The sequence below is a fragment of the Cricetulus griseus genome, chromosome X (assembly GCF_003668045.3).
Source record: "Cricetulus griseus strain 17A/GY chromosome X, alternate assembly CriGri-PICRH-1.0, whole genome shotgun sequence".
Lineage (NCBI taxonomy): Eukaryota > Metazoa > Chordata > Mammalia > Rodentia > Cricetidae > Cricetulus > Cricetulus griseus.
In genome coordinates, this window is record NC_048604.1 from 22485308 (window position 1) to 22557396 (window position 72089).

At 36.9% G+C, this 72089-nt stretch overlaps 1 pseudogene; it reads right to left on the minus strand.

Annotated features, from left to right (window-relative positions):
- Window positions 1–10267: 10267 nt before the first annotated feature.
- LOC100751242 lies at window positions 10268–48693 on the minus strand (annotated as a pseudogene).
- Between the last annotated feature and the right edge of the window lie 23396 nt (window positions 48694–72089).

Here is a 72089-nt window from a genome sequence, read left to right on the forward strand (position 1 = left end):
TTTGACACTGTAGACATATTTACTAGAGATACATTTGCAGACAAGGAGAGGTTTCCTTGTTTTTAATTACCACCTGAACTCATTGTCTTCCTAGTTGGAGTAAGAATAATTCATTGCAACCAATTCATTTCATTTACATTTAAGTATGTCTTATAAGTGTGTAGCAGGGCAATTACCCAGCTGGCCTTTCTCAGAATACAGGCTCTATGGCTGAAAAAGGAAGATTTCTCTTAGTAGGAGTCCAGTAAATACAATTAATTATTGTAGCTTACTTGTTATCTTTTTTTTCCCCAGGCCATCCTTTGGAAACCAAGTGATGGGATAAGTAGCAGTAGGCAATGGGTTTATAGAAGATGCTGCAGAGTAGCAGAGGTGAGTTCCTTCAAGGTAGCCATGTTCCTAAGCATAGAATTTGTGCCAGTTTATATTGCCAATGACCTCGCCTTTCAAAACCCACTCAAATGAACTCCAAAATTACAAAGATATAAAGAGAGGAGACAAATCATTGTTCTGTGCTTAATAAGCTCTTGCTGTTCTCCCTTTTCCATGCTGTCCACATACAGCCTCCTCTCTTGATCATATCGTATCTCTTTCCCACTGTCTGTGTGTGCCTAGATCATAGCTTCAGGCCAAAAGCCCAGTTCAAGTTTTCCTAATATCAAAGTATGCTGTACTCATAGCATTGCAACCAGAGAATAATTGGTATGTCAGGAGAGTATGCAAGCCCACAGCCTATTCTCCTATTTGTCTTTGATAACGGGACTAAACCAAGTTGGCTAGTTAATGAGCCAATTATTTTAGGACAAGCTGGTAGATCTGGACACATAGGTCTATAGCTTTGGGGTTTTATTTTATTAAGGCTTCTTTTCTGCTGGGCTTGCACCATTTCCCATGAGGAAACTTCATGAGAGTCAGAGGCCAGCATTGCAGGTAGCTAACTTGAAACAACATCACATATGAGTATTTTGAGACCTTCAAAAGATAAAACAGTAAACTTTAAGAAACTCTTCTCTCTCTCTCTCTCTCTCTCTGTCTCAAACAGAGAGTGGGGGAGAGAGAAAGACAAAGAGTTAATGTTATCTAGTACTTAACACTATGGAAAAGTTTTGATACACATACTCTTTGTCCATATTCTTTTTTAATGAATTTATGGTGATAAAACAATTATTTACAATTGGAAATAATTTAGTTAAATGAATTTTGTTTGATAGATATATGATAAACTATTTGAAATGATACTTTTTCTATTAGTTTATTTTTATCCAAAGTTTTGAGAAGCTAAGAAATTTGTCATATGTAATCATATATTCATCAGAAAGTAATGATTTATAATTACTAACATTAATTATTACTTATTAATATTTTGTTAATTTGCTTTCTTCTTATAAGCAGAAGAAATAAAATAATACTAATAATATCAACATCCCTATCTTCCTTTCCTGCCCTGTTATCCTGAAGCATACAAAATGATAATTTCTTCTTTTTCTTTTGGGTTTTATTTATTTTCTGTTTGTCTTCACTTTCTCATTTGTTACAATAAAAGAATATTGCTTTGGTTATGAGAAAATGTTATTAAATCTTATCCCCTGATAAATTTACATTTTAATTTAATTTATAAGAACATTTTAAATAAATTATCTCTTCTAGGTGTAAAATTATATGAAGTAAAGTATTAGCTGCATAGACTGATCTGTCTAAGCATTCCTGTTCTTTGTTTCTGGTGAACAGTGGAATCTCAGGCAAGACAGTCAATTTGTCCTTCAATTTCCTCCTCTGAAGTGAAGATGGTTGTCATTTCTACCTTATAGAGTTTTCGTATAGATTTAAATCACACAAGAAAATAAAATACAAAGACTAGCTGGGCAGTAGTGGTGCATGACTTAAATTCCAGCACTCGGGAGGCAGAAGCAGGTAGATCTCTGTGAGTTGAAAGCCAGCCTGATTTACAGAGTGAGTTCCAGGATAGCCAGTGCTACACAGAGAAACCTGTCTTGAAAATCCAAAAATAAATAAATAAATAAATAAATAAATAAATAAATAAATAAATAAATAAGAAAGAAAGAAAGAAAGAAAGAAAAGAAAAGAAAAAGCATACAGACTAGTATGTAGCACATGGGAGATTTTCAGTATAGGCTATTATTACTACAATTTTGGTTTTTGTATTTTCCATTTTATTGAAAATAGATTCTTTTCTTATACAATATACCATGGCTATAGTTTCCCCTTCCTCTACTCCTCCTAGTCCCTTCCGATCTCCCTTCCCATTGGATCCACTCCCTTTATGTCTCTCAGATTATGTTTCTAAAAGATAACCACCAAACATGTAAAAATAAAATATACTAAGATGAAGCAACTATCATACTGAAGTTGGAGATGGAAAACCCCAAGAGGAGGAAAAGAATCCCAGGGGCAGGCACTAGAGTCAGAGACTAACTTGTTCTCATAGTCAGGAATCCCATAAAAATACTACTATGTTTTTAAAGCTGAAAGAGCTTATAGCACATAGATTGTTTTTGAAATACAGCCACAGGTTTTTTACAGTCTTCAAACTGAAAGAACTGTAGCATCATTCATATAGCAACTAATTCGACATATGACTGTTTTGAAAAACAGAATGTGGAAAGTGGCATGAAGTTTGATCTCTGAGGTAGAATTCTATTTGTGATAGATTTCCACTCTCTTTGGACACCAGGCTGGCCTACAATTTGTGAATATCCATCTTTACTGTCCCAAGTGCTATAATTTATAAGTGAGTCACACCACACGTTGCCTTGAAACAAAAACTTGAAAGCCTCACATCTGTTTCTCTTGGAATATAATGGGGGCAAGACATCTGCTTTGTAAGAAGTTCAACAACTGTGAAAGTAACTGAAGCTAAGACATGAACCTAGACTTCCACCAATACTAACCAAGGACAAAAATATATCAGTACAGCTGTCTTAAATCTTTCAGGCCCATCATGTTAGCTAGCTTACTAGCTTACTGGAATTACATAATTCCAGTTAATGCCCAAATTATTCAGATTTCTGTCTCTGAATTTCTGATATAGAGGACACATGAGATATACTATATGGTTATTTTTTAAATTAACTTTATTTAGATAGTGTTTTGTGGAGCAACTGTAACCAATTGATAGTGGAGCACTGTCATACAAACAAAAACTTGCTTGATTTTGAATCTAGGCCTTAGACAGAAGCTAGAAAATCCTTGTGCCTCTCATGGGATCTTCTGCTATGTCTCAAGGAAACTGAGTTCTTAAAGAAAAGCAAGGAAACTATTATTGCAAGATAGAGATGGAAACATTTCAGATGAAGGGGCAGAAAGTTCCTTAAAATCACCTTGGAGATATATATTGATGGATCCAACTACAAAAATTTCTAAGAAGAATTGTGAAGGTATCAATTGGTTTTTGTAGCTGCATGTCATGCAGTGCCGTGAGCTGAACAAAGAACTACTCAGTTCTTAAGAAGGATCCAGAGGAAATATAAAGTATGAAAACTTAGTAGCCTTAAAGAAAACAAAAAACTATGTTCATTTCCAAGTCAGTGTGAGATTCTCCTAGTGACTGAAGGCTTCAAGACAAAGTAAATTCAAGAGATATGGTGTGGGTGCAAGGAAAAGTAAAGCCACATGTGTGGACATAAAGCCTTTTGTTAAGACTTTAAATAGTGCTTCCCAGACTCCTTCAGAGAGACAAAGGCCTCCCATGCATCCAGGTTCACATATAGGTTAACTTATACAAAGGTTTATATTGAAACTATTTGTGTATGTGACTTTTGTGCAATAGAGAAGATAACAGATATATTAGTTTATTAACATTGCAAAACAATTATTTTGTACCAAAAAGGAGAGAAATTCAAAATTAAAGAAGTATAACTGAGGAGTTCAAAGGTTCTCACTACAGGGAAAAATTAGTAATTAAGGAATCAAATATTTTGGTTATACTGACATAATTACATTGCATGCTCTAACTGAATTATTAAACTGTACCTCACATATGTACATTTGCATACATGTATATATAAGTGTATATAGAATCCTTAATATGTCAAAGTGAAAGAGCTCCATGGATACCAAACTTCTATGGTGACAAAGCAGGCTGAAAAACTGCTCAATAAGAATGATAAATTCTTATTGTATCTGTGTATCTCTGTGTGTGTGTGTGTGTGTGTGTGTGTGTGTGTGTGTGTGTGTGTGTGTGTGTGTGTGTGTGCACATGCCACACCTATGGAAGTCAGAAGACAACCTCAAGGGTAGGTCTTCAACTTCTACTTTGTCTGAAACAGTCTCTGTTCTTTTCCACTAGGTATACCAGGCTAATTTCTGGGAATTGTCTCTTCCTTCCATCTTGCTTTACAAGCACCAAGGCCATGGATGTATGCCACCTCACCTAGTTTTCATAGTTCGGGAGAGTCAAACTCAGGTTCTCATGTTTGCAAGGTAAGTGCTTATGCCCACTGAACCATCTTCACAGACTGCTTTTTATGTGAAAGGAAGAATGGTTCAGATAGAATCAAACAATCAAAGACAAAAGTTCAGAACCAGAGAGTAAAATCAGAATTTAGTAGAAAACTGCCTAGCTGCTATTTTCCCATCCTCCTTTTTAAATATTATGTTCTGCCTCTTCCTCTTGTATATTGAGAGAAAGATAATTTATAACTTATTTCCTAGTCTTTCAGATTGCAAAGTCCCTTACCCAAGAAACTCCGCCTATGGGCTTTTACTTTTACCTGAACATGATTAGGATGTCAATGTCCTGTGTGCCTCCATTATCCCTAGAGCCATTATCCCTAATGGCACGGTTGCATGCAACTTTTGTGCAGTGTTGGCAGCCATTGGCCATGTAGGGAATGAAAATATTTTTAAGCAGAATGCACTAGAGCTGTTTTTATGTTTCTTTTTAAAAAAATACTAACTTATTTTTATCTCATTGCTCTATGTATTAGAATAACCACATTTTGAGGGGCCACAAAGCAATTGCTTTACACGCATAATAACAAAGTTATCACAAATCCCAAACTTCTTTATCACCGATGTTTCACCCTCACTTAGAGAAAAAAATGTCCAACATATCTGAGATAGTTTAATGCACAGATCCTGAGTATACAGAAAGCATGTATGTTTAATACTTGGGTTTGATGCTCTAGTATCTTCTTTAAATGGCATCCAGCACAAAGGGGACTCAACTGTGTAAAGTTATCACGTGAATACTTTGCAGGGACAGTGATATCAATGCACACAAAATGGTAAAGGTTCGGTTTACACAGAGCTCTGCAAAGACTCCCGGAGCTATCTGCGCTTCCACAGCTTTTGCCATCCATTCTCGAGCTGCCTGCCTAATATTTTTCCAGAAACTTAAAAAAATTAGTGTCAGACAAAATCTGTCTTGGATATTTCAAGTTCACTGTGTGAGCAGCTTACTATCACTGAATAACTCCACTTGATGTCATGTGAAGGAAAATGGTTCAGAGTAGCTTCTCTTTCCTGAAATGCAGCATAATCCACATATGATACAATAAACAGTTATTTTTAAATTAACTTCATTTAAATAGTGTTATAGTAACTTGTTTATAAAATGGCTTCAAATTTTTTAAACTATTCTTTTTGTGTGCGTTCCTCTTCTGAGCAGATATGGGGTCTATGTCCCTTCACCTTGAATCTAATGGGCTGACAATGTCAATCAATGTGACTTTTGAGGCAGAGTGGTGTGTGTGTGTGTGTGTGTGTGTGTGTGTGTGTGTGTGTGTGTGTGTGTGTGTGTGTGTGTGTTCGTAGGTAGGTAGATAGGTAGGTAAGTAGGTAGGGCAAAGTTAAATTTCAGATGTTCTTTGTGAGGTGCTGTCCACATTGTTTTTTGAGACAGTGTCTCTCATTGGCCCAGGCATCACTGAGCTAGACTGACTTGCTAGCAAGCTCCAGGAATTCCCCTTTTCCACTGGGATTACAAGTGTGTGAGATCTCTGGAGATCAAACTCAGATTCTCATGCTTGCACAGTAAGCACTTTACTGCCTGGCCTATCTTCCTAGCCCCTTGAGCCTGAATGTTAATGAGAAATGCAACCTCATCTTGGTTTGCCATGCAGAAAGTTACACACCTTAAGACCATACTGCTAAAGCTGCCCATGTTAAATACTCTGATATTCAGTCCCAGCTAAACAACAAAAACACAAGGCACATGAGTGATGTCTACATAGTTACTTCTCACCACCATATCCTCTAACTGTGTACTACTGAGTGACCTAAGTGACCACATTAAAGTGACAGTATCCCAGACAACATAAAGTACTATCCTATAAACAAAACAGTGACTGTCTTGGTTGGTTCAGCTATGCCTACTTAGGAAGAGACCACCACCATCTGTGCTTGTTGACCCTTGACACTGCCTCATAGATCAAGAGTTATAGAGGGTCATTGCATCCGCACTTGAGTGTCTAATCCCTCCTCAAAGCCATTTGTATGAGGTTCTGCCCTAATTGCCCTAATTCAGGGTCTATAGAGATGCTAGAGTGTATATAGCTCAGTAAGATTAACTAAAGAGAGATCTATCTATGCAAATATGGAGAACTCATCAATCATGCAGGGTAAAAATATTCCAGGGTGGTTTCTTTTGCATTACCCTTTCTCCTGCTAAAAACCCTTTACCCATGCTCTGCAAATAAGCAAATCCATTGTGCTGGAATCATAATTTGGTTTGTCATTGGTACTTTATGAAGAAGTTAGATGTTGTTTAAGTTTGTCCAACTGATATTAGTTCAATGTCAGTTGATTCTTAAGTGAAGTCCTGACTTAAATTCTTGAGATATAATAAAATGCACATATGTCATGCTATTAGGTTTTGCTAAATTTGATTATGCACAATAGCTGAAATATATAGTTTTGCTGCTGCCTATAATATAGAAAATGTATCAATGTATGAAAGAAAAAATATATTCTAAGTACCCTTGCACATCTTCAATACTTACTTTAAAATGGGTGTAGTGTTGTATGGCAGGCTGATATCTTACAGGAATGAATGGTCTTTTCCTGGGGCATACTTTGGGGTTATGATATGGAACATCATTATATGCTCACAATAGTAATATATTTTCCAACAACTCTGTACTAGTGTCAGAAATTCTTTATCTGACTCATTGATTGTCATAAAGTACCTTCTGTATAAGAAGTCTAGTGGCTGGAGAGATGGCTCAGTCGTTAAGAGTACTGGCTGCTCTTCCAAAGGTCCTGATTTCAATTCCCAGCAACTATGCCGTGGCTCACAACCTTCAGTAATAAGATCTGATGTCCTCTTCTGGCCTGGAGGTCAGATACATAATAAATAAATCTTTAAAAATAAAATAAATTAAAAATAAAAAACAAAGTCTATTGTAGTGAAGAAACACTGACAAATACAATGTAGACTCAACATTAAACACTGGTAGCCAAGATAACAAGCATGAAATGTCTGTGTAGTCTCCTTGGAGAACAGTCCCTGGAGAAGAGGTAAAAATAAGTTTTATGAATGAGAGGGTAAAAATAAATTCGAAGTTTACAAAAATTTGGTTGAAAAAAGAGTGCCTCAGTAGTGACTCAACACTCCTCAACAGGTGACTTAGTAGTGGGGAACACTTAGATAATACTGAAAGCATAAACATGAATTTGCAAAAATAAAGAGGGACAGTGTTCACTTTTCCATCACATATCTTAAGCATCAACTCCATATACACTTAGTTTTGTGTCTACTTATATGTAGAGATACAGGCAATTACTTTAGAAATGTGTGGGTGTTATTGCCTTACTAATAGTATTTCATTATACTTTATTGTACTTCATAATTTATTAAACATATTTTATATGGGAAAGGAGATAATATAATAATCCCTTCATAATTTCAGTAAAGCAAGCTGAAGACCTTGCTCCTAAATGACATACTACATTAAATCAGAAAGATTATCCTCAAACTCTATGCCACTTTATAATTTTATATTACTTTTGAAAGCTGTTCCTTCTTTCAATGCCAATACACATTCATATGGAATACACATAAAGCATAATGCTCAGTGTTTAGGTACAGCTATTGGATTTTTTCTTCACAAATTGAAATTGAAAGGGTCATCATAATAAACTCCAAATTGTTGTTCACTTTGGATTTAGACCTAAAATATAGAAGTGTTTAAGTAAAAAAGTGCATCTTGCAAATATTTTAATTACAGAAGTCTTTTACTATTTTTAATGGAATGATATCTTTCAGGAGAAATAAAATTTATATTGTAGATTAAGTAGAATTAGTTAAAGTGAGAAAATTGTGAAGCTGTTTCTCTAGTTATTTGTCCTTTTCATGGTCTATTGATACAGAGAACATTCCTCAAACAGGTTCAACATACAATTCACTCTATAAGAATAAAAACACTAGTTAACTTACCCAACATCAGGATACAGCAGAGAAAGATGTCAGCGCATGTAATATCTATTTCTCTGTCAAGATTGCACTTGTTATTTCTATGTCTCTTTCATTTTGATTGGCTATGTACTTTGGACAGGTGACTCTGAGTTTCAGTTGCCTCATCAGAAAGCAGAAATTTATTTTTAACTACCTGAAGGCTGAGAGCCAGAGCACATGCACTATTGAGATCCCTTCCCAATTTAAGTCTAAAATTGTAATCTTTCCTCATTGGTTTCTCTTCCCTCTATGGACTTTCCATTCATGAATTTATCTAAGCCCTTTTATAACTGATTTATATTTTAGACTTCAGGGTAATGAATTCTGCTGAAATTCTAATTCCCTTTCCTTTAAAACTCACTCATTCAAGCACTGAAGGGCTGTAGGATAAGGCCAGTACTGGAGGACTTGATCCAATCTTTCTAATCCTTGGTGTCACTTGGTCCCAGGATGATTTGAGCACAAGAATTGCAAAAAAAGCGCTGAGGTAATATGAGAAATAAATCTATGCATTTTTATCATTTCTTTCCTAAATTATCTACAGTTATAATCCATAAAAATCATTTTCTTTGTGAATTTGAAATTAAAATTTCTAACACTTAGCTTAATATATATATATATATATATATATATATATATATCAGATAACTTGTATTACTTGTATTACTTGGGGATGGATATTTGTTATGAATCTTAATTACATTATAAATTTTTACAGTCATCACAAAAGAAATAACAATAGTATATAACACCAAATTTAGGTCTGATTTAGGTCAGGCCTAAATCACAGTAGAAGAGGATGGTATATACGAAAGTATATTCATAATCTAAGAAAACAGACTTGCCCACAGCAAATATTAATTATGGGGACAATCTTCTGAGCAGTATTGCTTATTTCAGTGACAGAAAATAACTCTGAATGTCTTGCCAATATAGTTTTATAAAATGAACATTTTTTTCAATCATATGATATATACTTTTCCCCGTTTTTTTTAGGTTTATAAAAATTTCATGCAATGTGTTTTGATCATACTTACGTATCCTCCAGCTCCACTCAGATTCAACCACTTTCCATACCTGCCTAACTTTTTAAAAGTAATCTATGAAGTCCAGTTTGTGCTGCCCATATGTTCTTGTATGTGTAGCTTTTCATGGGAGCATGGTTGACCTACCAGGAGACAGACAAATGTAATGACAAAGACAGACTCTCCCTCTTCTAGCATCTCTCAATTACCTATAGTTCTTTAGTTAGTTCGTGTGGCTTAAGGGAGTTGGGACTTGTGTATGCCTTCCCAATTTCTGTAAGTTCATATGGGAAATGGACCTGTTGTTTTGGAAAACATTGTTTACTTGTAGACAGCTATAGAAATGGATTGTCTGAGAAATTCTATTTAAAGTTTGACTTTATAAATACAACTTTCACCCAACATATAAGCAGTTAATAAGGTACTTTGAGGTCATTTATAATAATGTAGTCAATCTACTTTCATACTCTATGTTCAACCTGTTCAGAATTAACTGACTTCTTAGAATAAACATTATAATCAATCTTGCTGTACTTTGGAATTCTGTTGTAATTAAATCCTACAAACTCAGCTAAATGCAAAGACTTAATTGTACTATGTCCCCTCTTTTTTTTCTTTGTGACTTGGAACAATGTATGTGTCTGTGAGATGTAGTGACTGCACCTAAAGACTACACTCTGGAAGAGGCGAGACACTGAGAGCAATGCCCCTCTTCCCCACATATGTTGAAAAGAACATGTGCATATATCGAGGAGTGCAGAGTCTAACCCCCAGGAGAGCATGACAGCGCGAGCTTATGGAAGCTGATCTGATGCCAAGCAGTGGCTCAACAGGCCCGCCTGCAGCTGCAGGTTCCCCTCTTCCTCTGGGAACCTCTGGTCGTGGGGTCATCCCACTGCTGACACCATTCTGTAACAATAAGTCTTTCTGCCAAGCCACCTGAACCCTGCGGCCACCTGGGCGCTTTCTGCTCGGCCACCCGAGTTCCGCCAGCTGCCATGTTAAGGTCCTAAGAAACACAGAGACTTATATTAGGTACAGTGCTGCTTGGCCAATGACTAGGATTTCTCATCTGCTAGCTCAGTCTTAATTATCATAAATCTATGTATTTTATAAGACTAATGTATGACACCTTCCTCTGGCGCCCTCTCTTGCTGGCAGATCATATGGTGACTTGAATCTCAGAGTCTTTGGACTGTGAAAGAATATGAGGAGTTTTGAAGTAGGGCTAACTGCATTTTGCATTATAATTTGATCACAAGCCTGTGGAGACCTTGGAGTGGATTGTGGTGATTTGAATGAGAATGAGCTTCATAGGCTTACATATGTGAATGCTTGGTTCTTCGTTGTTGGAACTATTTGGGGAAGATTTTGGAGGTGTGGCCTTGTTGGAGGAGATATGCCATTAAAGGAGGCTTTGAACCTTTCAAAGGACCATATCATTCCAGTTAGCTTGCTTTCCCCAGCCCTCTCTCTCTGGCCATAGTTGTCATCTCATTATGTAAGCTCCAGCATCATGCCTGCCAGACTCTTGCCTTGTTCCTTACTGTTAGGGTGTCTATGGAAGTACTTGGAGGGATCAGATCAATCAAGGCCAAGGAATGCTACAAAGATCACAACATGTAACAGATCTCACACAAAAGATTTATTGGGGAGGTGGAGACAGAGACAGAGAGACACAGAAACAGAGAGACGGAGAGTGAGTGGGCTGTGATGGTAGGGGCCTTTAAAAGGGCTATAGTGTATGCTCTAGGAGGAATAGTCTACTCATGGCAACATTAGAAATGTGTTGCATTTGGTGGCGGATGATGTGGCTACTGGCACTGAATCACTAAAGGCAGGCTGGGGATAGCACCTGGTTTCTAACATGTAGCATACTAGTCATGAACTCTACAACCCTCAGGAACTATGAGCCCCAAATTAAATGCTCAGTTTTATAATTTGTTTCGGTCATGGTGTTTTTTTTTCATAGCAGTAGAAAAGTAACTAAGATAGCCAGGAAATTGACTTCTCTAAATTCTGATTTTTATCAGATTGAGCCTTTGGAGTATTTTTAAACATTTATTTTTTATTTATTGTTTTATTGTTTAATAATTACGTGTATGTGGCCATGTTCATGTGAGTGCCGTTACCTGCAGAGCCCAAAAGAGGGGTACAGATCTTTCTGGAGCTGTGAGGGGCCTTACATGATACTAGAAAACAAGCTGCAGTCTTCTGCCAGAATAATACAAACTCTTAACTGATGAGCCATCTCTCCAACCCCCATCTTTGGACTTTTGTTCTCTTTACTCTTCTGTTTTCTTACTTTTCAAAAACTGTGCAAGTGTAAATTCCATAAGATAATAAAAGGATGGAGAAAGCTATTGCAATAACATGATAATGCAATTAACACTCTATGTATAATAGTGCTTGTTATTGAATATGGAGAAGAAATGAATTTGAAAGAAAAGTATCTTGAATTAATCATATCAGGATTCAATAGATAACTGTATGCAAGATTAATGTGAAGGAGGAGTCAAAGCTGTCTTAAAAGTGTCAATTCTGACTAGGTAAACAAGGTAGATAATAACAGTTGAAAGGCAGAAAAATATTTGTGTGCAGAGGATGACAGTCAAAATGATATACTATTCTTTTGGCACATGTAGAGTTTTAGAAGATTTGGCGAACATGTCAATGTAATTGAAAAGTAAGCAGAGTTTAGAAAAAGGGATTTAGTATTTTGAAGGTGAAATCATTTACTATGAGAACAAGACTGGGATCAAGAATTTTCAAATGCATGTGTGTGTGTGTGTGTGTGTGTGTGTGTGTGTGTGTGTGTGTGTGTGTGATCAAGAATTTTCAAATACATATATATGTATATATATCAAAATATGTGATATTTTGATATTTTTCTCCATTGAATTCCATGTTGTCTCTGTACAAAGGAATAAAACTAAAACATCATGATCATGTATGAAGATTTTGCTTCATATTTTGATGCATACATATACTACAGGGAAACGATGTTATATTGGTGGAGAGATTTATTGAATAAACGTATAAAAGGGATGACTGCTTCTAACTTCTTTTAGTTCAAGATGGAGTTTCACAGTTATCAAAAACTGAGAGAAATGCTGCTTTCTGTTTCTCTTGATTTTTCTGTAAACACAGAAATCCAAATGTAGCTTAGTAATTATCTGCTTCTTGGCTTTTTCTCCCTTTCCCTCTGTCATGTTTTACTTCACGACCATTTTTTCTGAAAATGAGGTTGGCTAGAGCTAATATGTGTTGTGCCTCATCTGTCGTAACATATTGAAAGGAACTCACAATTGTGTACAGATTGCATAACACCTTGAGATGAATCTTATTTCTCTCTTTTAGAGAGTGCTAATAGGGTATGAAAGTAAAACATGATTACATTTGATGATTATTATGATATTGTAAAAAGGCCTAGAGTGACTTGAATGATTTGGAATTAAAAACAAATGTCTTTTCTGTGAAGGCCAAATTACTGTTACAAAGACGGCAAACTATTAATTTTATCAGCCACAGTCTTAAGATATTTACCCCCCCCCCTTCTTCTTTGTCCTGGGGACTTCTGAAACATTTCTAAAAGACTTGTCCAAGAAAGTAAAAGGAAACAAATATTAGATTGTTTCCCCTCATAACCGCTATATTTATATGTATAGTAGTTTGAATTCCAGTGACATATTTGTGAAAGGAGTAGCAGATGTAAACTCCTACTATCTTTTAATATGAGGGATATTTTATAATTGGTCAGCTACTCTGAACACCAGACTCTTGCTTGATATTATCAAATGGGTTTATACCCAGATACCTCAATATGAATGGCACATAGTTTCTTTAACAAAATCTTAATTGAGACAACAGAAATCTTAACTTCAGATCTATAAATACAGACAGTGTAATGCCAACTTATTGAATGTTTCAGTATCTATGCCTTTGTGTATATAAAACATATTGTGAAATGTGACTTACTGCTCAGATATCAATACATAACTACACCACAAAAGACATTTTTAAGTCTAAAGAAATGTGGGGGCAAGAACAGGTCTATATTCTTATATAATCTTCAGTTCTTTAAGTTTGGAGTTGTCTGATTTCTTCTATTTTTTGTTAGACTGCCTCAAGCTATTTTTGCCCTATGCTTCTCTGCCCGAGGGTGTTCTGTAGTACAGCCCTGTAGTAGAGCCCTTTATTTCAGCCTCTGATTAAACAGTTGTTCAAAAATCATTTTCAGTTTAGAGTGTTTATCAATTATATTTCTAAAGAAGCATATATTCACTCTGAAGTATCTGCTGTGTTTTACATACTTCCGTTAGAAATGATTTCACAAAATTTTTGCATGTTAGCCTTCATTTTCTTCCTTTCATCAGTATTCTGTTTTTGACTTTGTTTTTTTTTAATAGTTTCCTTTAGCCACCGTAAAGTTTTATATTCCACTTATCATGGTAAGGAACTAACTTCCAGGCTGGATCAAAATAGTAATTTCTGAGGTTTAGATGTCATAGCATTTCCTGCTTAACACTATTAAGCATTCCCTCTTGGCTATAAGAGGGCAGGATTTTGTTGTTTTATACTCACTGGATGTGCACTAAATTTGATTTCAATGACACATAAATCCAGACAGGACTTTAACTTCTTATATAGCAACTCTGGATTTAAGGACACATTCAGAAATGACAGAAAATTGTAATGTGAGGGGTAAGAAGTTTTTTTTTTCTTACCTAAGTTTGTTACATGTGAAACATGTAATCAAGACTATATTTCTGCTTATTTCTGTGATTGATTTCAAGATCATGCCAATTATTACTTGAACCAAGGGTCAGGACTAGGTTAGAAATGCCACTTTAAAAAGTCAACTTATCAGAATCCAATTTGTTGTGATATTGAAGTGATGAGGTATTTTGAAGAAAAAATAGTACATGGCTCAAAACAGTCCCTTAACAAGGATATGCAGATTTATTTATTCATTCATTTGTTCAGCATTAGTCACTCATTATAATAGCAAAGAAGATGCATTCACTGTCATCGAATAGAAACACATAAACAGTCAAATGAATGTTTATAAAGAAAAACCTTAAATATGATCACAAGCATGGGATGATACAAAGTGCAAAGGTAATTTTAAAAAAAAACAAAAAACCCTATAGATCAAAGCAAACAAACAAAATTGACATAAAATAATAGAAGGGAAGGGATGCCGAAGAAGTGACACTTGAAGTTAATTTTGTAGAGAGAATAGAAGTAGCTCAAATGTAGTTGTAAAAGGGGACAAAAGACATTCCAGACACAAAGAGAACTATTAGAGAGGAAGCAGTCAGTTATAACCATAAGTAATTCAGTATCATTACCATATACAGTAAGATGTGGGATGTGATAGGAAAGAATTTGGGTGCGGGGTCATGGATAGATGACTCAGCAGTAAATAGCATTTGCTATGCAGTGAGTAAATAAATTAGTAGTAGAGTATGTTAGATCTGGTGGGCAATGAGATATTAAAATAATGTAAAAAAAAGATTTGTGACATTTAATGAAGAAGACATGATAAATTCCTAGGCAGTGGAAAGAAAGATATTTATGCAGAACTGAGGGATTAGAAAAAGACCTAACAAAGCAGGGTGTGGGAATGATGAGAAATTACAAAAATGCTTGACTGTAATGCTCACATATCCTGCAGGCTTGGATTTTGGTCAGTGACATTGAAAATGAAAGTTTTATGGTTGTGTACCAACCTCACTTTGGAAAGAGATTCTAATATGTTCACTAGCCAAACTGATTAAGAAAGCCTCAAATAAAGCTTCAATTTCATGGCAATTAAATTAACCCAAATGTACCATTCTCTGTGCATTTCCTTTATTGCGACTTTATTGTACTTATTAAATGACAAATGTATCTTTGAGTTAGATATTCTATGATATGATGATGTGTTTGACTCTTTCATTATTTTTAAAATGCACTATATTTTCCTAATCACAGCTAAGGATACAAAGAGCAATCTTCCACTTTATAGCTTGTGAAAATCATTTTAGTTTGATTTTCACATTCTTTGTTTCCCTGAATGGATCTGTTATTCTTTTTTCCTTGACCCTCCACTCATACTCATTATTGATTTCTCTAGAGGACGCCAAAGCTATTACTGGCTACCTCTTAGGTCATCCTCCATGAAATGATCTCAAATGGCTACTTAGAGCCCTACAAAATCAAGGGCTGTTTATCCCAATCACACAACTCTACACTTTTTTCTCAGTTTTTCAAGATAAAAGTTTCAAGTGTCTCCTGATTAAAGTGCTTCTGTGATTGTTGCACTGCATCAAGTTCTAAACTTCTTTGCTCTTTTCATAGAACTTTTACAGCCACAACTCAGGAAAACAACTTGATGGGCTACAGCCCGGAGTAAGCAGAATGCTAAGGGAGGGTTGGGGTTCATTTGATACTAACAACTATAAGGTTACTAGTATAAAATTAATAGAGACACCTTTGTTACTCTTTATTGGCAATTGCTTTTCAGATTATCTCAATCTGCATTGCTTCTACAACATGTTAGGCTAGTCAATCAAATGGAATGAACCTTTAAAGGATTCTTTGAGAGTGGTCTTGTTACAACTTGTGGTTATTATTCTAGGCTTTATTGATCATTGCCAGGTAGATATTAAAAAATACAGCAACAGGGTCAAGCAAAAGTGAAAACGATTCATAATTCTATCACTTAGTAGCTGTGTCACTTCAACTCAGTCCCTTAATTTTCCAGAACTCCCTGCTTCCTCATCTATAAAATGTTATTGTCATGTATACTCTACTTTCCTATAGAATTGGATATGACTTTCAAAGAAGGGGGATACATTCCATAAGTTTCTCAATAAGATATCTGAGGCAGGATTAAAAGACAGGGTAAAACATTGGAACATATGAAAAGATGGCATGGGAAGGGAAAGGGACCTCTCATCTGGAGTCTGGTTGAAGCCCCTTTCTAGATGAGAGAGAATCCTGACACAACTAACATTGACTTAAGGCCTTTCTCCATCTCTTGCTATAAATCTATACATTTTTAGGAATCTCAGCAGAAACTCATTTACAATAAATGGTCATGTCCACTTGTACAAGTCTAACAGTTCTGATTTTTTTATCTTATCTAATTATAATCCCATTCTAGTCACCTCTGGGGCCATACTTATTATAAACTCAATTAGCAGAAGAGAAAAAAAGATAAAGGAACATGGAGTCTATTAGAAATCTGTTGAACAATGAAATTATAAAAGCTTCTAAAATACTGTATACAGTTGCCACAAGAACACTTAAGTGTGAGTCTTTCATTTCTTAATTGTATTGGTTACTTAAGAATTTGTACAAAGTGTTTTGATCATATTCATCTCCCTGACTCGGCTCCATTCCTACTTCCATATTTACCCATCTTTGTGTCTTCTTTTGCTTAAACACTTCAAATCTCCTTTGTGCTACTCAGATGCTCTTGGATGTCTGACCTCCCACTGAATTGTGGTCAGCCTAGCCAGGGTAACACCCTTAAAAAAACTGGTTACCCTCTCAGCAGCTATCAAATGCCAACAACTACTTAGCTGGGGATGGGACATTGAGCTCAACTTCACCACTTTCTGTGCTGACATTATCTCTAGATTGACACTGCATAGTCTTATGCATGCTATCACCACTGCTTTAAGTTCATATAGGCAACTGCTATGCTGTGTACAGAAAATACTGTTTCCATTACATTATCTACTCCCTCTGTCTCTGACAATCTTTCTATCTATCCTTCCACTATGATCTCTGAGCTTTAGGAATCACGTTTAGGGTGAACACTCTATAGTCTTTAATTCTCTACAGCTTAAACAGTAAGAATTCCTGTGTTATGTTTTATCTATGACAAAAAGAATCTTCTCTGATGGGGTTTAAGAGGTTTGCTAATATATGGTAAAACCATCAGTCATTTGGAGTTGCTCTAAAACATCCAGTTAGCAGAGGTTATAGTAGTGAGTTCTCCCCTAGGGCCTATTACCACCTGTCTACTTACATGTTCTTATCTCCAACAATGGTGCCATATATGGATTTCAAATTGTCAAAGGAGTCTTAAATCTGATCAGAATGTGATTGGTTACTTCCATGGCATTCATGCCACTATTGTACTAGTGGGCCTGTCTTACTTGCTCAGTCTTGTTGTAGCTTGCAACAAATCTGGGTAACAGTGATAACTACTTTTCTCCATTTATATCATGCTTAGCATCCCCCAGACAACATGAAAGCTAGCCAGTAGGATTGAAGCTTCCAAATGAATAACAGTTTGATTTTCACATGTTGCATGACTCTTACTCTTCAGTTTGGAAGGATAATTAAAAGAATTGCCAATAGTCTGTAATGTTTGGTGGTCTATGGAACTCACTATGTAACAACTCCAAAATGATGCAACCCAGTCCTGACACACAGATTTTTACTTCATAGACAGCAGCATAACTCCATTCAAGCTCTTTTTTTCTGGACTTCTATGAATATCCCAAATGGAATATATGTATCTGAAGATTCAAAACATCCACACTTTAGAGAAAATATGCAATATATATCTGTATGGGTCTGAGTTATCTCACTTCAAGTGATTACTTCCATTCATATACCTACCAGTTTCATTTTATTAACTGCTGAATAATATTCTATTATGTGGATATGCCTCATTTTCTTTATCTTGTGGATATGTAGACTATTTCCATTTCTTGGATATTATGAAGAGAGCAAGAATGCACTTTGATGGTCAGGTTATGAAATCCACTGGGTATACTCACAAGAGTGACATAGCTGGATCATGTGGTAGATGCATTTTTAGTTTTAAAAAAATTTTTTCCTCCATTTTTTATTTGAATTAGAAACAAGATTGTTTTACATTACAATCCCAGTTCTCTCTCCCTCCCCTCCTCCCCTGCTCCCCCCACTAACACCCTACCTATCCCATACCCTTTTTGGGAGGGTGAGGTATTCCATAGGTCTTCAGAGTATATCATATTCTTTGGAATAGGGCCTAGGCTCACCAAACCCTCCATACTGATTTCCATACTGGCTAGACCAATTTGCTCTGCCACCACCAGTGAATAAGTATTCCTCTTTCCCCATATTAGTGCCAGAATTTGTTGTCAATAAAAAATCTTAGACATTCTGATTGTAGATTTTAAATAATCACCAAGTGGTTTTAATTTTCATTTCCTTGATAACTAAGGTTGTTGAACATTTTTCAAATGTTTCTCAGCCATTTGTATTTCATCTTTGGGAACTGTCTGTTTAGTTTCATGAGCCACTTTTTAAATTGGGATGTGTGAAACGATTAACAAGATTGACAGACCTGCAGCCAAATTAATGAAAACAAAACTAGAGAGGATCCAAATTAATAAACTTAAAAATAAAGTCAAAACACATTGCAACAGAGACTAAGGAAATTCAGAGATTCATAAGCACATACTTTAAAAAGCCATGTTTCACAAATTAGAAAATATAAAAGAAACAGAAATTCTTGATACACACACACACACACACACACACACACACGTACATATATGACCTATAAAAGCTAAATCGAGATGAAGTAAATAATTTAAATAGATACATAGCATCCAGTGAGATAGAAGCAAGAATTTAAAATTTTCAAACAGAAAAAAGTCCAGAGTCAGATGGTTTCTGAGCAGATTTCTACCGGACTTTTAAAGAAGCATTAACAATATACCCCTCAAATAATTCCATAAAATTGAATTGTAAAGAACATTTCCATTTTTAAGAGACCAGGATTGATCTGATACTAAAACAAGACAAGAACCCACAAAAAAGAAAATGATAAGCCAATATCTGTGGTGATCATGGATGAAAAAGTTCTTAATAAAACATTGCCAATCTTGATCAATTTAGTTTCATCCCAAAGAAGCAGAGCTCTTTCAGTATGTAAATCATTAAGTATAATCTTTCACACAGACAGACTCAAGGACAGAAACCACATGATTATCTCATTGGATACAGACAAGCCTTTAACAAAATCCAGCAGCCACTTGTGATAAAACAAAAAAGGCCAGTTGAATCTAGGGATGTTATATCAACATAATAAAGGCAATATACAAGCCATCATACATCATCTTGCTAAATTGACTAAACTCAAGAAGTTCCCATTAAAATCAGGAACAAATGAAGGCTGTCCACTCTTCTCTCCTGTTCAATATAGTGCATAAGTCTTAAGACAAATTAAGGATATAAAAGGGGCAATAAAGGGAAAGACGTAGTCAAATTGGGAATATTTTCAGATGACATCATTCTATACAGAAAAGAATCTAAAGACTACACTAAAAATCTCCTATGGGTGATAAACATTCTGAACAGTAATCGGATATACAATTAACATGCAAAACTCAATAGGCTTCCTATATATATACACGAAAAACACTCTAAAAATTCACTGAAACAGTCTCATTAACAATAGTCTAGAGGAATATTTGAATCAGACCTAATCAAGGCGGGAAAAGAATTGGTACAATGAAAAACTTAAGAGGCTAATAAAAAATGAAGTTACCAAAGGATGGAAATACCTCTCATGCTCATGTATTGGTAGGATTAATATTGTGAAAATGTCCATCCTACCAAAAGCAGTACACAGACTCAATACAATCCCCTTCAAATCTCCAATGCAGTTATTCATAGAAATTGGGAAAAATCTATATTTTCATATGGGAAGAGAAAAGACCCAGGATAATCATAATAATCATGGACAGCAATAAGTAACTACTGGAGGTAGCACCATCCTAAACTGAGTTAATACTACAAAACTCCAGCAGTAAAGTCAGCATGGTACTGACATAAAAACAGAAACAGTAAGCAATGAAGTAGAATTGAGTACTCATGTGTAAGTCAACACTCCAACATTGCACCTGATTTTTGACAAAGAAGCCAATAGCACGTATTGGAGAAAAGTCAGCATCACAAATAAGTGGTGATGTTGACTGAATGGCTACATGCAAATAAATGAACCTGGACCCTTACCTCTTACCCTACACAAAACTCAACTACATAGGTATCCAATGCCACAACATAAGACCGGCTACCCTAAATCATGTAGAGGAGAAGATCACTTGAAGTTATTGACATGAAAAAGGACTTTCCAAACAAAACCTTAGTAGTTCAGGCACTAAGAACAACAATTAATAAATAGGACCTCATGAAACTCAATAGGCTTCTATATAGCAAAGGACACCATAATTTGAATGAAGCAGCTTCCTTCAGAATGTGAAAATCATGCACTATCTGTATATTTGATGGAGAGTTTGTATCTAGTATATACAAAGAACACAAAAATCTCAATATTAAGCATGTGTATTCCTTGAGAAGCCCAAACCTGTACATTCTATCCGCTTTATTTATCACCTCAGTACCTGATTCCTATTTTTAAAAAACTCCAACTCTGCTTTATATTGGATTGTCTTGGAATATTTTATGGTATTTTTAATGTATTGATTTTATTTGGGTCAAGGTTCCAAAAAGAGTAAGTCCCAGACTGCTAAGAGTAACAGTGTGGAACTGTACTTCTGTCTCTTTTGTCATTGGCATGGCCACATATTTGGCAGTTTTGACACATATTTAGAAAGCAGGGAAAAATCTATGAATGATTTTGGCATCATTCACTGAAAACACAGTGAATAACGTGTAGTGACCTTGTAGAGTTTGTGCACTAATGCAAATGTAGAAACTTGGATTTCATTTAAACAAAACATGGTGTCTAACATTAATTGGGTGTTTTCTGTTATATAACAAACAAAATATAGTTTGATATATGTGAATTAATTCACTTGATAGCTATAACATTGATTCAAGTGTTAAAAGATTGAGATAACCATTAGGGAGTCATTGTTTCAAATCACTCAGGAAGAAAAGTGGCAGAGAGATAGGATTTAAATGTAAGTTGGATTAAAAAAAACACAGTGAAGTTTTGACCTCATAATTTTAGTCTAAGGCTTTCAAATTTTTATTGGTTGTTTTATCTAATAACTATACTGTAGCAGAACAGTATATTAGATGGCCAACTTTTACTGTGTTCAGTGAAACAGACAGTAATGTCCATTGTGAATGATAGTTCTGAAATCAAAAGATGACATTGATCCTTGATTTGTTTATCAACTAAAAGATTTAGCAAGGTCAAAAATAAATACTCAGATAAAAAACTATTAGAAAGACTTCTCACTTCTCACTTCTCACTTCTCACTTGACTTTAAGGGTTTGAAGGCATGTAGCATATACTTGGCGAAGAAGTTGGTGCATAGCTTGTATCTAATAAATGTTTATTGACTTGGATTACAAATTCCCTATTTCTCAACAGAACAACTATTCAGTGAGGTAGCTATGTAATTAAGCAATTCTGGGTAAATAAGCCTCAAATGTAAATATATATATATATATATATATATATATATATATATATATATATTGTTTTTTTTCTATGTAAAAATGTTATTGATAAGTGTTGCCAAAAGAGCAGACATGTCACATTGAAATTAAATTAGATTAAACAATTTCAGGGATAGTGATTTAGATTAAGACAAGTAGAAGCCTTGACAATTCATAGAGAGCTCACTAATCTTACCATTGCACATAGTCTAAACCTTTTGAAGGTTTCCAGGAACTCATGGAGTTGAGACTAGTTAGAAAGGGGCTACAGAAGTCCTCCTATTAAAATATTTTGGTGTAGTATCAATGTAATAATTAGCCTGATTTTATCATTACAAAATTTATTTCAAATAATTTTATTCTATATGCATAGAGAACTGTAGGGATCAATGGACAGATATAAAAGTGAAAATTCTCACACTGTTAGTCAGACTCTGACTGTTTGGAACCTGACCCCAGATACTTGGCCTGTGTTTTTCTTCTTAAGGTCCAAAGAACATCATCCATAGAACTCACTAACCAAATAACTACACTGATCCAAGAACTTTCAAAAATATAGTAAGCTATATTCACTCACAGCTGTTGTAGTCAAAAAACACTGAATCATGAATTTATTGATCAGTACTTAAGGTGAAAACTGTTCAACATTATAGAAACAATGCTTCAAGGCTAGAGAGATACCTCAATGGTTAATAGCACTAGCAATGGCTGCTGCTCTTCCAGAGTACCCAGGTTCAATTCTGAGCATTGACATGGTGGCTCACAATCATCTGTAACTCCAGTTATAGGAGTCCTAACACTCTCTTCTAGCCTCCATTGGCACTATTCTTATGTATAGTGCACATGCAAGCAAATGACCAATCCATATGGAATAAATGAAAATCAAATAAATAGTGCTTATTCAACATCAACGTGTTTGGACTACTGCAACAGAATGAGGCCCTGTTTGGGTTCTAGAGTCTAGAGGCCAGCCCAGGTGGTTGACAGATCCCAGAGAGGAGGTAAGAAGTAGGTGAGGGAAGGAGTGAGCCAGGCACGATGGTCGGGAGAATCTTGCAGCCTGACTGACTAGCAATTAGAGTACTTCCTTATGTATACAGAATTAAGTGAGCAGGGATACATTCATGTTGTTCCCAAACATAAATGATATCATTTTTAGTTTTAGTCCTATGCACTAAAAATAAAAGACATGCGACTTCCTCTTGCATATCTTTTAGTCATCATTGATAAACTGCAACAGAACAGAGTTATCCTTTGAAATAATTTTCCCTTAAGTTTAATCATTGTTGATAAACAGTTATATTTTATAACCATTTTTACTCATCAACCCCATAGTCTGATTTTTAAAAATCTAGAAGCATATGACACCCTGTTCTCAGGCTTGTAACTTTTGCAGCCACAAGAATGCCAGACTAAAACAAAATCTCCAAGACAGCCTGATCAGAGTGCCATATCCCAAGCAGTGTATAATTAACTCTTAATGGTCAGAATGTCCAAGGAATATTCTCAAGCCAAAGCTGCTGCTGTTATTATTCAAATTCTGGCATAATACAATAATTACATTTTATATAATTATGGAATTTGATTATATGTCTAATCCAGGCATTCTTTTGTTCTTTGGTCACCTGACATCACAGTGGCTCTGCATGAGCTAACTTTCCTAAGAAAGGGTGGCCCTGACATCTCATTCATTCATCATTCTTTGTCCAACAATATAAGTCTCTGTGTAGGGCAGAGGTAACTTCAGCTAACCTTACTTTGTTGCTATTTATGCCATGTAAATGCCTGAGTGTATAGCTGGAAGCCTGGAATCTGATCTGTGACCAATTCCTCTAACCCACTGAATCTTGTTGACCTTTTTTTATTATCCAAAATTTACTTTGTTTTAATTATCTTGTTTCTGAATAAGTTCAGGGGCAGGTGTAATGAGAATATTTCATAGCCTCATAAAGAGACTTCTGGCTTCTTTATGTGTGTCACAACCTCCAAGGCATAAGGAATACCTTCAAGTAGATAAGGATATCTCCCTAATAGTGGCAGGGGTAGCATGTTCTGGACTTTCCTGGGAAAGTTTAGAAGCAATACTCCTGGCAGAATGCATAAATGATTCATTAGAAAATCTTAAATCAATCCAATATCCCCAAATTGTACGAGTAGTAAAAGTCCCCCAATTATGCAACATTCAGAGATCAAAACCAAAAGTGGCATGGTGACCATCATGTGGCTCAACTTTGTTGATCTTTGTCAAGCAGCTGTGCTGGCTTTATGACTTTTGCCATTCCCATCAGATATGGCTGTGCCAAATGGGTAGAAGATTTTCAAAAGCACCGAGGATTTTCAGGAGCATGGGACAGAAGAGAATGTAAAGCATGTGTCTGGCCATGCTTGTCCTTGTAACTTTCTCTTCTAGAATGACTTGTAGCTATCTGCCTAACTCTTGCACTAAGTCCCTATATTTGTATCCTGCATGTCAACATGGTATGTTCTGGAGTTTATCAGCTCCACCCCCACCAGGCCTTCAGCCAAGCTTCCCATCTCTATCATTAAAAGTCTTACTTCACATATGTTCCATGGACCTTCTACCAAAATTTCTAAGAAGGATTGTTACTGTGGCACATCACAGAATTTCTGTCCCCCTTTTTGATGTGTTTGACCAAGGTGTTACTTCCACTCAGTATGTCAACTGTGCTCAGTTCACAACAGTTATATGGAGAGACCCCAACCAATTTCCCAAGATTAGATTTGTCACTTTGTTATTAGAGAACCTTCGGGGGGAGAGATAACCATTAAGAGACCAGAGAAATGGAATTCCTCCCCACTAGTGGAGTGTCACAAGCCTGTCCCCAAAATTCCCAAATACTAAAACCTTAGCTTCAGCCAAACTGCCATTAATGCAGTGATATAACATGATAGCATAGAGTTGCAACAGCCCTGTCTGTATCCTGTAGACCAAACAGAATTTCCCTTATACCCATCACAGAGATTGGATAATTAAGCAATTGCATACACACAAGTCAATGCTAACTTCCTAAGACTGTACAATAGACTTTGAGCCCTCAGATTCTGAAGGATTTATCTTACCTGAGGAAGTAGTCTCTCCACCTTTAGTAGAAGATGCATCCCTATCCCACCCCTTCAGTAGTGATCTCTCTATCTTTACCTGAGGAAATTAATCCTTCCTTGTCTTTGGCTTTAGAGTCTGCAAGTAACCTTCCCTGAAGGAGATGACAAGCCAGACAATACTGATATCCCACAGGGCCCACCAATATTTGTTTCTAGCCCTATAACCAGACTCAAAGCTAAATAGGCTCCCAGAGAGGAAGTAGAACATGTATCCCATGAAAATATGTGTTACACCACTAAAAATCTTAATGAGTTTGCTAATTCATTCAAGCAGATGTCTGTGAGAATATGTGTGGGAGTGGATTTTAGGGTGAGGGATAATAATGGAAGAGACATAATATTGGATCAGGCTGAGTTTGATAATGTGAGGCCACTGAATAAGTTTCTAGGTTTTGCATGGAAGCTCACTCAGCTTAAAAGTGTGTCAGAGTTTGATTGATTTTCCTGAAGCATTTGTCATAAGATAGCTCACCAAAAAGGAGCTGGAGCTGCTTGCTAACCCATGGCTTACTGTTGAAGTTATTTTAAGGTGCAGGGCAATTACAATGCTAGAGTAGGCACATTTGTAAAAACCCAATCCTCCAAAATAGGACAGCCCAGAAGACATCTTCCTTTACTAATCCTATAACACACAAATGGTAAGATAGTCAGATATTTTGAGTTGATGTTGCTCAATTGGATAAATTAAATATGGTGGGTTTACTTGAGCCCTGGAGTAACAAATGCCAAGTGGCAGCACTGAACTAAATTGATAGTCCTGTTATGTTTCTGTCTGATCTGTATAAGCAAGAAAATTTTCAAACTGATGAAAGAGTGTCTACCCTGGACTATTTAGAACTCTTGTCCCATGTACTCATTTCTAGATTTCAGCCAGTTTACAGACCCCAAACCCTGAATGAAGGAGAAGCAGGTTGGTATGCAGAAGGAGCTTGCTGAAATACCTAAGAATATTACTGTTAGCATTTCTCCAATGCTTACCCAGAGGGACCTACTGCCTTTTACAATGGTAAACATGTACTGGGGGAGAGGAAGCAATCAGACTTTCTGGGGTTAATTAGATACTGTTTCTGAACTCTCACTGAATCTAGGAGACTCCCAAAAGCATTATGGTACTCTAGATAAAGCAGGGTCTTATGGAGGTTAGGTGAAATTTTGGCTAAAGTCACACTCATAGTGTAACAGTGTATCCAATTATTCTCTGAACTGGTCCAGTGGTTACTTCTACAGTTCCAGAATGTGTAACTGGTCTAGACATACTTAAAGGTTGGCAAAATTCCCACATTGATTCCCTGATCTGTTAAGTGAGGGCTGCTATGGTTGGAGAGACCAAATGGAAGCCATTGGAGTTACCTTTATCATGGAGAATAGTGAAGGAAAAATATTGCATCCCTGGAGGAATTGCAGAAATTAGTGCCACCATCAAGGATTTGAAGGATTCAGGGATGGTGCTTCCCTCTTCCTTTAACTCTGTCTTGCCTGTGAAGACAACAAATGGATTGTGGAGGATGATACTTGATTATTGTAAACTTAAACATGTAGTGATTCATACTCCAGCTGCTGTACCAGATGTGGCTTGTGATATGCAGCTATTGACATAGAATTCCTTTTTTTCTCAGTGCCTGCTGTAAGGATGAACAGAAGCAATTTATTTTCAGGTGGCAAAACCAGCAGTATAGCTTTTCCCGTTTTATCTCAAGGGCCTATTAACTCTCCAGCTCTTTGTCATAACTTGGTTGGAAGGGATCTTGATCTTCTGTTTCATTCACAAAATACTATACTTACCTACAATATTGTTGAGATTGTGCTGATTTGAACAAGTGAACAGGAAGTATCGACTACTTTAGACTTGTTGGCAAAACCTACACACATCAAAGGTTAGGAAAGAAGTTCAAGAAAAATTCAAGGGCCTTCAAGTTCAGTGAAATTACTAGAAATTCAGTGGTGTGGGCCATGCAGAGATATTCCTTCTAAAATGAAGGATTACTTATTGTACCTGGGCCTGTCCACCACCATGATAGAACCACAAAGCTTAGTGGGCTTATTTGTATTCCAGAAGCAGCACATTTCTTACTTGGGTGTGTTACTCCCATCAATATACCAAGTGACTCTGAAAGCTGGTAGCTTCGAGTGGGGTCTGGAATGCAAAAAAGGCTCTTCAAGATTGCTGTGCATGCTGCTCTACCCATTGGACCATATGATGCAGCAGACCCAATGGTACCTGAGGTGTTGGTGGTCAATAGAAATGGTGTTTGAGCCTTTGATAGGCTTCTTTATGTGAACCACAAAGAAGACTCTTAAGATTTTGAAGCAATGTTTTGTCATCATCTATAGACAACTATTCTCCTTTTGAGAGACAGCTTTTGGCCTGCTAATAGGCCTTAGTGGAAACTGAACATAACCTGATGTAGCATAAATAATAAATCCCAAAAACAGATATTGGGGTTCAAGCTGAAGATCAGAAAAGCAAAGCAGCCAGCCAGTAACTCTTACCTCTACAAAGGCTGAAATGGAGATACTCTCTTCCCTTTGACTGGAAACTGAATCTCACATGGAACCCTTTCCTTCTTCCTTATATACCTCTCTAGTGCTGGGACTAAAGGCGTGAGCTCTGTTACTCTTTTAGACTGATTCACTCTCATGTAGCCCTGGGTGGCCTTGATCTCACAAAGATCCACCTGCCTGTGTCTGCTGAGTCCTGGGATTAAAGGTGTGTGCCATCACTGCCCAGCTTTGATGACAGTGGCTAGCTTTGCATTCTGATCTCCAGGCACAATTCATTAGATCATAAGCAATATATCACTACAACCTGAGCTGCCCAACATTAGCTGGGTAATATCTATTCAAACAAGCCATAAAGTAGGATGGGCACAAAAGCAATGCATTACCTAACAGAAGTATTATGTATCTGATTGGACAAGCAGGTCCTGAGGGCACAAGCAACATAATGAAATTGCCTAAATATCTATGTTTTCTAATCCTGTTACAATGCATGCACCTATGGTATGTGCATAGGTCATGGTGTGTGACCTATGATCAGGTGACAGAGTAAGTGACTAAAGACTGATTTACTGAGAATTCTGCATACAATGCTAGTGCCACTCAAATGTGGATAGCTGCCACATTGCAACTCCTTTCTGGGACAACCTTGATATACACGGGTGAAGTGAAATCTTCACAATGCTCAGAACTTCATATAGCACACATGCTTTGCACAAAGGAGAACTGCCAATATGTATGCTTGCTTGCTGATTAATGGGCTTCAGCCAATGGATTGGCTAGATGGGCAAATATTTGGAAAGATCACAATAGGAAAATTGATGAGAAAGAAACATGGGGAAGAAGTATGTGGCTATGCCTCTTTGACTGGGCAAAGGATGTGAAGATACTTGTGTCTCATGTAAATGCTGTTCAAAAAATGTCCAGCAGAGGAATTCAATAATCAAGTTGATAATTTGACCCTTTCTGTGGGCAGTCAACCTCTTTCCCCAGCCATCCCTGCATTTCCCAATGGGTCCATGAACAAATAGAGGATGAAATTTATACACCTGCTTCAAATAGCTAACTGTTATAAAATTAGCTACTTTTGATACTTCATTGAAATATTCATGCTATCCAAAGCTTGTGTTGATATCCATTTGATTAGGTTATTTTTCATCTGTCATCTCTAACCTCCTCAGTTATTATTCATCTTATCTTTTGTGGACTTGTGGACTATTTCTATATTTGAAAGTAAAAGAAAAAAAACGAAAAAGGTATGCTGTCTTCTAGTTCATGCTAAGAAGAAATCCTTTTTGTATTTTTTTCATCATGATACAATCAGGCTGTTCATCCCCTTAGTTTGTCTGCAGTTTCTAACAATCTATCTTCACTTCACTAGAATGTTGATCATGGTCACTATGCCTGAGGAAAATCAGAAAAAGTTTAAATGAACCTCATCCTGACTTTTGAAGTTGAATACTCTAGATTCCATTGCTTCGATGATAATAGAATGTGGTATGTCTGACAAAAAGGAGGAGAGCAAGAATGAGAGGGGTAGAAGAATGGGAAAGAAAGCTCAAGAGAGCAGGAGTATTCCTCCTGTAATTGGCCTACTTCTTTTCCTCCTGGTAACAATGGGACCCCAGAAACTAGAATTCAGCCTCTCTTTTGCTGTTCCTTCATCTTTCTCTTTTCAAATATCCTATAGTTGGCTTCATGACTTCAGAGATGTTTTTTTAACCTTGGAAGTCTCAATCCCCAACTGAGAAATTCCTGATGCCCTGTTGTCTTGTCTTACTAAAATGTACAAGAAACTCAAAGAGTTCAACCCTTCAGGCTTAAAATCTGCCAAAAGTAAGAACTGATTGCCTTACTCTTATTTGAATTTCTAGGTGACCTGTTTAGTTTGCCTCTTAGGCCATTTCATTTGATTTTGAAAGCTTGTGTATTATCACCTGATTATGATTCATTACTAATTTGAAAGACATCTTTGTGGTACTAAGCACATGCCACCCTATATACTCACATGGGTTATATGAACACTTTAGTTAAACAGATATTGAACTTCAAAGTTGCTTCAGTTGAAATATAATCTGAGGTTCATAATTTACATACTTGTGGTGTCCTAATTTCCTTGAAAATATTATTGTATGTGATAAAATATCCAACTGTAATGCCTTTATGGTGGTTGAACAATTTATAAGGATATATTTTTAATGTTGATTTTTTTCAAGTTATATTTAAGGGATACTAAATGGGTTTTCAGATCTGATTTATAACTGTGAATATTCCCTCCATCTTTACTTACCATAGTCAACTCATAGTTATGTACAAATTGTTTAAATCCAAGATAAAATAGTACTGTGCATGTTAAAAAAATCCACAGCAAATAAAAATTAGAGGAACATACTTCTACTCCTGAAATTCATTATATATTTGTAGAACTAATATCTTCAACCTTTATCAGCAAGCAGCAAATGTACATATTCCTTAACTTGAGCTTTTTGATATAAAATTTAGTCTGTATGTAGCAAAGTAAAGACATTTTTAAAAAATTACTTCAATAAATCAGAATCTTTCTTACTTACACCAATAAGAACTCAAACAATAAAAGGAAGCAGAAGAATCCATGTTCTATACTCAGAAATCAAGGAAACCAAATTATTTTAAGAGAATGTACCTACAATTCTAGTATTGGGGATGAAGAAGCATTCACTAACTTGCTAGCTTAGTCCAATCATCAAATCCAAGTCCAGGAGAAACTGTTTTAAAAACAAAAGTGATTGTGGATGAAGAATTATACCCAAAGTTGTCCTCTGGACTCCACATACATGTGCACATGGACTTGTACATACACATATAATAAAAATGTTTCATAATAAATGTATCAAACCATAACTTGTAAATTTTTAAGTTTCTCCCAAGAACAGAAATTAAATTTAATTTTATTTTTACTCATGACTTCTACTGACATATATGGCTGAATAATTTATTATAAGTTGTTATTAATCTCCAAATTATTTTCTTTGGAGTAGATATAGTTTTCTTTCCTCACCCAAAAAAAAGTAGCCCTTTTTTACACTCTTCCATAGTAGAGGTAGAAGTAAAGGAAGACATTGGGAGATGTCAAAAGTAATAGTTTCACTATACTGAAAAATTGAATGCCATTCAACATTTTTCATTGCCTTAGAGAATACGTAATGTTGATGCAAATTTCCAATAAAGGACAGCTAAAGAAGACAACTAAGAAAGTTGACATTTTGAAGAGTTTTCCTAAGTCTGATACATTTTCTTTTAAGGTTTCTAGGACTAGGAATCTTCTTGTTCACGAGGTGACAGATAGGAAATTACTAAAGAGTACTAGTAGAGGGTGAGTCATGTGTATCATGTATTTAAGAACAATAAGACTCTTTGTGAAATATGCCTTGGATTCATTAACTGACCTATTCTAAGAGGTGTTGTGAATTCAACTGGACACCAAATTAACATGAAATTTGTATTTGATAAAAACATTATATACCATCAATGAAAGTTCTCAAGATAAATATATACTAAGGACTTGCTTCATCTCTTAGTTATGTGTAGGGGCATGTCTGTGTATATGTATGTGAGTTGTATGCCTCTTTGTTTATATATGTGAGTTGTATGTCTCTTTGTTTATATATGTGTGTTGTTTGTCTCTGTATGTACATATATTTATGCAGGCCAGAGGTTGATGCCTAGTAAATTACTCAATCAATCTCTATTTTTATTTCTTGAGATAGGGTCTCTTGCTGAAGAGTTCAAGTACTTAGCTTGTTAATTTAGCTAGCTGGTTGACTTGATCCCTATTCTCGGTGGTCCCCATAGATGCTGAGATTTATCATCAAGTCACTTAGGCTACAGATCCCCATTTGGTCTTCATGCTTATATGTCAGGCACTTAATTTACAGAATCATCTTTTCAGCCCCCATGACCTCTTACTTTTGAGGCATCACTTCAACTTGGAATTTTGAGATGATCCTTTTAAAGACTTGTTAAAATCTCCTGAAAATGACTAGTATCCAGTTTGGTTAGATTTCACAATTTTAAATGAAGTGAAAATATCCCCTAAATCCAAATATTGTAAAATATAAATTACATTTATGACTATCTATACAAATTAATGTAGTCACTATGTAGTTGCATCTTTATCATTATTCTTCTGATTTCTCCAATTTATAAGAGTTCACTTTTTATTAAAGCATAATAGTAACTATTTGAAATTCTGCTATAAAATGAGTGTTCTCCTAGGATATATTTATCATAATGATTATATTTTATTGTTTTTAAAATTGTTTTGAGTTATGAAAAGAAAAAATAATTGTAACAGGTTTATGAACTTTGGGCAGGACTATAAAATCATACATTAATATTTACTCAAATAATTAAACTAGTTATATAGAATGGCAAAAGTCTGAATCTTGAAACAAACAGGGCTAGGATTTATACCCTGTGGTGTTATCTGAATGTGCACTTGCTCTGAGATTCTCTGAGAGCATAAAATAACCTTTATACTCTGTTGTTTACCTCTGTGACTTATAAGACTTGCTACTCTAATATTGTAAAATTTGTGATGTTTATAGATAGCAGCTTGACCACCTGGAAAACGTGTATGAACTTAGTGAGAAAAATAGACCAAATTGTGAATATGGCTTGATACAGAAAGCTCTATAGAAAAGCTCTCACATCTAGGGTAGACAACATTGTTAATTGTTTTCTTTCCATACAATATACTCTCAAGAGAAAGTTTCAATGTCTACATTTTGGGTCCCATGCTAAGTAAGTGGTGCATCTCCCATTCAGGTGTTTAGGCATACAGCTTGCTTTTTGGATCATACTCAACCATCTATGACACTGATTTGGGAAGTCTAAAACAATAATAACTACACTGTTGACCTAGTTCCTTGAAATGGTAGGAGGCTATTGAAAATGGAAGCAAACCATGTATGATCTAGAATTGCCATTCAGGAATTTATTTTCAGTACATTTAGACACTGGTCAGCTACTAAAGTGCTTTGATATGAAAAGTGATGGGATAGAAGTGACATTTTAGGAAATAATGTAGCATCAGTGTGTAGAATTGATTAGGACATAAGAAAGATGGAAATATATAGAGACTAGTTGGGTCAGAGTGCTTAAAACCAGTAAGCATTACTCGCTTATGTAATTTCCAGCTTCCGATATCACATTGAAATTTATGCTACTGTTATGTTGTATAACTATTTGTGTCTCACAATCTCGATTTTAAAATATTTTTCTCTCATAAAATTACTTGAAAGCGTGGCTTTCCAAGTGTCAAAACACTCACTGTAAGTGTTGCAAGACAAAGGAAAACATGCTATAATAATGTAATTACTCATTTTAAAAGAGCATGTAAGTTAAATTGTGGCTCATTAATAACAGACTAGAGAAAAATCCCCTGGCAATCTAATCTAACTTGAAAAAAAAAACAACAATTTATCTATGAGCATAAATTAGTTTTGTGCCAGATGTAAGCTAAATTGATTCCAGGAATGAATTGATTTGATGGAATGTCACCATTAGATTGAAGTAGTATATTAAATTTGAGTTTTTGTCTATATCATGTATATTTAAAGTTTGAAATTTAGAAGTTAAGTACTTCAAATAATATTTTATGAATGTACCATAGAGTAATATGGTAATAATGAGAATAAATCATAAAATATTCAAAGTCATCATTTTTGCCATTTAAAAGACATTATGAGAGATAAAATTGTTATATCCCTGATTACAAATCTAATGACTCTTGTTTATCTTTTCTATACTGTGTGGGCCACTTGCATCCATGCTGTATACCTAAGAGTTAAATGAATACTCCTGAATGGACATATATATATATATATATATATATATATATATATATATATATATACTAATATAACTATAAAGCAGGAATATAACTATAAACTACTAGGAACCATATTAATTCAGTTACTGCTGTACCCTCAACACTTAACATAGTATTCTATCTATAGTAGAAGAATGGAATAACCTTGTAGCTTTTTTGGAGAAAGTCATCTGTCTAGTGAATTATCAGGAAACTTAATCCAAGATTAAAACTCAGTTGTGGGTGAAGAAGCCTCAATAATGTGTCTTGGTCAGTGTTCTATTGCTATGAGGAGACACCATTATCACAGCAACTCTTATAAAGGAAAGCATTCATTTGGGGCTTGCTTATGGTTTCAGAGATTTAGTCCATTGTCATCATGGCAGGAAGCATGGCACCATGCAAGCAGAGATAGTGCTAGAGGGGTGGTTGAGTGTTCTACATCTGGATCTGCAGGCAGTAGGAAAAGAAAGCCACTGGGTCTGGCTTGATCTTCTGAAACCTCAAAACCCACCCCTAGCGACATACTTCCTCCAATGAAACCATATCTACCCCAACAAGTATATACATCCTAGTCATTCTAAGTAGTACCACTCCCTGATAACTAAGCATTGAAATATATGAGCCTCTGGAGGCCAAAGTTCTTCAAAATAATTCATTCTTTCATGGAATGATTAATTGCTCTATAGTAGCAATTGGCTGCTATTCATATTGATGAGTAACATCTTGAAAGCATAAATGAAAGTTAAATGGACAGTCAAATACTATGGTAGCTAAGTGTGGGATTATGCCAGAAACTCTATGAGGACCTATAGATTTATATTTTTGGACTAGTGACTTTAGCAAAATATCAAAATAGTAACAAAAAAACACATATAGAGCTCCATGGATTTTTGTGACTTCTTTGTATTAATAGAGGATTGTTTTAGTGTAGAATGCTATAACCTATTACAGTATACTGAGTGACTTCCAGAACAACATTTTTTCATAGTTTCAAAGGCTAGGGACATCAATAGCAAGGTATTTGTGTATTTGCTTTTGTTAAGAATTTGCATCTTGGTTCCCAGGTCACAATATACTTGTTTTATCTTCATATGTAAGAAGATGCAGAGGGTCTCTGTGAAACATTTTATAAGAAGACCAACAACATTCATGACAATTCTACCATTAGGCTCTATCTACTCCCTTATGTTTCAAATCTGAATACTGTCATCTTGGGAGTTAGGATTTAAAAATACAAATTTTGAGGGGATATAAACATTGGATTTATGACATAAATGGAGTAACTATTGTATCTAAGAAATAAATCTCTTAGAATTAGGTATGTTCTAGGATATTATATGACTCCAAGTGAATCCATACCTGAAAACACCACTGATTTACAAGATAAAAATATTTTATGCATTTATTTTAATGTGAATGAAGAATTGTCCTAAAAGTAGGATAGCAAGGGGTGACATTAGCAGCAATTAACATTTATAGAATGCTGACAATGTGGAAAATGCCATATCATATATTTTGCATTTAATCTTTATAACTATTATACCAGGTGGTATTTATCATTATTATCATTGTTTCACAGAAGAGATGATGAATAAATAGCGATTTTTTAAAGTAATTTTCCCAAGATCTCAGAAAGTTGGCGAACTTGAATGTAAAACAAGGGTCTGAGATTCAAATTCTTAACTTTAAATTTATTCTTAATGTTACTTGCTTGCTTTAATTCTTTGCTTTTTTTCTAAAGCAAGAGAGAGAAGGTGTGGGAAGGTTAGGAGGATCTGGGAGGTGTTGAGTTGTAGGAGAGGAAACTGATCAAAGTAAACTATATGAAAAAAGTATTTATTTTCAATAAAAATAACTGTAAAAATAAAAGTCTATAGTCAAAAGATGCTGCTTTTAAAAACAATAATTTGATTTTTGCCTAGAAGCTAATTCCTTTCCATAATCAATTTAACTCTCAAATTCAAAGAAACAAAGATCTTCTATGTGGAACTTTGTCAAGCAGGCAATTTCTGAGACATACATGTTCTCTAAAGAAGGAAAAATGTTCCTTTTATAGCAGTAGTTATCAACCTACCTAATACTGTGACCCTTTAATCCAGTTCCTCATGTCATGTTGACTTCCAATCACAAAATTATTTTCACTGCTACTTCATAACTGTTATGAATTGCAAAGTAAATATGCTATCAAGGATATCTGATATCTGACTCCTGTGAGAATGGCATTTGACTCCCCTCCAAACTTTCACCTAGTTTTGCCTGTCAGCAAGCCATGTTTGCTGTCTGTACATCCTTTAATAAACGTTTCCTGGCCTTGGAAATGGCAGATAGGCAAAGGGTTTTAGTGATGCAGAATATCATGAGTTAATCTCAGAGACATTCTGGGGTAGTGTTTCTCCCTGAAGTTGTTTGCCAGTCAAATCTTAAATGATCTAGGTTTTGCCACAAATAGAAAAACATTGATAACTGTCCACTATCCACTACTTCATATTGGGAGAAAGAATGCTGATGTTCTAACATATGTGGTCTTATTCTCTAATTCATCAATAATAGGCACAAATGCATTTGATAGAAGCCTTACTTGTGTTTGTCAAAGAATAATTCTTAGATTTTGGCCTCAGAATAAGCATCACTGAAAATTCATTCAAGAAAATAGATCAAGAGTCATCACACTTTTTTCTATAAAAGGCCAGGTAGGAAGTATTAGGATTTGTGAGCCATACAATCTGTGTTACAACTACTCAGCTCTGCGGTAATAGCCTGGATCTAGTGATACAGTGCATAGTTGAGTGTGTGGCTCTGTCCAAATAAAAGATATTTATGAACAATAAAATTTGAATTTAATATGTTTTCTGTGTCATGAAATATTCTTCTTTTGTTGTTTTCTAGTCATTTGATAATATAAATATTAGTCTCATCTTACAGATCATAAATAAAAAGTAGACAGACTAAATTCATTTGGCCAATGAATTTTTGTTTATAAATTCCTGGAACAGGCCAAGTTAGTATTTACTGTAATCTTTTCATCACATCCTACTTCTTATATAACTCCCATAAAATGAAAGGAAAACCCCAGTGTCTTTGAAAATAAAGATGAAAATCACAGGATGAACACATACATAATTTTAGTGAATTCAATCAGTCTCATATTTCAAAAGATAGAATTGACAGTTCTGTCATCACCACACAAGCAGATTAGTTGAGGCACATGTGTAAAACAGACAGTAAGTGATTCCTAGTGACTTCTCCAGCCACATGTCCATAACAGGCCCATTAGAGGTTAAGTATCACCATATGCCTAAGACTATTCTTTTGAAAAAAATGCTACACAATATTAATGTGAACCATAAATAATGAGGATTCAAACGTCTGTGAAATAGGAGGCTCTGAGTGACATTACTTACTTGCTTGTAGATATGATGAAAATCCTTTAGGTGAGGGCTATAAAAAGGGAAATATTTAATATCAAATTGCTTCTGTGCTTATACTTTCTATAATTTTTTAATTCATTCACCATTTCATTTCACCAAATATTTAAAATATACAACATGCCATTCATCGTTCTAACAATTTGATCTGTTCAAGTTAATTATATCAATTCCTGGTTACTGTGGGTTTTTTTTCTTTTTCACCAGATTAATATAGTGAAATTCACTGAACTTAAATGACTCCTCTAAAGTCATAGGAATAATATTTGGCCAAAGTTCAGACAACTTGAACATTGTCTGGAGATCTTAAAGTATCTCTAGAATGTGGTTCTATGTCAAGTAAAGAACAATGCTTTGTACAAGAAGATATAATTTTTATGGTTTAGATACAGGCTGCTTTAAAATGAGGAAAAATTAAATTGGAGCAAGTACTAATATATATTAGTTTGTTATCAAATAGAAGGTCCATTATTTCCTTCAATATATATGTGTAGGCCTGCATGCATATAGAGGTATATGTTTCATCAGTTTAGTACAGTATTTCTGTATTTGACACTACCTTCCCTTTTACTTAATTCCTCTCCTCCATTTTCATTTATCCCAAATCCAATATCCTTAAGAAAAATGAAAATATCCCCATAGGGAATGTAGAATCTAGAAGCAGTTGTTAATAACTTTTTATCTAGATTGGATCATACCCATCAATTTGTGTTGTAAGGCTTGGGTTGTTCACATAGAATTGTCACAGTCACAACGGGAACATTCAACATACATTGTGACCTCCAACAGGTAAGCAAATTTTGTTTGAGAAAGAGATGCCATGCTCTACTGTGCACAGTGCCAGCGTTAGATGAATCTGTTTGCACACCATCTACAAGAGTCACTGGTTTTGATTGCTTTTCTATTACCTAGTATGAAAGCTGAGTCCTTCATATTTATTATTAGCTTTGTAGGATTCATCTCTTATGTTAGTCTGTGTATTTGTACAAACAGATATATGGAAAGCCAACATGTACAAACAAAGAGAGCAAAAATAGGATATCTTGTATGAGTTTAGTGGGTAACTGGGGACCTAGACTGCTTCTTCACATTGTAGCTTTATTCTTGTAAGAAATATTACCTCTCCAATTTATTTATTTTTATTTTTTATTTTTATTTTTCTGGTTTTTCGAGACAGGGTTTCTCTGTGTAGCTTTGGAGCCTATCCTGGCACTCGCTCTGGAGACCAGGCTGGCTTCAAACTCACAGAGATCCACCTGCCTCTGCCTCCCGAGTTCTGGGATTAAAGGCGTGTGCCACCAACGCCCGGCCCTTGTCCAATTTATATATGCACTCAATTGAGGGCTTACTTACAGTTTCAGAGTGTATTAGAATCATGGCAGAAAGCATGGTATCACACAGGCAGACATGGTGCTAAAGTGGTAACTGAGAACTTTGCATTCTGATCCACAGATGGAGAGAGAGAGAGAGATAGCCTGGGCCTGGCATGGGATTTTGAAACCTCAAAGCTTACCCCTAGTAGCACACTTCCTCTAACAAGACCACACCTACATTAACAAGGAGTTCTACTGCATGGTATCTAAGCGTTCACATATATGAACATATGAAACCATTCTTATTCAAGCCACAACAAGCAGATATTCTTTGGCATTGTCTTTATCTGTCCTCACATAGCAGCTCTAATCCAGCTGAGTGAAATGGTGGGTAAATCACACATCTTCTTATCATTACAGAAGATATCATAAGAAATACCTGTCTCTTGTAGTTGTTGCCAGGATTAGAAACACAAATGCTTATAAAGCAACCACAACAAATGATAATTCGTATAACAAGGATTCAATAAATATAAATTAGCATTGTTAATTGCTGCTACTACCCTGAAAATTCATGTTAAAAATGAGGATATTAAGAACTAGGAGAAATGAATTTCCTAAAGTTGCAGAATTAATTTGTTACTATAATACAGCTCTCTCTATATCTGACTGTTTTGTCACAGCCTCCTCAATGTTTGTGTAAACAGAATGTATCAATGTTTGTGTACACAGTAAGAGGGAGAACAGTATTCTCCTTTTAAATTCTGTAAAAAATGTTTCTTGCTAATGGGAAATACTGTCTAACTGCTCTTTCTTGCCTGACTTTGAATGGCAATGTTCCACTACCACTCTTTATCCATGGAACTATCCATATATAGAAATTAATGATTAACAACTGTTTAAAATCTACAAGGTATCTGATGTTACCTTAAACCTCACTGCAGACCTCCATCACATTTTTTTTAAATTTAGAAACAATCATTTTACATATCAATCCCCTGTTCCCTCTCCCTCTCCTCCCCCCTACCCTCCCCAACTAATACCCTACCTACCCCATACCCTATCTACTCCCTAGGGAGGGTAAAGCCTTCTGTAGGGGGTCTTCAAAGTCTGTCATATCCTTTGGGATAGGGCCTAGGCCAACCCCATTGTGTCTAGACTCAGGGAGTATTCCCTCCATGTGGGAATAGCTCCCAGAGTCCATTCCTATGCTAGGGATAAGTACTGATCCAGTACAAGGGGCTCCATAGATTTCCAAGGTCTCCTCACTGACACCCACATTCCCACCCCCAGGTAGGGCAGAGGTGAGCTGCTTTGGTCCCTGCCTTGGACCCAACTTCCACCTGCCCACTCTGGGAACTCCCAATCTGGGGTCTGCAGGCAGAACAACTGGGCCTCTGAGAACCAAGCAACCCAGAGTCTGCTGACATCTCTGTGCTAGTCCTGCTCTCACCCATCTGGAGAGCAAGTGCCTAGAACCTGCCTGCACCCACCTTCAGACCCACCAGAGTATTGGAGCCAATTGCACCCACCGGAAGAGAACCTTGAACCCATACACACCAGGAAAGGAACAGACCACCTGCACTCACTGGAAGAAGAGATAGGAAGACGGCAATATAAGAACACATCCAACAAGAGGAAAACCAATATGACACCACCAGAGTCTAGGGATTCTACCAGCAAGACTTGAACATCCCAACACAGATGAAGCAGAAGAGAGCAACCTTAAAAACAACTTCATGCAGATGATAGAGAACCTAAGAGAGGAAATGAGAAAATCCTTCAGAGAAATGGAAGAAAAGACAACCCAAAAGATACAAGAAATCAAGGAAATAAAATTAAACAGCTGTTGGAAATTGTTCAAGACCTGAAAACTGAAATAGAGACAATAAAGAAAACACAAACTGAGGGAATGCTGGAAGTGTAAAAGCTGAGTAAACAATCAGGAACTACAGATGCAAGCATAACCAACAGAATATAAGGTTCATTTTGTAAAAGTTTTTTTTTTATTTTTATGTGCATTGATAATTTTGCCTGCATGTATGTCTGTGCAAGGATGTCAGATCACAGGCTGCCAGGTGAGTGCTGGGAATTGAACCCAGGTCCTTTAGAAGAGTAGTCATTGCTCTAAACCACTGAGCCATCTCTCCAGGATCCTCCACCACATTTATTATTGTGCAGAGATTACATCACTCCCCAAGTATATCCTTTCCTCTCAGTGTCCATGAGACTCAGTTACAAATAAGATAACCAAACTTGTCAAAAAAAACCCAAACATGTTTTAGAAGCACAGTTTGATGGAAAAGAGGTTAGTATTCCAACCTAGTAGTTGCTTATGCAAAACAAGAGATTTGAATTATTGTAAAAGAAAAGCTTCCTTTTATACCTAACTCTATTCAATGCTCAACCCCTCCCATTCCACATGGCAATGTTTTCAAGTCTACAAGTCTATTAGATTTATTTTCTGCCTCCATCATTCAGAAAAATGATGGTGGTATATTTTTGGCCATGACTTCTTTTCTGTGTATCTGATATTTGCAGGTTGTGGCCATTTGCCTCTGAGGTCTCCCTCTACATCAGAATGCCTCATGTATGCAGGCAGACTGCCTCTATTATAGTCAAGTCTGTCTGACTCCAGTATTCTTTTCCTAAATGGGAAGGCTAGGGCAAAATTCATAATTCGATGCCCTAAGTTAAGTATTCAGAATCTAATAGCATATAGGAAAATTGTTTTTCCTAGCATCAGGGATGTTCCCTGTCTCTATAAAAATAGAATTTTAAGTCAAAAGAAATTTACCTATTTTTCTAAGTCGGCCTGTCATTATAAGAACTGCCATCTCAAGTACTTCTTATGGTGAAGGTCATTCAAATGGACAAATACCTAAGAATAAAATAGTCTCTAACAGTAAATGTTTAGAAGGGTATCACAGGAATACTTTTTTAAAATGTCAAGAACTCCTTTTAAATCATTTAGAACTTTGTGCCTTGAGGTATTCTGATACAAGTACTGCAAAATATTTTTAAAGGATTACAGACTTTAATCTGGGTCATTCTTCATTTTCTGGCTAGTTGAATTAATCAGGCCAGGATTTCAGTAACAAAATGAAGGTGATGAACCAAGTTAATTATGTGAACTACCCAAGTCAATAAATTTCAATTGCTTCCATTTCCTAGACCTTTCAGGTGAAAGCCTATTCTGTCTTGAAGTACTTGGATAAATTCCTGTTTAATATTTTTCTCTGACAATGGGCTCATAAGGCATTGGGTCAAAAAGCATCACATCTGTCATGGCCACTATGGGAAAAACCACTAATGGGTCTTGGTGTCACACTGCTTTATTAAATGGGTCTGAAGCTTCTTTGCATTAAAATGCACACTATACCTAGGAATAATACGGCTTCTAATAAAGATGATGCATGCACAGGAAAAGTTGAGGGAAATTTTTTTTAAAAATGTGATTTTTGTAGTAGACAAAATGGATCATTGATTTTGCCAGCCTTAATCGGAATGAATTGATTTGCTCAATTCCTTGTTTTATAAGTTACAATGATCTAACCAGGGATGAAGTACAAGACATGAAAAGATTCTATAGTGGGCAACCTAGTTAAGTAGATCCCGTGGCACCTCTGTGGTGTGTGTGTGTGTGTGTGTGTGTGTGTGTGTGTGTGTGTGTGTGCTTCTTTTATTTCTATTTACCATGCTGGACTTTGAGGAATATTTCAGGTTTTCTCTAGTGTGTCTCTTTTTATATTTGCCTGTGGTGTCATCCCCTAGGCTTTGGTTCTTCCTGAACATATGTGACCTGTAGCATAAAATTCACCATCAATTCATTAATGTATTGTTCTGTATTTTTACTAGTTCTTTGAGAATTTCCTACAGAGTATTTTGCTCATCTTTTCTTTGTCCTTAATTTCTCTTAAATCCACCACCCTTCCTTACCCACAGAAATTTGTGTCCTCTTATTTCTCATTTTAACAAAAACAAAACAAAATAAAATGAAACAAACAAACAAATATCAAAGCCAGAACTATGGCCTTCCATTGGAGCTTGGTTAACCTACCAAGTGGGGCACCCTTAAAAAAAGGGACTCTCCCTCTCCCAACATCAACCAGTTCACTATAGCTCTTCACATAGAGGACTGACTTCAAAGATACCTCCCCCTTTCATGCTGCAATTATGTTTGGTTTAAGCATGTGTTGGTCTTGTACTTGTCATAGTCTCTGCAAATTCATATGGACAATTGCTCTGCTGTATACAGAAAATAATTTCCTTGTAGTTATCCATTCAATGTGAATGGTTTACATGAGAAATTTTGCCTGGTATCAGTATTACTTGATTAAATTCTGAATTGCCTATTAAATCTATCTACAAAAAAGAAAAGATTATATAAGGCTGAAAATAGATCCTTCCTATAATTTATTACTAGATAGTTTGTTATTCTAAGGGAAAGAGTTAAGCTATCAGCATATCAATTTTCCATTTCTGGATGAGGAGTCTAACAGATGGGTGATCTTTCATAAATTTCCACCTCTGAATGTATATTTCTTGTTGTTAAGGGAATGATCCCTACTCTCAGTACTCCATAAAGTTGTTTGAAGAAAAAATGAAATTATAAGTAGGCAGTCCCATAGATAGCTAGGAAGAAGCAGAATGTTTGCTTGTCTAGGATTGTAGAAATGGATGTGTTAAGAGATCATATTTGCCTGTTTACAGTGAAAAGTTGTCAGGCTATATTGATGAATTAGAAGTAAGGCATCAGAAAAAGAGTATATTTGATTTATCAAGGTGATTCTGAATTTAACATCTTTAAAAATATCTTTCCTAGGAATTAATGAATAAATAATGATGACTTTTACTCACATTGATGTAAAAGGTTTGATTTATTTCCAGGGAAGCAAGGACTATTTTGTATGAAGTACAAGTATGGAGTTGTGTGCTAGTTCACATGCCCTTTTGCTAAATATACATCGCTTTCTTTTCATTTCTCTCCTTTCCAAATCTAGCCTTGAGTTCTTTTTTCTTTTGGTTTTTGAGACATGGTTTCTCTCTGTGTATCCCTGGCTGTCCTGGGACTCACTCTGTTTACCAATCTGGCCTCAAACTCACAGAGATGTGCCTGCCTCTGCCTCTGGAATGCTGGGATTAAAGGAGGGGGCCACCACCCGCCTGCTTAGGCTTAATTTCTGAAGAAAAACAACAGGATACCCTAGCAAGAGTACCATTAGACTTACGGACATTTGACATATTGTTAATTCAAAAGGATGGATCACTTATTGGACAAGTTTGGAATAGACTGAAATGAACTACACAGATTTTTCTCCCTTAGCTTCATATGTGCATTCTGGAACTTAGTCAGTGCCTCTTCAAGGCTGTTGAATTCATGATGCTAAAAGTCAAAAGATTCTTCTTCTCCTCTCAGGGATACTTCAATTTTCACAACCATTGTGTTGCCAAATCCTGGTTTTATGTGTGAAATATATTTTTCTTGCACTTATAAATCAAACCCAGTTTTGAATTTATTTTTTTCATTTTTACTTGTATACAGCATATATTGATAATACACCTCAATTCTTTCCCCTCCCATCTTTATATCCTCTTTTCATTAAAAATAAACTTGATTTATTTAATGTTTTTTAAACCAACTGAGCCCAATTCCTGCTGCCTGCTGTAACAGTGAATAGTCTGGTTGGCTTGATCTGTGCAGGTAACCATAGCTTCAGTGAATTAATGAATGTAACGGCCATCCACATCATATCTAGAAGACAGGGTTTCACAGTGGCACCAATATATGTGAATAATCATCCATATTTAGAAGGTAGTTAGAAAATATGTAAATTTATCAAAACCGGTTCCATGACCACCAAGGCAATGGTCTTTCGATGGGGTTTACAATATGAGACACTAACTCCCTCCTGTGAAACAGATCTCAAATCCAACAAGGAAGTAGTTTGTTACCCCATCACTTTCATGACACTATTGCTCCAGTGGGTACATCTTGGCAGGCAGGTCAGCATTCAGGATTCACTGCTGGGCAAGACCACTGAGAACATTAATACTGCAGCATCCTGCATATCACTGCAGCTTCTAACATTATAAAGTTTAGCCCATATGCAGGAATTCAGGAGGTTAGCTCTAGCCTAATTTCTGTTCCTTTTTTTTGAGAAAGGGCCTTGGTATATCTTAGCTATCCTGGAACTATTTTTCAGACCAAGCTGGCCTCGAAGTCAGAGAGGTCTACCCGTCTTTGTTTTCTAAGTGCTGCTATTACAGATGTATGCTACCACACCCAGGAGCAGCTTTAGTTTTTTATATCCTGTAACCAAATGTGTTGGATCATCTTACCATTTAATTATACTGTGCAACCAAGAACAGGGGCAACAGTCTGTGTTGTTTTGGGAGCCTCTGTCATCTCCCTGAGTAATATAGCTTTTAAGGTGTTATCCCATCCCTGGCACTGAGGTTTTCACTTAATTCATCTCTTCTCTGAGAAACCTTGTGAGCCCATGCATGATACCTGTGTTCAAACTCCTTCCTTTTTAATTATATTTTTAATTAGGTTACAAATTAGTGGGTTTTCATAAGGGATTTTCATACATCAATTCTTTTTTTCCATATTTAAAAAACATTTACTAAGTTCATGCTAGATGAGAGCACTTTTAGATTTTATAAATAATGAAAGCTGTTAGTTTTGAGACATACTATGTTGCAGATACTGTTGTATCCATTATAAACAATACAATGCCATTATCACTACATTACGATGGATAAGTTGATATGTAGGGGCACAGTTACCTAAGACCATTAAGTAACATATTTGAGATTTAAATCAGTCTCTTTATTCTAGAACTCTTACTCTTAACTAATAATGTTTATAGCCTCCATTAAACCTGAAAGTGCTGAAGAACCTTTGGTAGGGGAAAGTGACCACAAATTGTTGGGCACGTCCCAGAAAGAAGTTGGCCGATGCTTCCTTTTCAGTTTCAACTTAAGCCAAAAGAAATACTACTCCAGTTTCTCAATCTGTACCATAAGATATTGGCACATTTTACTTCTTATCTCTTGCAAATATTTTCTCTGGAAACCCTGAGCCCACCATGTGAAGTGTGGCCTATGTACTTTGTGGTTGTCATGGTAGAGAGTATACATTTAGGTTTTCTAGTTGATACCCCCAGCTGATGACCTTGTTTGGCACCATGTGGAGCCAAGAAATCACATAACTTAGCCTTGTCTAATTTCCTAACCCACAATAATGCAATGATGCATCATAGTATACAATGGTTGTAATTTTAAAGCACAGAACTTGGAATGAGATGTAAAGGAACACATAATTACAACATTGAAGGATTTAAAGTAAAACAGGTATCTATCAAGTTCCTAAGAAATTTTTACATAACCTTAAATACCTGGTACATAATAGGTGCTAGATAAGTGAATCTACACCAGTAGTTCTAACTTACATATTTTATGGTGTGTGTGTGTGTGTGTGTGTGTGTGTGTGTGTGTGTGTGTGTGTGTGTGAAACAGGGTATGCTGTAGAGCTTTGCATGTTGACAGACAAAACTAGTATGGTATAATGTGTGAAGACTCATCTTTCCATCATCCCTGGGGCTTTCTTTGTTCTTACTGGCCATAGTGGGGATCTTTTTTTTTTTTTCAAGAAGACTTTTATTTTGATCTGCATTATCACCAGAATCTCATTCTTTGAGGTCAAATTCCCACTTTCATCTCATCCTTGGCATTTGTTTGGCATATAATTCCCTCTATACTTTCTTCCATCTTCCTGCTAGAGCAGAGGGAATCAGGGAGTTAAGAAAAGTGAAGTATTTCCCTATGTGCACAAGTTGTTTTCAACCAAATGTCAGTTTTAGCAGGTGGAGTAAACTATGAAATGCAACATCTGAGTACTGGGTGAATGTTTAAATCCCTCAATGCCCATTGGAACTTAGAATATGAGGCATGAGGGCATACCTGATTGGGTAGCAAGCTCAACTTTTTCCTCACAAAAGTCCCCAAACAGAGATTTACATCCACTATCAGAATATGCATTTTAAAAGACCCCAAATACATATTAATGAACCATAAAATGTACTTTAAAATGTCAAGAGCCTGGTTTTAAAATGCACAACATTTAATTTGGAGTAGAATTCTGGAATCCTTAAAACTTGAGAGGAACAAAAGCACGAATGATATATTTTAGTATCTGCTTGTTTTGAAATCTCTTGGTTGTAGGAATAGGTAGTTTTTTAACTTCGAAAGGAAACTTCATCTCTCCCTGCTAAAATAACAACTTCTTTTTACATCCTCGCTCTCTTTTTGCAGTCCCACTTCTCCCTGACTTCCTGCCTCTGTTCATACTTCTCTCCCTTTGTTTTCTTCTGTCCCAAATGCTGATTTTTCTCAGAAGAATGAAGATTTAGACCTTGTATCAGTCACTCACTTTTCACTCATTCAAAGGCCTATTTTCGCCAGGAGACCTTTCATCCTTTGCAGCAGCTGGGGCAATGTCACTCTCCTTCCTGGGATGCAACTAAAGAGATTCTAGTGCCAAGTAGAAATAGGTAAAAATTGATGCACACTTAACTTTTGGCTTATCATTCTAGCCCAGGCAGTGAGGCAGATCCTCGTTGCCTCTGTTGTAGAAAAGGAAGAGAATTTGTGGAGGTAAGGCAGGGATCTGTTTTGAGAATACATTGGAAAATATCAGTATGAAACTATCATAGCCCAACAAAAACTGGATCTGCGACATCAAAACTACTAGATCAGTTCCCTGACCTAAAACTAACTCTGTGGAAATGGAAATGGGAAACTGAATCCACAGTGGGGTTGGCAGAAGCCAGGCCTGCTGCATACTTGCATCAGTCGCTTTAAGTGATACATGATCACGGTCAGGTTACTTTACTATTCTGAGCCTAGTTTTTCATCTAAAAGTAGTAGGCAATTCCTTTGTGCTATGCATAGATGCTCTTATGTATTTTGTTGTTCGTTTTGGTTTGGTTCATTGAGACAGGGCCTCAAGTAGCCTCACCTGCCCTGAACTCACTGTGTAGCGGATGATGTCCTTGAACTTCTGATCCTTCTCCCTTTACCTCCTAAATCCTGTGGTTACAGGTGCCACCATACCTGGTTTAAATATTTTTGTAGGTTTTTAAGAGAGAACAAATAGTTTAGATTTAATCACTTATTCCTCAAAAATACCTCACTCCCCAAATTTTATAGCCTCCTTTCCTAAAATTCAGTGGAAATAAATTAGATTCTGTGGGGTTAGAAGGAATGAAATAAACCATTCATACAGTTGTGGACCTTAGTATATCTTTCCCTGTCTGTATCCCTTGTCTCTCTCCCTCCCTTCCTCCCTCCCTCCCTCCCTCCCTCCCTCCCTCCCTCCCTCCTCCCTCCCTCCCTCCCTCCCTCCCCATTCTCCCTCCCTCTCTCTCTCTCTCCCCCTCTCTCAATCTCATACCACACACACACACACACACACACACACACACACACACACACACCTCTCCCTACCCCCAACACAAATAAGAATTATTTTCCTTTTAGTTATTCACTAAAAGTTGTTGTTCCTTTTTGTAGGCTATTCAAAATTCAACATTTTTTCCCACTCTGTAAGTTTTTGAGACCTCACCAACTTTGCAAATTGTTTTTGGCATTACACCCCTTCCTTCTTGGCAATGTGGCCTTTCTTTCTTGGGTAGCCCCATGAATACTTTCTTAGCTGCCATAGTCTGGAAATGCCCATGGTCAAACTAAGAGGTGGTGTCAATGAATTTCAGGTAAATATCTCCAGAGTTCATCATTAAGTCTTCATCAGCAAGACGTACAGAGAGTGAGCACTCCCTTCTTACTTCCTACCACATGGACTTTGAGCATGACAAAGTCATTGGTCAACTTACCATAATGGACAAAGCCACTCAGTGGGTTGATGCTCTTGGCAAGCATGTCATAGTCAGTAGATACATTGCTCTTGATCAGCTTATCATCCTTGTTGAGGTACCCTTGACCAATCTTGTAAATCTTCATGTTGATCTCCATTAGATTATGGTAGCCTTTCTGCCCAGCTGGTGCCACAGAGAAGGCCACATTGGTAGGGTTCGAGGCTCCAATACCAGCATCCCTGTATACCCCTTAATGGGTCTTGCAGGGCACTTTCTTTGTATGCCAATGACTGATCATCCCTTTGTAGCCTTTGCCTTTTGTCACCCCAATGGCATCAATCATCTCATCCTATCCAAACACCCGGTTCACAGGAACCTGCTGCTCCAGTCTCTACAAGACCCAGTCCAGGTTCTCAGCTACAGTGCCCATCTTCACCAGGATCTCCATCAAGGGTGCCTTCTTCTGACGCAGAGGTAGCAGAATCATCTGAGTATGGACAATTATGTGTATGACTTAGAAATACTTCATGCTGTTGAATTCCTTCTCCAGCTGTTTGTTGCCCATGCCATCCTGCCATTTCTTACAGTATTTGGTGAAGGCCCTCTTCTAAGATTTGGCCAGTTCTTGAAGAAATGCTTTTTACACTCATCACTGATGTGCTCAGCAAATACTGTCTTGAGGGTCCAGAGGCCTCATGGGGTTTAACATATCCCTCAATGACCACAACTACCATGTCTTTTTTGTTCATCTTGGATGATGTGGGCCATGTCAGCCTTGTAGTCTAGAAAGCCTGTGAGGTGAACAGGCTTGGAGGGGTCATCCTTGGGGAAGCTCTTCCATTTCCCATGATGCTGCTGTGCTTCCAAGGCAAAGAACCCAAGGAGCCAGGCCTGAGAGCAAAGAATTTCCTGTGAAATTACCCATCATGTGCCACAAATAAAGCCGATTTTTAATTTTTAAGAATATTTCATGTTGGGCTGGAGAGATGGCAGTTAAGACTACTGGATGTTCTTCCTGAGGGCCTGAATTCAATTCCCAGCAAACTCTTGGTAGCTCACAGACATGTAGAGTGGGATCTGATGCCCACTTCAGGCATGCAGGTATAAATGCAGATAGAACACCCACATATATAAAATAAATGAATAAACCTTTAAAAATAAGTACTATATTTCCATCATTTTCTTCCTGCCTGTGCTGCTCCTTCTGTGTCACATCCATTCTCTTTCAAATTAATGGCCTTAATATATATATATATATATATATATATATATATATATATATATATATATCCTGAAAAAAACATTTAAATATTCACTTATTCACTCTTTTCTGAATCTCAAACATTTCTTCAGACCTTCAATATCTTCTTCAATGTGATTTAGATGTTTGTGACTCCACATAGCTACTCATATCTCAATTTTCTTGTGACACAATCATGAAATATGTAATGTATAGACTTTGTGAAGAAGACTGACAATGAGATGTGGAGATATATATATATATATATATATATATATATATATATATATATAATATATATATATATCAAAGCCTTTTACATACACCATGCTTTGTAAACAGGAGCATTATCTTCCAGTAATCAGTAATGGCTTTTGAGTCGCCCTGGACCAAGAAATTGCTGAAATTAGCATCTTATAAAGCTGAGCCATCTGGTCATGGTTTGTGTGGAGCTTGATGATAAGTTTAATAAAAGCATCAAAACAAAACAGCTGCAGAAAACAATGGCAACGTCATCTGGCCCTGTGAAAACCTAATATATGACCTTAGCTTTATTTACCTCTTATTATCATTTTGACAAAAAATGAATAAAATTTTTGGGTGATTAAAAGAATGTTAGAGAAATGTTAGAGTATTGTTGGGAGCCAAATCTCAGGGCTTGGCATGAGATCCTAGGCCATGCTTGGCAGTCCACATAGTTAACCTTTACATAGCAGCTCCTTAGAATCTCAGCTCAAGAAAAGAAACAACCTGACCCAGTCCTCCAACCACAGGCCCAGTCACCTAAGCAACCCTTCCTGGACCTCTTACTCATAAACTCTTTACCCTGCCAAACATCCTCTTTGTGGCTTCCTAATATCCTGCCTATACTAACACCTGGTGCACAAACAACCCATTCTGCCCTTCCCCATAGCCTGACTATATAAGCTAGCCTGAGATAAGTAAAGTTTGCCACTTTATCAGAATCCTGTCTTGAGGTCGTTCTTTCTGCATCTCTTGTCCCAATTCCCTATCCCTGCCTCTCTTGCCCCAGGTTGATGTCCTGCAGGTCAGGCCAGAGTATGTTAGAGAAACCATTGGTTTTTTATTTGTTTGTGTTTTGTTTTTCAAGACAAAGTTTCTTTGTGCAGTCCTGGCTGTTCTGGAACTAGCTATGAAGACAAGGCTGTCCTCTAATTAAGAGAGATCCACCTGCCTCTGCCTCTTGAGTGAGGGAATTAAAGGTGTGTACCACCACTGCTTGGAATAATCAACTATTTTTATTGTGGCAACCAAATACATGTTTACATCTCCTTAAGCATTAGCAATGTATATTTTTCAAGCTTCCCTGGATATAAAGGAAGAGCATCTTTGGTAGCATAAAAGTCTTGAAAGAGCTACTGCAATTACAACTGAGAGGATAGGAGGAATTTCTTGGATTGAATTTGAACGGTTTTGTTCTGCTTTTTCTAGAAACTGTTGAGCTCAAAATGATAACTAATTCTATTAGATAAGACTTTAAGTTACTGATGTCTTAGTTAAATATGCTGACAAAGCTAATGATTTTTGGACACTTTTCATAAGACTGTAACTTGATGTTGGCTAAGCTTATGTCTCAACATATTGCTGTTAGGTTAACAAAGTTCTGTGCTTTAGAAAACTGTTGAGGGGAAGCCATGGGAAATCAAACATCTAACTCCATAATTTTACAGTCCTTTTTCTGCAAATTTGTTAAAAATGAAGTTGATTCTGTGAGATTGTGTGGAGCCAAATTGATTCCAGACAAACAATTCAAACAGTTACAATAGATGATATCTCTTTTTCTGTTCCTGTATCCTTTCTTGTTGTTACAAGAACAGAGTAGAAACAAATGAAATATTTTTGAAATAATATATTTGTATATTTCACATTGTTTTAATAAGAAAGTGAATATCACTTGTATACATTATTTTCCTTGTGCTTTGGAGGTTCAAAATACATTTAAAACCTCAAGATGTGGTCTAGGAATGTTTCAAGGCCCTACATTTAGCACAATCTGTTCATATACTTATGTTTTACCAAATACACAAGCTAATTTACTCTTTCAGTTTTTCCTATCCAAGATGACCTGGTACTTTATTATTTAAATATGACTACATTGATATCTCCAACTTTTCTTCACGTATTTATCCAGCATCATTTTATTAAACAGTTAGACTACTTCATATATATGAACACACACACACACACACACACACACACACACACACACACACACACACACACACGTCCTTACATTTAGACTCTGAGTCAATTTAATATTTTAATTATTTACTAATGTACTGGGAATATAATGTCTGTATTTTTCTGCTTTTCATTATTTATCTGAAACTAGAAATACAAGATAAAGCTAGTTGGAATTTACTGAATTTAATTTGTTTCAATTTCATCTGAAGAAAATGCAAGTCTGTATTGGCTCTGTTTTGGTTTGAATAGGAATGGCTCCCATAAGCTCATGTATTTAAATCAGTTGTTCTCAACTTTTCTAATAGTGATATCTTTTAATTCTGTTCCTCATGTTATGGTGACCCTTAACCATAAAATTATTTTTGTTGTTGCTATTTGTAACTGTAATTTTGCTATTTTTATAAATCAAAATATAACTATTTTGGAGATAGAGGTTAGGTAAAGGGGTTGCAACTGGGAAATTGAGAACCAATGAATTAAATGATTAGTCATTAGGGAGTGGCACTGCCTGCCAGGGATAATGAGATTTGGCTTTGTTGGTGTAGGTGTGTCCTTGTTAGAGGAAGTGTGTCAAATCCACAATGTGTGGGCTTTGGCGTCTCAAATGCTCAAAACAGGCACAGTATCTCTATATCCATGCTGCCTTCAGGTCCAGATGTAGAACACCCAACTCCTTCTCCAGCACCATGTCTACCTCCATGCCATCATGTTTCCCACCATAATGACAATGCCTAAACCTCTGAACCTCTAAGCGAACCCCAATTAAATGCTTTCCTCTATAAAAGTTTCTGTCATCATGGTGTCTCTTCACAGCAATAGAACATTGGCTAAGACAGAAGATGGTATCAGGGACTCAAGTATTTCTCTGATAGACCTGATCATGCATTCTTCTTGTTGGCAGAATGTGGATATTTGGGATATTGGATTAGGAATGCAGCTGAAGGTTTTAAGTAGGGCCTAATTGGCCATCCTAGTAGGAGCAGGAAAGACTGGTCCTGATGATGATTTGAACTGTGAAGGACTGGTTCAAGAGGTTTCAGAGGAGAAAAACTTTTGTATGTGGCTTAGAGACTACTCTTGTGCTATTTTGGAGAAGAATGCTGCTGCATTTTGGCCTTGTGTAAAAAGTTTTCTTGAGACTTTGGATTAATTGAAGAGCTTTGGATTAATGGTATTGGCAGAGGAGGTTTCAAAACAGTCTAGTAATTATTGACTGTGTCATGTGGTTGTTAGTGGCCAGCCTCATGCAGATCTATAATATAAATATAATATAAAGCTGCGCAAGGAAAGGTATAAAATGTACAGTTTGAGGAGAAAAGGGGCACTAACAAGTGTGATAGAACTAAGTTTTGTGAACAAGAAAATAAGCAGATTCAAGAAATGCCCAATTCTAAAGGGACAAAGGGGATGGTGATCTCAGGGCTAGACCACACCCAACTAAACTTCCATCTTATGAAAGGGAATTAAATAAAACCTTAGGGCCAGACACAGTGTCCCATACCTCTAACCTCATCACTCAGGAGGCAGAGGCAGACAGATCTCTGAGTTGGAGGTCAGCCTGGTCTACAGAGCAAGTTCCAGGACAGCTAAGCTAAAACAGTGAAGACAACCACTATAAACAGAAAGCTGATGAAAATGTAATAGAAAAGAGGGGGGTCCTATTTCAGCCCCAGAAAATTGCAGAATTTAGCAGATTGTGCCATGTTGTTTGGCTTTTAGAGTCTAGGATACATGAAGTCTAGGATCTTGGAATCTCTCTCCACAGCTAAGGGAAGCTGCTGAGGCCAGGCATGTGTCACAGGTGTCCCTGAATAAAGGCCTAGAGAGGCCATTGTATGAAGGTAAAGCCTGGATTGCCTTGAAGACCCCAATATGTTGGAGAAACTAGAGCCATGGGATACCTGCCAAAGAAAATTGCATACCAGGTGTGGAACCAGCCCAAAAGAGAAGTGTATTGCAGTCAACAAAGCTAAAAGGAGTTGGAGATCTAAAGAGCACTTTGACATCAGATATGGATATGCAGAGTTTGGAGTTTTCCCTGCTGGCTTTAGGTCTTGATTTGTTCCAGTACCTCTCCACTATGTTCCCTTTCCTCCCTTTTGGAATGGTATTGTATAATCTTTTCATTGTGTGTTGAATTTATGGATCTGCCTTTTGATTTTGATATTACAGGGATTTGCAGCTAAGAGATTGCCATAAGTCTCAGAAGAGACTTTGAACTCCGGTCTTTTAAACTATATTGAGACTGTGTTAGCGTATGGGGACTTTTGAAGTTGAACCAAATGTGTTTTTGCATTATGATATTGCTGTAAGCCTTTAGGGGTCAGGCAGTGGTATGTGGTATTTTGAATAGGAGCTCATATATTTGAGTGCTTGGTCATTGGGGAGTGGTGCTACTTGAAAGGGATTAAAAGCTGTCACCTTGTTGAAGGAAGTATCACTGGCTTTAAGCTTTCAAATAATCAAGCCAGGCCTAATGTCTCTCTCTTCCTGCTATCTGCAGATCCAGATGTAGAACTCTCAGCTGTCTTTCCAGCACCATGCCTACCTGCCTTTCACCATGTTTCCCACCATGAAACTGTAAGCACAGCCCAATTAAATGCTTTCATTTATAAGAGTTACCATGGTCATTCTATCTCTTCACAACAACAGAACATTGACTAAGAAAGGATCCTATGTATGTAGAAAAATGCATGTGAAAATTCAAGTATCTGAAGACTCACTTAAGTATTAGTGCCTGGCGTAGTGTCTTAATCAGTCAACTTCAGATACAGATACATGAACATCATATTTTCCTACTTGTAAAAAATTACCAATTATTCCCATGTCAAGATGTCCTGTGCACACTTTGCTTTATCACTTGTGGGTCAATTTTCTTCTCATTGTCCATACTTAGTATTACATTCAACCCTCTTTCTTGTCATGAAATTTCAAGAATTACAATCTGTGTTTTTTTGTAACCATTCTTTTAGTTTTATCCAAATGGTATTGTCTCTAGGAAATAGTTGGTAGTCACACAGGTATTTCATTTAACAAAATAAATTGCTTGTTTTTTATGGCATTCACATTTAACCACTTATAAATCACTTATAAAGCATTTAACCACTTATAAAATCTCTATACTACAATATGACTCATGAAAGCCACAACATTTTCATCAGGCTAGCTCATCAAGATAGTAATTTATAACTGGCTAAGCTAGAATTCATGGTTTAGCTTTGGGAAAATTGAAGGTGTAGGGGAAGAAGAGTAATATGGGTTCTGAATAAAAGTGCATTTTTAGTAAAGATGAGCCAGGTCTCATAACATTTACATACTACCTAAGATAAATCAGACTTTTAATGAACTGAGGTTCTTCAAGAATTTCCCTATAAAATTCTAAGTTAATTTCCTCCCTTTAAGTCTGCTTGCTGGGATGATATGCTCATAAATAGAACAGTTAAATTCCAAACATTAGGAAAAGACCAAGGTCAACTCCAATGCAAACAAAATGAATATATGTCATGATGTGTTTTTCTTCTCCGGGCATTTGACCACATGTGACATTTGAGCCATTCTGGCATGTTTTCAAAACGCTAATTGTGAACTGATGAGTCTGAACCGTAGCAATTTTTTACATGGACACAACTTTTTGTACACTTATAAGGAGATAGTCCTTTGCAGATAAGCATTCTTTCTCTTCCTGGAAGACTGACATTTCCTTTAAAAATATATTGGATGGCAGGAAAGGAATGGAAAATTTTAGGACTGAACTGAAGGCCTGAAAAGTAGCCTTACATATGCAAATTAGAATTGGTTTGTTCTGAAAATCTTGTCATGCTCATGTGTGAATGAATACACAGTTATATATACATAAACAGACAAACATTTTTAGGGCATTAATTTTATCTTTTCTATAAAATGGACAATGTTATTTTGTAAGTCTATGATAGAGGCATGTAAAAGCAAGTGTTTAATCTTTCTTTCCAAAATCAATCTTATTAAAGTAGCAAAATAAAATATCTTGTTTAAATATTTTGCTGAAGTTATTAGATTAAGTATCACTTCTTTGTTATCCAGGCTAGATGATGAGAAACTTACAGTTATTAAAATATATATATATTTATATATATATATAATATATATCTTTAATTTTGTATATATGTTTAAGATAATTTATATATTTGTTTGAAGCAAAGCCTAAATTTAGAGCACATATATAGGTATATGTATATTTAGATATATGCATATGTGTTTGTCTCTTAAGACAAAGGACATGCACAACGTATAACACTAGTAATTAAGTGTCTGTAAACATAATAACTGAATGTAAAATTTGAATGTGACTAAAATTATAGAAGTATGTTAATAATTATATCCATTATAACCTGAGGCAGATAAGCATAATTACATCTGTGAGCAAATTTACAAACAAACAGAAATGGATGTGGTCAATTAATATGATGGGACATGTAGCTATTTTGCATTGTTAAAATGAAAAATGGGCTGTAATTTATCATTGAAAAAAACATGGTTGCTGAATTCAATGTAAAACTGATTACTTTGGTTTAACAATAATATAATTTGTAACTACTTCTTGTGTTGGAGTGACGATGTACCTACAAGTCAATCAACTCAAGAGGTAGTAAACCTGTGCTGTTGAAAAAGATTATGATGATAATTCAATATAGATCATCTGGGTAGGAGACCTCAACCTCCAGGCACTCAAGAATGAAAGTGACCCATATTGAATTGATTAGGTTGTCATGACTTCCTCATGATAGATGGAAGTCTACTAAACATACCACAAGGCAAAAGTAGTGCCCATTTGTACTGCTAAGTGTAAAGGATAGCTTTTGTTGAGTCTCATAATATTGAAGATATGTTTTTCTAATTTTTAAAGCTCTCCTTTCCCCTATGCTGTGTCAAATATAATTTGGGGAAATATTATTTTGAGTATATATTGACTGATGGAGCACTTATAGTTGAAGGTGTTGTTTGTTGGATAACTATAATATAGATGCATGCATGCACACACACACACACACACACACACACAAAGATACACACATGCACACAGATATGCACATGTATGTATATACCTGATCAGAGAGAAAAGCTAGCTGTTGAAGGCATTTTCAGAAATCTGGTACTTCGTGACAACAAAACCACTCTCTGTGATGAAATCAGTACATAAATGGAATTTCTGGTCACTCTTTGTACAGTAATGCTCAGATATATTTACTTCACATGACTTTTTGTGTTTTTCTCAGCACTAAATCAGTGACTCCACTTGTCTACAAAGTTTTCTCATCTAGATCTTAAAGTCATTAAATTTAGTGAATGCATGGGTACTTATTCTTGAATGCCTTCCTAAGATTCAGTAGGAAAAATGGGAAGAGGTAAGGAAAAATGTAGAGGAAAACTGTAGCCACTGCTGAGTCACCCGTTGCCACCTACAGCAAGGATAAGAGGTAGAGAGATGGTATTTGGAAATGCCATTTAGTTCATTTGCTTTTACTTTTTTTTCTATAGGACATAGTTCAATTAAATTTATTTGGCTTCTTTCTTGGAATGATTACTAGTTATGAGCTCAAAGATCCTAATATAGTTAGATTTTATAGAAACCATAAAATAGGGCAGAAAGCAAATAATCTCTCCTTGGATAAAAGTTCACTTCTCCTCATTGATGGTAGTTTTGTTGGTCCTTCTATTTTTTGAACACCAAATCCTGCCTGACTATTTGCCATTTAGTGATCTGCTTACAGCGTGACACCATATTCAATCACTTTCTTGCCTGGTTAGTCAAAGAACACTCACTATCATTACATTATTAAAAAGAGATTCCTAGTACTTCTGATGGTTTTCATCCATACTTCAGATACCAGATACTGAAATGGTTATGGTGTTAACCCATTCCACACAAAATGAATTACTGTTTTGAGAATTAACAATGGAAGGCTGGGGCAAAGTGATATGTGGCATGATTATATATTTTAGAAAAACTATGATTATTACAGAATGGCCTCTTAATATGATCCCTAGCACATGATCATAAGGGCACAATATTATGTTATTGTCATCTTCTTATGTTACAAATTTCAAAAGATCAGAGTAATCTTAAATCACTGTGATGGTACACACATGCTCACACACACACACACACACACACACACACACACACACACACACACACACACACACACACACGCATGTGCACACACATTTAAAAAATGGGTTCCATACTCTCACACTTGCCTAAGTAAAAGTTGCTATAATAGTTAGGGCTGACAGGTCAGTGTTTGCTCCTTCAACAGTCATGAGCGTGTATGTGTACAGACCCTCTGAGGGATTGCCTCCTATATAATTTAGGCTGTGTGCCTATTGGATAACAATATAGTTAGTTTCCAGAAGGGAGTATCAAAACCATAATGACTGAGTGCAAAGGAGCTCATAGTTTTCTCTTTTCATCAATTATTCAGTGAACTCTCCATCTTGGTAATGCAGAACAAATGAATGAAGTGCTCTTGAAATAGATGAGCTACAACATGACAAATCCTGTAGATCAGAGCTGATGTTCCAAGAAGCCATTTTTGATATTCAGTGGTGATTTTTCATATTGAAAATTGGGCAAAGAGGGAGCACAATGGCTGGCCAAAATAGAGCTTTCCATCTGTAACTTATGACTATTGTCACTTAAATGGTCTATATATCACACCAACTTGTTACCAGCCCATGGCATCTAATGCAAAGAAGATGTCATGCAAATAATTTATAGCATATTGTGTAGATGATGAAATGGCTGGTGTATATGCTCTTTTCAAGCTGCAGATTGAACCAGAGGCTTTCAAAGCCAAGGTTTCTATTCACTCGCCTACTAATACAGGTAAATATTTTTCAGGTAGTTGGGGAGATTTCATGTTCCTTTTGTAAAACAAGTGAGGAAGAAACCTTGGTTTGTTTGAAGCATTGTGACTAGATTTGTTATTCTCACTGACATTTTGTATGAAAGCTTAAATACACAAAGAAAAAGATAAGTCACACAGTTGGTATGTTTTAGCATTATTTTAATGTAGAAAGCCTCTCTGAGTACTACCTTTATTAAAAACCAAACCAAAAGACAAGCAAACAAAAAATGAGACCTAACTATTTTCCACCCTGTCCAATAGAAAATATACAACACACAGAAATACCTGGGGGCAGGGAAGTGGCTAAAGTGAGCTGATTGATGATTCTTTTATCTTAAAAAATCAGACATCTAGGATATCCCCCTAACTATCCTAACCTTCTTTAAGGATCCACAGTTTTACACTGCACAAATTTTTCAAAAACCTTCTTCAACTCTTTATGTTTTTAATGCCCACCATATGTTCATTCCCTGTTGTATAAACTAAAAAAAAACCAACTTTATGTTGTGGTGACTGAACAAGTAGCTTTATATGCAACAGGGATCTATAATCAGATCCTGATTGTATACCCTTTGGACTCTATTTATGCAGTCTAAGGGACACAGGCATCTGCCATTTAGCTGTGATTTTCATCAGTGTGGACAGCTGAATCATATAATCTAAACCCAGGTTATCCTTTGCACATAACAAGTCAAAATGAGGTTAGTGGTGATTTCTGAAGCATATAAACTAGTTCTCAGCTCGTTGTATATATTGAAGTTTGAAAGAGTTGATGAAAAATATTTAGAGTCATAAAGAAGGGGAAAATGGCATACTGAGGAAAATGAAGTTCATTATATTAAGTGAAATGAGCCAGACTCAGAAAAAGTCACGTTTTTTTTATCACATGTAAACTCTAGATTCAAAAAATAATGAAGCATGGGATTAGAGGGGGATGTGTTTAGAAACAGAAGAGAAACCAGAAGTAGGTGGTAAGGGGCAAGAGTAGGTAATAGAAAAGTGGATATGACCAACATATGCTACATCTTTGTTATATCATTGAAAATGCAACAATAAAACCAATTACTGTGTAAAATGAATATATGTTAATATTAATAAAAAGAGATGGAATGTTTATTTTGTGGTTGAGGTGGACAATTACAGACTTAGGCAATATCACCTATGATAGCATTAGTTGTCAACCTGACAGAATCATACTCACTTGGCAGATGGGCCTCCAGACATGCTATCATGGGACTGCATTGATTATGTTAATTGAATTGAGAAGACCACCCCATCCATTGTGAATAGAAGCATTCCTTGAATGGGATCCTGGAATGTATATAATAAAGAACTTAGTACCAAACACTCACTGCTTTCTAGGTTCCAATTGTAAGTGTGATGTACTGATCTTGTCTTTCTTGCCATGATACACTTCACCTTGGATTGTGGCCTAAAATAAATCATTTTTCCCTTAATATTTTTGTCGTAATGACAGGAACGTAACTGAAGTATTACCAGAGAAAAAGGACATCAGACAGCAAGCTCACAAAGAGCAAAACTACAGAGCACCCTTAAAGCTTGGTTGGATAGGGAGATAGATTAAAAGTAATTCTTGGGCTGGAGAGATGGTTCAATGCTTAAGAATACATACTGCTCTTGCAGAGAATTAGAGCACTGTTTCCAATACCTATATAAACCAGCTCAGAAATGACTCTAATTTCAGCATGGGATGTTTGAACGAGAATGGCCCCCATAGGCTCATATATTTGAATAGTTGGTTCCATGATGTGAGATGTCCTTCTGTATTCTGTGACTATGTATTGCTTTTATTGGTTGATAGATAAAGCTGATTTGACCAATGGCCAGGTAGAATACAGCCAGGTGGGAAATCCAAACAAAGATTTGGAGAGAAAGAAGGTAGAGTCACTGAGATACCATGTAGCTGCTGAAGGAGTTAGATACCAGAACATTACCAGTGAGCCATGGCCACATGGTGATACATAGGTTAGTAAAAATGGGTTAATTTAATTGTGAGAGCTAGTCAGTGATATGTCTGAGCCATTGGCCAAACAAATATAATTAATATTAAGCCTCAGAACGATTATTTAATAAGTGGCTGCCAGGACGGGTGGGTGGGAGAGAAACCAGTTCAGCGGGACCAGACAAGTCAGAGCAAATTATCCAGCTACAATCCCCAGTTGATGGAATTGTTAGGGAAGAATTAGGAGGTCTGGCTTTGTGGGGGAGGCATGTCACTGGTGGTGGGCTTGCAGGTTTCAAAAGCTCAGGCTATGTCCAAATAGCTGTCTCCCCATGCTTTTTGATAAGGATGCAAACTCTGTTAATCCTCTATCCCAATTCCTGCCTGCCTTCCTACCTGCCAGCCACCCACACTCTTTGCCATGATGATCAGACTCTAATCTTCTAAAAGTGGAAGCAAGCCACTAGTAAGCCTCTATCTTATGTAACTTTCATTGGTCTTGGAGATTCTTCAGAGCAATGGAAGAGTAACTAACACAAGCTCTAACAGATCTAAAATCTCTTTCTTCCCTCCCTGGGCACTGTACTTATATGAGCACACACCCATACACAAACACACATAGACATATAATTTAAAATTAAAAGTAGAAGGTGAATAATGACACATATACTTTAGAAAGCTTTTACTGTGTTCTGCTCCCTGGAATCTACTGGTCATATTCACACGAACATGAATTTTTCTTAATACATTATATTTTAGTTAAAATATAACTAAGTCATTTTCCATCTTCATTTTACTCCTAGTCCTTCCAATACCCCCTTATATCCTTTCAAATTCATGGACTATTTTTCTTTATCTTTGTTATATACATATATAAATGCAGGAATATATAAATGCAACCTGCTAAGTTCAGTTAGTGTTGCTTGTATGTACATGATTTCTGGGCTAACTACTGAATGTGTTGTATAAGCAATTAGGGGTATCATTCCTGGAGAAGACTAATTTTCCCTCTCAGCAGTCCCTACTTGTCTGTAGTTCTTTCTCTAGTAGTGGGGCCCTCTTGAGATTTCCCTCTTCCATATTACCATATCTATCAGTGTTGTCACTGTTCAGATCTTGTTTATGCAGCCATATTGTTGTGGTATCCTGTGTGTAGCTTCTCTGTCATTTCTGGGAAACATAATCACACCATAGACTTCCTGGTCCTCTGGCTCTTACAATCATTCTGCCCCCTGTTCTGTGATGTCCCCTAAGCTGTAGATGTAAGGAATTGTATGGTAGAAATGTCTGTTGGGGCAGGGTGAATCATGATCAGATGTTCTCTGTATTTTGACCAGGTGTAGATTTCTGTGATGATCTCCATCTGCTACAAAGAGATACTTCTTTGATGAGGGATGAGAGCTGCACTTACAAGCAAAGCCAGTTTGTGAGCCCCAAGACTAGGGATTATTGTAAAGTTCTCTCTTTAAGCTGGAGCAAGGTTGCTGAATATAGACAACTGAGTAATGATATATTCAAAAGCGATCATCCTCGTACTCATTTTTCCAATTCTACCACCTAAAAGACCTGTAAAAGTCTGAAGATACCTCTTTTAGAATATGTTATCTTTGTTAGGCAGAAAAGTAGTCTAATCTTACTCATTCCAGTGAGGAGGTATAATGTCTAGTACAAGTTTTCTAACACATAGTACCAGACATTAAGACCAATATCTCTTACACTATTTACTATTCTTTTAATATTTATTTATGTTTTGTTGTAATAAGATTTTATTACATTTTGGTTATCTAAAAATAATTTTAAATCTAAATATATTTGGTCCTATTCTTCCTCTCCACCAAGTCCTTCCAGATGTTCTCTCCTCCTCCTTACCTACCCAACTCTATGTTCTTTCTAAAATAAAAAGAAACAAAAAACTAATAAAACAGAAAACTCCCCAAAACCATAAAAAGTAAAACAACACCCAAAAAGAAAAACAAAAATAAAACAACAACAATGCACACATACCAAACTATAACCAAATAAAGGCACAAATGAAAATAACATGGAGTCCATTATATGTTGGTAAACTATTTCTGTACAAGAGGCCTGCCTGCCCTGGAGTCGTTGATATACTCAGTATCAGTCCTTTAGACAAAATTGATTTTCCTTCTCCCAGCAGGTATAAATGACAGTTCAATTCTTAACCTTTACTCTAGTGGCTAGGTTTTCATTCATTTGTTTTTTAAAAGAAATATATAACAAAATAAAATAAAACAAAACTATCACATCAAATTTGGACAGGATAAGCCAGAAGAAAGAAAAGAGTACAAGATTAGGCATAGGAATCAGACCTACTCATTCACACAATCAGGATTCCCATAAAAACACTAAACAGGAAGCCATAATAGATACCAGAGGACCTGGTACAGACCCATGCTCTGTGCCTGCTACCTAAGTCTCTGAGAGTTCATATCATCTTTACTCATGCTGATTTAGATGACCTTGTTTGTTTGGTGTCCTCCACCCATCTGGCTCTTATATTCCTTCTGCATCCTCTTCTGCAGAGTTTTCTGAGCCCTCTGGGGGAGGGGTTTGATGGAGACATCCCATTTAGGTCTGTTGTTGCAAGGTTTCTTCCTCTCTGTATAATTTCTGGCTGTGAGTCTCTATATTTGTACCCACCTGATGCAGGATGAAGCTTCTCTGATGATGACTGAACAAAGTACTGTTCTATAACTTTAGCAGAATATCATTAGGAGTCATTTTATCACTTTGTTTTTGTCTTCTTTTTTTTTTTAGACAATATTATTTGGTTTTATTCTAGAACCCTGGACTGTCTAGTCTCTGGTTCTTAGTCACCCAAGAAGCACTGGGTATGGGATGGGTTGCTTCTCATAGAGTGGGTCTTAAATCAAATCAGTTATTGGTTGGTAACTCCCATAAGCTTCGCCCCACCATTACCCTAGCATATCTTTTAGACAGGACAAACTTCGGCCAGCCTACCCAAGCCTCAGTCGCCCTTCCCCTAGGGCCCATGCGCAGCTGCCATTTCCTTCCTGAGCCAAGCCTGCCTCTATGCCCAGAGACTACTGAGGGAGAGATGCCTGACCCAGAAACACCAATGAGGAGAGGACATGCAGCAGAGTCCGCCGCCTCAGCCAATAGAGCTTTGGGAGGGGGCATAAAGGCAGGTCTGTGCCTCACTGACTCCCTGCGCCTCAGGCACCTGAGTCGTTGATGCTGCCTCTTCTCACCCCCTCCCCCAAGACTGTCAGAGTCGGGCACCCTGCAACATCTGGGGCCTAGATATGAGGCTCATGGACCCTGCTTGAATTAGGGTGTATTCCTTTCTTTTTATTTTCATCGCCGCAGCTGTTCTTTAGACCCTTTTGTCCCTGGTGGTGCCTCATTGGATGGATCCTATGTTGGTGCACTTTTGCTTTTACTATCAGCACCCTTTTGGACTCCTCTTAATGCTCCAGTGTGTTTCAGCACCCCCTCTTCAGTGACTTGTTCGGTGAGTTGAACCCTACATGTTTCATGTCCTTGGTCCTCATGAAGGTGAGCATAGGGGCCCTTCTTTTCTGTCTTCTCCTTGTGTCGGTCTGGTACCCCTGGTGCATTAGATAGGAACATCTACTACACTTGGGTGATGTCAGTGAGCGGGATGACCCCATGCCCCAAGGTTCCCAGAGAAAGAGGTTAACCTGCCGCCATAGCCTGCCCTATCGGGCCGCTGAGAGGCATCAGAGCAGCTTCCATATGCTCGCACTGTCCAGGCGCTTCTGGAGTTTAGACACGACATTTCTGAGATGATAAAGACAGATACAGATAAAGAAAAACCTCTAAGGGTTTGCACTACATTAAAAAATATATGTAGGCTTATGAGAGAAAAAGTAGCAGGAGGAAATAGAGTAGCCGATTGTGGTGGCCAATGCCGGTAGGATTTGCTGAAGGAAGCAGAGGCAGGCAGATTTCCACAGAGAAACCCCGTCTCAGAAAAAAAGAAACAAAAGAAAGTAAAATTAAGGTAATAAAAAAATTGTTTGATCGCCGAGGAAAGAACAAGTTTCTGTGTATTCATTTGGGCCCTAACTCAGGTGGGCGGCTGGCGTAAAGCTCACACGTGGCGGGTGGGGCTCAGGCAGCTTCTGGCGGAAAGATTCATCGTAACACTTGGGTCTGACACACTTGCTGTTTTTGTTCGAGTCTGTCTCTGTCTATGTTAGACTTTGTACTTGTCTATATCTCCTGCCATTAAGAGAATAGGGAACTCACCCTCCCACTCTAAGTAGCCTCAGGTGGGGGACTTATAATCAATATTGGTCACCAGGTACCTTAAGGTTAAGACTGCTGATCTGAAGGATTTGGGGGATGGGGCCATGGTGCTGGCCCCCTGCATTTCTCCTCTGGATGCATGTGCTGTTTCTTGCCCAAAATCATGAGGTGGGCAAAGGAGTAACCCTCTCTGTTTCTTTTGTCCCCATCCTATTAACAATCATTGCCAGCCTCTAATCCTCTTCTCCAGAGGAAGTGATAGCTGCCCACAGCAAGCATTTTCAGGAGCAGCCAAAGTGGTAACCTCTTCATTATCTCGATGCCACCCATGGCTAATGCCACTTACACTTCAGATGAGGAGTCAGATCTCTTATGCCAAAGAGTGGCTCCCAAACCACAGTGTTCCCCCTCCTACCCCACTTCAGCCTTCACTCCTCTACCCCAGTACCCATGGCAAGAATTTCATCCCCTACTTGCCCCAACATCCACCCCACAGCACCCCTTCCCCCCACTGCTCCCCCAGCCTGTGTTGTGGCATCTGTCCTGGCCCCCCACATGCCATGTGGATGTCCCACTGTGGCCTTCCCTGTTAACGTGGGATCGAATGCATCCAACCAACCTTGGGTGTCCACAGCCCTTACTGACCTTTCTCTTATCCATAAGACTGTTAATGAATCTGGCCCATACTCTCCCTACTTTGAATAAATTCATTGTCAATGGGTTATGCAATTACAAACACATTATGACTGGTATCATCTTCTTAAGGCTGTTTTGGAAGCTGCGATCTTCCTTAACTGACACTCTGCCTATGATGATCAGGCCAAGGTATAAGCCTGTCTTAACCTCCACTATGGGCTTGACGTCACCCTAGACATGCTCATTCAGGTTGGCCTGGGCAGGGCGACAATGACTTGGGTAGGCTGGCTGCAGTTTCTCTCACAGGACACCATTGTAGATCAAAGGAGTTTTGGATGGCTTGGTGTTTATACAAAGCCAATGTGGAAATCAGTGTTGTAGTTCCTCATGAAGATATGATTCAATCTACCTCAAAATTCACCTATACCACTCTTGGGCCTATACCCAAAGGCCACTTCATTCTACCGCAGGCATACTTCCTCAACCATGTTCATGCTCTAGTCATAGTAGCCAGTTATTGGAAACAACCTATCTAAATATAAGAGTAGAAAAATTGCTTTTAATGTTTATTTTAATTTTAAATATATATGTGCGTATATATAGATGACATGTGCCTTCAGTAGCCAGAAGGTGTGTTGGATCTCCTGGATCTGGAGTTATATGCCATTGACACATGCTTCCTGATATGGGTCCAAGGAACTAAACTCTGGGTCCTCTAAGAGAATAGTATGGACTCTTAACCTTGGAGTCATCTCTGCAACATCATGCATCCACTATTAGTAGCCATAATAGTAATAACTGCATAATTCATTCGCATGGGATAGATAGAGTAAATCACAGGGATTTGAGGAACTTAACTGCTCAAACACTAGCTATGCACCCAAAATAGTTGTTTCAATGTTAGTGTATCCTTAACATTCCCATTATATTGCCTCCAAAATGAATAGTAGGAATAGTGGTCCAGATTGGTGATTTTCTAGGTGATTTCTTTATATACTCATGTTTTTGCCTGCATTTTCTCAGCACAATATTATTCAAATAAAGTCTTAGGTAAACTCCAACATTAAGAACAGAACAACAACAAAAACTATTCTGAAACCATCTCTATTTCACAAAATCCATTGTGACCATTTGTAGGCTCTTAGTTTCATTAGAACCCAGTCTAAAATACACTGTCAGGATTTAAGGCCCTTCATCATTCTGATCTTCACAATCCTTTGACTTTGCAAATTTTAGTCAACAGGTCCAAATCACCCAATTAAAATAAACCTTATCTTTATTCACCAGGATGAGAGAAGCTATTGACTTATATAATGGTGCCTAGCATAGGGAAGCTTTGCCTGTAATATTTATTATCTACCACAATAAACACTCAATGTCAGAAATAGTGAGTTGTTGCAGAACTGTTTAAAAATGATCAGAGTTCTATGTTTAATCAACCACACACTGTGCTAAAAATGATTTTTTTCCCATTAAGAAGGGACATCAAGAAATAAAGTCTATCAGAGAAAAAGGCAGCTAGAAAAGTTACTAAATTACTAGTGTATGTGCATGTGTATAATATGTGATAGTATAGATGCCTGAAGTTTTTATTGCAATGAGTTTGCAGGGATTGCATTACTTATAAGTGGTAGCACTAGGCATGAGTTATGCTGGTCTTCTCAAGTAAGTGGCAATAAAATCTTTATAGCACCCCACACCATCACCACATATTTTATTTAAACCATTTGTTTTCTTTGGATTTTGTGTCTTTAATCCATCTCCATTTTTTCTCTTCTCATTTACATTATCCAATATAGAAATATGGCTCATTTATAGTGGGTGGGGCCAAGTATATTTGAAACAGACAAAATAGAATCAGTTTATGTTCCAGTTGTTTTGTTGTGGGAAGCTGACAGTATATCTCCTGGTCATTGTGGTCAAATATAGATTTAAAAGGATACATTATAAGCCACAATTTATGAGAATAAACAGAAAGGGCATCTGAAACACTGGAAGTGGAATAAAAATATTCAGTATTGTTGATTCTTTCCACTATCACTGCTCACTCAATGTGGACTTGTAGTTGTTCTGGTGAACATACTCAGCCCTCTAGTATGGGAAATAATTTGGCTTTACCTCAATATTTGATTAATATTCAGATGTAAGTCTCACTAGACCAGTAATTTGTTTGGTGTGTCACCAACATATACCTAGTACCTATAATATATAATTGGCTACTGTGCTAGCTAGTCTTATGTCAAGTTGACACAAGCTAGAGTTGTATGAAAGGAGGGACCCTCAATTGAGAAAATGCCTCCATAAGATCTATCAGTAAGTGTCTTAGTTAAGGAAATTAATTTTCTTACTTAGTGATGGATGGTGGAGAGCCCAGCCCATTGAGGATGGTGCCATGCCTGGGCAAGTTGTCCTAAGTTCTATAAGACAGCAGGCTGAGGAAGCCATGATGAGCAAGCCAGTAAGCAGTACTCCTCTATGGTCCCTGCATTAACATCTGATTCCAGGTTCTTGTGCTGTTTGTGTTCCTGTCTTTATTTCTTTTAATGATGAACAGCACATGGAAGTGTAAGCCAAATAAACACTTTCTTCTCCAACTTGCTTTTTGGTCACAGGGTTTGCTCGCAGCAATAGAAACCCCAATTAGGACAGGTGCACACTAGGTTTAAGGAGTCTTTGAATAAAACATTCAATGGATCCATGCAATCTTTATCTTTACAGAAGTTGTGTTTTATGCTTCATTGCAGAGAGTGGGGAATTTTTGTTCAACATTTACTTGAATTCTTACTAAATATTTTCTAAGTCTGTTAATTTGAAAAACATGAAGTAAGTTACTCAAGATCCATGGGGTAATGATATCCTTGTGTTCAAATCAAAGTAGAGAGATAGATGGCTCAACTGTTAACAGTACTTGCTGAACAATCATGGTGGCTGGAGTTCATATTTCAGGATCCACATAAAAAACCTGGCATCCAATGCATGCATATAACACCAAGGCCAAGTAGAGTAGAGATAGGAGGATTTGGGGAAATCAGTGACTTACAGCCTAGCAGAGACAATGTGAACTCTAGTTTCAGAGAGAAACTCTGTTTCATAACAAATAGGTGGAGAGTGATAGAGTAAGAATATAAATGGCCTCTTCTGGATTCCATGTGTGGTTGAGTACACATACATGCACCCTTTAAAATGGATGTTTGTACACGTGTGTTCCTACACACACACAAACAGAGAGAGAGACAGACAGACAGACAGACAGACAGAGACAGAGAGAGAGACAGAGAGAGAGAGAGAGAGAGAGAGAGAGAGAGAGAGAGAGAAGAGGCCTTGATGCAGGGGGAAGTTGGTACCTTGATATGCCAGGCTCAGCTGATTCTCTGAATTGGATGAGGGGTGTGAGGATGTAGAGAAGGAGCAGGAGGAGGGGAGGTAGGGAGACTGTGGTTGGTATAAAAATGAATAAAAAATTTAAATAAAGAAAAAAGAATAGGAGGCCATGAATTTGGGAGGAAGCTGGGAAAAACATTAAAAACAAAAGGAAAATGTATTGTAATTGAGAGAATGGTATCCAACAACTAAATATATCTATTTAGTTAGGTTGGGGTTTTTTTTAAGCATGAATTTTGTTTTCCATTGTGGAATAAACTTTGCTGATAATAACAATACCTTATGAATTAATTTGTGTCTCAGGAAGACCATCAAGATCAAAGCCCTACAAGTTATGTAGCTCAGTTGTAGAATACTTGCCTAGCATGCATGAAACACTAGATTTTATCCCTAGCACTTCATAGACATGGCATAGTCACACATCCTTTGTAGTCCCAGAAATCGGGTGGTACGGTCAAGATAATCAATCATATTAGGTTATATAGCTTGATCCAGGCCAACCTTGACTCAATGAAACAAGATAAAAGAAAAGTAAAGATCAAAAGAAGTAGTCCAAAATGTGGGGAAAGAACTGACAGATTTTAACAACAGTAATAACAATATTGGAAATACTTTTATGGAAAGTAGATATTATCTTAATGCTGTTTGCTCATTTATTTCGAGCACATATGTGACCTCCTGCATGTGCAAAAGCATGTGTAATCAATAGAATCAGTGTCCTAAATTCTCTTGACACTTACTTTTACTAGGATCAACATTTGTATTTCTTGCATTATCTGAATTCCTATTGTGAACACAGCACCTTCTAGATGCTAATACTTGTGCTACTTTTTCTACCTTTGCTAAATATTTTTCCACTTTAATGTATTTATTTGGTGATCCAGCAAAAAATATCTAATGATGTCTATAGTAAGAAATTACCAATACGGAGTCAGGTAGAAATATAAGGGTATTTAATAGGGAAAAGCCTTACTTACAGAGCGAACCAGCCAGCCGGTGGTAGTCTGTACAGCAAGAAACAAAGAGAAACCGAAACCGAAAATGCAGTCCCCCTACTCACTCTGACCACGCCCTCACAAGCCCTCAGGTACTCTTGTAGCCAGCCCCTAAGAAGGCGTGGCTACAGCTTCCCCTACAATTCCCCTTTTAGTCTAAAAGAGGATTAAAACTTAACAGTATAAAGGTAAAATATAACTAAACCCTAAAGTCATAAGCTATTCCTAACTAGGTATATACACTATCCTAAGTGACAACAATGGGGAAAGGGGGCGTAGCATTCTCCAAGTTACTTCCTGCTGAAATGGGACGTTGATAGTCATATGGGGTCCTGTAGAAAGAAAATGTTAGTATCCAGTCCATGTTAGATGGGATTCATTTGATTGAAGATCTCGCTTGAAATCCTCAACTTGATTGAAGTCAGTACCCGAACCTCTGGCCAGAGTGTCAGTTGAAATGGAGCAAGTTGGATCTAGTGTAGTCGAGGAGATGTGGCCCATTTTCTTTCCAGGGTGTCCAGGGATTGCTGTCAGGCAGATCTTCATTGGCTGTGTGGGACTCAAACATGAACAGTTAGTAGAGAAATGTTTGCTTGTGTATGTACACATGTTAGGGAATGCAACCATGAGAGCATAACAATTATGAAAGGGTGTACACCTTGAGAGAAAGATCCAAGAAAAGACAAAGACAGTCCCCAAATTCTTCTTTTATTTTGTATTACATCAATTGGCTTCTTGATACAACACAGAAACACTAAAGCTTAGTTAAATAATGTGCTTGGATTTTAGAGGAGGAAAGCCAAATCCACCTCTAAGTCCAGCATTGGTTTAATTGAATAGGGACTAGGAAATAAAGAGAAATAGAGTTTTTTGAGAGACAGCTGTAAAGTTTACCGTATGGCACATTCCTTCTATTTGATGGTTATAGCTACCTTTTCTTCTTAAGTATCTACCCATGCAGTGTCTTTTGCCTTCTGAAGATGAGTTTTCCTGTGAAGATAAAAGCAAAACACTTCCCTTTCCTTTGGGAGGCTTCTATTTAGTTTATAAGATATACCTTAGTAGAATACCTGTCATTTGTCCTTGTCGAGAGGTTTTTCCTTTTTTAGTCGAATCTTGATCAACTTTGATGGTATCCAAAGTGTTTCTTCTCCTGTAGAAACCAATGCAAAACCCCTACCCCAACGTAATACATGTCCTGGTTTCCATGCAGAGGTTAGTACATCTTTGAAGTATACTGGCTGATTGAGTTCAGCAGTTTTTTCCGTAGTCCAGTGTCTTTCTGTAGCTGTTTGTCCTTTTTCATTGGCATTAAGAAAGTTTAGTGTTAATAAAGCATTATGCAACCTATGTTTGGGGGGTTTAGTCTTCCAAGCTTGTTTGTTGAGCATCTCCTTAAGTGTTCTATTAGATCTCTCAACCACTGCTTGTCCTGTAGGATTGTGTGGTATACCAGTAACATGCTTTATGTTATAATATTTGAAAAATTGTTCCAATTTCGTAGAGACATATGCTGGAGCATTGTCAGTTTTTATTTGTGTAGGTATACCCATAACTGCCATCACCTCTAGCAGGTGTATAATAACAGAATCCTGTAAGCAGGTGGTGAGGTTATCCTTATCCCTATTCCTGTGTCCTCTGGCTAGTAATACTATTTGTACCAGCAAGCTAACTGCCATTATGGCATATAGGCCAGTAATTGGCATATTAACATCCTCCTCAAATAGTGAATTCACGTAATAAGCAAAAATATTACCAATTTTAGCAAATGATAAATATTCCGCCATAATTTTACCTGATTTCTACTCCAGATGTAGTAAATATATTTGATCAGCAGGTAGCACAGGCGTTCAGTTATTTCGAGGCGTTTGGCAGCAGTCGGTCAGCAGTGGAGAGAGGTCACAAAAGCGGCTGCGCTTATCTTAGAGAGTATACGGCCTTGCGGCTACAACCACTGAAACAGATTCGGGCTTTCCCGCAGGCCAGGGGAAGCCACAGCTGAAAGCGGAGGCCTACCTGGACTCTAGGCAGCTAGAAACTGTCTCTGAGCTGGGTGGGTGGTTCTGAGCAGCTCAGCAGCAGTGGGTCGGCTGCTAGCCGGGAACACCTGTGGAGAGTGGGTGCTTTCCAGGCCTAGGCAGCAGGCCCGATGGAACCCACAGCCTGTCCCAAATGGGGTGTGGGTTTCCAATATCCCGCTTCTGACACCAGATATAGTAAGAAATTACCAATACGGAGTCAGGTAGAAATATAAGGGTATTTAATAGGGAAAAGCCTTACTTACAGAGCGAACCAGCCAGCCGGTGGTAGTCTGTACAGCAAGAAACAAAGAGAAACCGAAACCGAAAATGCAGTCCCCCTACTCACTCTGACCACGCCCTCACAAGCCCTCAGGTACTCTTGTAGCCAGCCCCTAAGAAGGCGTGGCTACAGCTTCCCCTACAGATGTCTATTACTAGTACCTGTGACCATAGTTACAAAAAGATAGGTATAGCTGTAGCTATCATTAGGCCTATGGGAAAGTCTTTCATACTTCTCATACCCAACTTTGAAACACTATTTTGTTTACTTTCTCATGTAA